At 45.6% G+C, this 70,280-nt stretch overlaps 5 protein-coding genes across 7 annotated transcripts; 3 read left to right on the top strand and 2 right to left on the bottom strand.

Moving 5' to 3' along the window:
• Positions 1–15,840: 15,840 nt before the first annotated feature.
• Positions 15,841–18,526, bottom strand: LOC103648246 (L-type lectin-domain containing receptor kinase SIT2). The gene has a single exon (XM_008672733.2). The coding sequence runs from the start codon at positions 18,471–18,473 to the stop codon at positions 16,422–16,424; it is 2,052 nt and encodes a 683-aa protein (XP_008670955.1). The 5' UTR covers positions 18,474–18,526; the 3' UTR covers positions 15,841–16,421.
• Positions 18,527–36,747: 18,221 nt separating this feature from the next.
• Positions 36,748–42,543, top strand: LOC100283540 (seed specific protein Bn15D14A). 2 transcript variants are annotated; one of them, XM_035964813.1, is made up of 8 exons: positions 36,748–37,178; positions 37,264–37,318; positions 39,072–39,501; positions 39,666–39,751; positions 39,979–40,075; positions 40,165–40,236; positions 41,618–41,725; positions 41,882–42,543. In XM_035964813.1, the coding sequence occupies exons 3-8, from the start codon at positions 39,076–39,078 to the stop codon at positions 42,116–42,118; spliced, it is 1,026 nt and encodes a 341-aa protein (XP_035820706.1). In that variant the 5' UTR covers positions 36,748–37,178; positions 37,264–37,318; positions 39,072–39,075; the 3' UTR covers positions 42,119–42,543. The 2 variants fall into 2 exon arrangements, with proteins under 2 accessions (XP_035820706.1, NP_001149912.2); NM_001156440.2 differs by lacking the exon at positions 37,264–37,318 and having other exon boundaries at positions 36,773–37,178; positions 41,882–42,517.
• Positions 42,544–53,600: 11,057 nt separating this feature from the next.
• LOC100381683 (uncharacterized) lies at positions 53,601–56,014 on the top strand. Its single transcript, NM_001174496.1, has 4 exons — positions 53,601–53,976; positions 54,173–54,906; positions 55,001–55,631; positions 55,721–56,014. The coding sequence occupies exons 2-3, from the start codon at positions 54,221–54,223 to the stop codon at positions 55,602–55,604; spliced, it is 1,290 nt and encodes a 429-aa protein (NP_001167967.1). The 5' UTR covers positions 53,601–53,976; positions 54,173–54,220; the 3' UTR covers positions 55,605–55,631; positions 55,721–56,014.
• Positions 56,015–56,780: 766 nt separating this feature from the next.
• On the bottom strand, positions 56,781–58,147 carry LOC100280800 (uncharacterized). Its single transcript, NM_001153720.2, has 3 exons — positions 57,970–58,147; positions 57,133–57,255; positions 56,781–57,009 (listed from the first exon to the last, which is right to left on the bottom strand). Exons 1-3 carry the CDS (start codon positions 58,057–58,059, stop codon positions 56,860–56,862), a joined length of 363 nt encoding a protein of 120 aa, NP_001147192.2. The 5' UTR covers positions 58,060–58,147; the 3' UTR covers positions 56,781–56,859.
• A 3,357-nt stretch (positions 58,148–61,504) lies between these two features.
• LOC100282673 (glycine-rich RNA-binding protein 7) lies at positions 61,505–64,791 on the top strand. 2 transcript variants are annotated; one of them, NM_001350186.1, is made up of 3 exons: positions 61,505–61,608; positions 61,727–61,879; positions 62,619–64,789. In NM_001350186.1, exon 3 carries the CDS (start codon positions 63,772–63,774, stop codon positions 64,519–64,521), a length of 750 nt encoding a protein of 249 aa, NP_001337115.1. In that variant the 5' UTR covers positions 61,505–61,608; positions 61,727–61,879; positions 62,619–63,771; the 3' UTR covers positions 64,522–64,789. The 2 variants fall into 2 exon arrangements, with proteins under 2 accessions (NP_001337115.1, NP_001150604.1); NM_001157132.1 differs by having other exon boundaries at positions 61,536–61,608; positions 63,682–64,791.
• The last annotated feature ends 5,489 nt before the right edge of the window (positions 64,792–70,280 follow it).

Here is a 70,280-nt window from a genome sequence, read left to right as displayed (position 1 = left end):
TGCGGGGAAGTTTTGTTCCCGGCTTTGATTAGAGAAGAGAAGCTCACTCGGTCCGTGGGACCGTTTGAGAGAGGGAAGGGTTAAAAGAGACCCGGCCTTTGTGGCCTCCTCAACGGGGAGTAGGTTTGCAAGAACCGAACCTCGGTAAAACAAATCTCCGTGTCTCATTTGCTTATTCGCTTGGGATTTGTTTTGCGCCCTCTCTTGCGGACTCATTTATTATTACTAACGCTAACCCCGGCTTGTAGTTGTGTTTATATTTGTAAATTTCAGTTTCGCCCTATTCACCCCCCCCCCCTCTAGGCGACTATCAATTGGTATCAGAGCTCGGTGCTTCATTAGAGCCTAACCGCTCGAAGTGATGTCGGGAGATCACGCCAAGAAGGAGATGGAGACCGGCGAAAAGCCCACTACAAGCTACGGGAGCACTTCATCGGAAGAGTCCCGCACCAAAAGGAGAGAGAAGAAGAAGAGCTCCTCCAACAAAGGAAAGGAGAAGAAATCTTCTTCTCACCACAAAGAGAAGAAGGAAAAATCTTCTTCCCACAAGCCACATCGGAAAGGCGACAAGCACAAGAGGATGAGGAAGGTGGTCTACTACGAGACCGACACTTCATCAACTTCTACCTCCGACTCCGATGCGCCCTCCGTCACTTCTAAGCGCCAAGAGCGCAAGAAGTATAGTAAGATCCCCCTACGCTACCCTCGCATTTCCAAACATACACCTTTACTTTCCGTCCCATTAGGCAAACCACCAACTTTTGATGGTGAAGATTACGCTAGGTGGAGCGATTTAATGCGATTTCATCTAATCTCGCTCCACAAAAGTATATGGGATGTTGTTGAGTTTGGTGCACAGGTACCGTCGGTAGGGGATGAGAACTATGATGAGGATGAGGTGGCCCAAATCGAGCACTTCAACTCTCAAGCAACGACGATACTCCTCGCCTCTTTAAGCAAAGAGGAGTATAACAAAGTACAAGGGTTGAAGAGCGCCAAGGAGATTTGGGATGTACTCAAAACCGCGCACGAGGGAGATGAGCTCACCAAGATCACCAAGCGGGAAACGATCGAGGGGGAACTCGGTCGGTTCCGGCTTCACAAAGGGGAGGAGCCACAACACATGTACAACCGGCTCAAGACTTTGGTAAACCAAGTGCGCAACCTCGGGAGCAAGAAGTGGGACGACCACGAAGTGGTAAATGTTATTTTAAGATCTCTTATTTTTCTTAATCCCACTCAAGTTCAATTGATTCGTGGCAATCCTAGATATACTAAAATGACCCCCGAGGAAGTCATCGGGCATTTTGTAAGTTTTGAGTGCATGATAGAAGGCTCGAGGAAAATCAACGAGCTTGGCGACTCATCCAAAGCCCAACCCGTTGCATTCAAGGCAACGGAGGAGAAGAAGGAGGAGGCTACACCAAGTCGACAACCAATCGACGCCTCCAAGCTCGACAATGAGGAAATGGCGCTCGTCATCAAGAGCTTCCGTCAAATCCTCAAACAAAGGAGGGGGAAAGACTACAAGTCCCGCTCCAAGAAGGTTTGCTACAAGTGTGGTAAGCCCGGTCATTTTATTGCTAAATGTCCTATATCTAGTGACAGTGACCGAGGTGACGACAAGAAGGGGAGACGAAAGGAAAAGAAGAGGTATTATAAGAAGAAGGGCGGCGATGCACATGTTTGTCGCGAGTGGGACTCCGACGAGAGCTCAAGCGACTCCTCCGACGACGAGGACGCCGCCAATATCGCCATCACCAAGGGACTCCTCTTCCCCAACGTCGGCCACAAGTGCCTCATGGCAAAGGACGGCAAAAAGAAGGTTAAATCTAAATCCTCCACTAAATATGAATCCTCTAGTGATGACAATGCTAGTGATGAGGAAGATAATTTGCGTTCCCTTTTTGCCAACCTTAACATAGCTCAAAAAGAAAAGTTAAATGAATTGGTTAGTGCTATTCATGAAAAGGATGACCTTTTGGATTCCCAAGAGGATTGTCTAATTAAAGAAAACAAAAAACATGTCAAGGTTAAAAAGGCTTATGCTCTAGAAGTAGAAAAATGTGAAAAATTATCTAGTGAGCTAAGCACTTGCCGTGAAATAATTGACAACCTTAGGAATGAAAATGCTATTTTAAATGCTAAGGTTGATTCTCATGTTTGTGATGTTTCAATTTCCACTCCTAGAGATAATAATGATGATTTGCTTGCTAGGATTGAAGAATTGAACATTTCTCTTACTAGTCTTAGATTAGAGAATGAAAATTTGATTGCTAAGGCTAGAGATTTTGATGTTTGCAATACTACCATTTCCGACCTTAGAACTAAGAATGAAATGTTGCATGCTAAGGTTGTAGAACTTAAATCTTGCAAACCCTCTACATCAAATGTTGAGCATGTTTCTATTTGCGCTAGATGTAGAAATATTGATGTTAATGCTATTCATGATCATATGGCTTTAATTAAACAACAAAATGATCATATAGCAAAATTAGATGCTAAAATTGCCGAGCATAACTTAGAAAATGAAAAATTTAAATTTGCTAGAAGTATGCTCTATAATGGGAGACGCCCTGGCATCAAGGATGGCATTGGCTTCCAAAGGGGAGACAATGTCAAACTTAATGCCCCTCCTAAAAATTTGTCTAACTTTGTTAAGGGCAAGGCTCCCATGCCTCAGGATAACAAGGGTTACATTTTGTACCCTGCCGGTTATCCCGAGAGCAAAATTAGGAGAATTCACTCTAGGAAGTCTCACTCTGGCCCTAACCATGCTTTTATGTATAAGGGTGAGACATCTAGCTCTAGGCAACCAACCCGTGCCAAGTTGCCTAGAAAGAAAACTCCTAATGCATCAAATGATCATGCCATTTCATTTAAAACTTTTGATGCATCTTATGTGCTTACTAGCAAATCCGGCAAGGTAGTTGCCAAATTTGTTGGGGGCAAACACAAGGGTTCCAAGACTTGTGTTTGGGTACCCAAAGTTCTTGTTTCTAATGCCAAAGGACCCAAAACAGTTTGGGTACCTAAAGTCAAGAACTAAATTTGTTTTGTAGGTTTATGCATCCGGGGGCTCAAGTTGGATACTCGACAGCGGGTGCACAAACCACATGACAGGGGAGAAGAAGATGTTCTCCTCATATGAGAAAAACCTAGATCCCCAACGAGCTATCACCTTCGGGGATGGAAATCAAGGTTTGGTCAAAGGTCTTGGTAAAATAGCTATATCTCCTGACCATTCTATTTCCAATGTTTTTCTTGTAGATTCTTTAGATTACAACTTGCTTTCTGTTTCTCAATTATGTCAAATGGGCTACAACTGTCTATTCACTGATGTAAATGTCACTGTCTTTAGAAGAAGTGATGATTCAATAGCATTTAAGGGAGTGTTAGAGGGTCAGCTATACTTGGTAGATTTTGATAGAGCTGAACTCGACACTTGCTTAATTGCTAAGACTAACATGGGTTGGCTCTGGCATCGCCGACTAGCTCATGTTGGGATGAAGAATCTTCATAAGCTTCTAAAGGGTGAACACATTTTAGGACTAACCAATGTTCATTTTGAGAAAGACAGGATTTGTAGCGCATGTCAGGCAGGAAAGCAAGTTGGAGCCCATCATCCACACAAGAACATCATGACGACCGACAGGCCGCTTGAGCTACTCCACATGGATCTATTCGGCCCGATTGCTTACATAAGCATCGGCGGGAGTAAGTATTGTCTTGTTATTGTGGATGATTATTCTCGCTTCACTTGGGTATTCTTTTTACAGGAAAAATCTCAAACCCAAGAGACCTTAAAGGGATTCTTGAGACGAGCTCAAAATGAGTTCGGCTTAAGGATCAAGAAAATAAGAAGCGACAACGGGACGGAGTTCAAGAACTCTCAAATTGAAGGCTTCCTTGAGGAGGAGGGCATCAAGCATGAGTTCTCCTCTCCCTACACGCCACAACAAAATGGTGTAGTGGAGAGGAAGAATCGAACTCTATTGGACATGGCAAGAACCATGCTTGATGAGTACAAGACACCGGATCGGTTTTGGGCCGAGGCGGTCAACACCGCCTGCTACGCCATCAATCGGTTATATCTTCATCGAATCCTCAAGAAGACATCTTATGAACTCCTAACCGGTAAAAAGCCAAACGTTTCATATTTTAGAGTTTTTGGTAGCAAATGCTTTATTCTTGTTAAAAGAGGTAGAAAATCTAAATTTGCTCCTAAAACTGTAGAAGGCTTTTTACTAGGATATGACTCAAACACAAGGGCATATAGAGTCTTTAACAAGTCCTCAGGACTTGTTGAAGTTTCTTGTGACGTTGTGTTTGATGAAACTAACGGCTCTCAAGTAGAGCAAGTTGATCTTGATGAGATAGGTGAAGAACAGGCTCCATGCATATCGCTAAGGAACATGTCCATCGGGGATGTGTGTCCTAAGGAATCCGAAGAGCCTCCAAATGCACAAGATCAACCATCCTCCTCAATGCAAGCATCTCCACCAACTCAAGGTGAGGATGAGACTCAAGATGTTGAACAAGAAGATCAAGAAGATGAGCCACCTCAAAATGACGGCAACGATCGAGGGGGAGATGCAAATGATGAAGAAAAGGAGGATGATCAACCAAGGCCGCCACACCCAAGAGTCCACCAAGCAATCCAACGAGATCACCCCGTCGACACCATCCTCGGCGACATTCATAAGGGGGTAACTACTCGATCTCGGGTTGCACATTTTTGTGAACATTACTCTTTTGTTTCCTCTATTGAGCCACACAGGATAGAGGAAGCACTCCAAGATTCGGATTGGGTAGTGGCGATGCAAGAGGAGCTCAACAATTTCACGAGGAATGAGGTCTGGCATTTAGTTCCACGTCCTAACCAAAATGTTGTAGGAACCAAATGGGTCTTCCGCAACAAGCAAGATGAGCATGGTGTGGTGACAAGAAACAAAGCTCGACTCGTAGCCAAAGGGTATTCACAAGTCGAAGGTTTGGATTTCGGTGAAACCTATGCACCCGTAGCTAGGCTTGAGTCAATTCGCATATTATTGGCCTATGCTACTTACCATGGCTTTAAGCTCTATCAAATGGACGTGAAAAGTGCCTTCCTCAATGGACCGATCAAGGAAGAGGTCTATGTTGAGCAACCTCCCGGCTTTGAAGACAGTGAGTATCCTAACCATGTTTATAGGCTCTCTAAGGCGCTTTATGGGCTCAAGCAAGCCCCAAGAGCATGGTATGAATGCCTAAGAGATTTCCTTATTGCTAATGGCTTCAAAGTTGGCAAGGCCGATCCTACACTCTTTACTAAAACTCTTGAGAATGACTTGTTTGTATGCCAAATTTATGTTGATGATATTATATTTGGGTCTACTAACGAGTCTACATGTGAAGAGTTTAGTAGGATCATGACACAGAAATTCGAGATGTCGATGATGGGGGAGTTGAAGTATTTTCTAGGATTCCAAGTCAAGCAACTCCAAGAGGGCACCTTCATTAGCCAAACGAAGTACACTCAAGACATTCTTGCTAAGTTTGGGATGAAGGATGCCAAACCCATCAAGACACCCATGGGAACTAATGGGCATCTCGACCTCGACACGGGAGGTAAGTCCGTGGATCAAAAGGTATACCGGTCGATGATTGGTTCATTGCTTTATTTATGTGCATCTCGACCGGACATTATGCTTTCCGTTTGCATGTGTGCAAGATTCCAATCCGACCCTAAGGAATCACACCTTACGGCCGTAAAACGAATTTTGAGATATTTGGCTTATACACCTAAGTTTGGGCTTTGGTACCCTCGGGGATCCACATTTGATTTGATTGGTTATTCGGATGCCGATTGGGCGGGGTGCAAAATTAATAGGAAGAGCACATCAGGGACTTGCCAGTTCTTGGGAAGATCCTTGGTGTCTTGGGCTTCAAAGAAGCAAAATTCAGTCGCTCTTTCCACCGCCGAAGCCGAGTACATTGCCGCAGGACATTGTTGCGCGCAATTGCTTTGGATGAGGCAAACCCTGCGGGACTACGGTTACAAATTAACCAAAGTCTCTTTGCTATGTGATAATGAGAGTGCAATTAAAATGGCCGACAATCCCGTCGAGCATAGCCGCACTAAGCACATAGCCATTCGGTATCATTTTCTTAGGGATCACCAACAAAAGGGGGATGTCGAGATTTCTTACATTAATACTAAAGATCAATTAGCCGATATCTTTACCAAGCCACTTGATGAACAATCTTTTACCAGACTTAGGCATGAGCTCAATATTCTTGATTCTAGAAATTTCTTTTGCTAGCTTGCACACATAGCTCATTTAAATACCTTTGATCATATCTCTTTTATATGCTATGACTAATGTGTTTTCAAGTCTATTTCAAACCAAGTCATAGGTATATTGAAAGGGAATTGGAGTCTTCGGCGAAGACAAAGGCTTCCACTCCGTAACTCATGCTTCGCCATCACTCCGAGCAACTCTCTATTCCTTAGGGAGAAATGAGCATCAAAGAAAAGGACTTCATCCTTGGGGGAGAGAGTAAAAGCTCAAAAGCAAAAGGACCGGACTTCATCTTTGGTATAATCTTAACTCGTTACTTATGACCAAAGGGGAAGAAATTACTTCGAGGGCTCTAATGATTCCGTTTTTGGCGATTCATGCCAAAAAGGGGGAGAAATGAGCCCAAAGCAAAAGGACCGCACCACCACCACCAAATTCAAAAACTTAGTGCTTTCCAAAAGTCTTTATCATTTGGTATCCTATTGTGTTTAAAAGGGGGAGAAAGTAGTATTTCAAAAATGGTATATCAAAACCCTAAACTTAGTGCTTTCCAAAAGTCTTTATCATTTGGTATCCTATTGTGTTCAAAAGGGGGAGAAAGTAGTATTTCAAAAATGGTATATCAAAACCCTCTTGAACACTAAGAGGTGGATCTCTTTTAGGGGGAGTTTTGTTTAGTCAAAGGAAAAGCATTTGAAATAGGTGGAGAAAATTTCAAATCTTGAAAATGCTTTACAAACTCTTATTCACTTACCTTTGACTATTTGCAAAAGATCTTTGAAATGGATTTACAAAAAGAATTTGCAAAAACAAAACATGTGGTGTAAACGTGGTCCAAAATGTTACATAAGAAAGGAACATTCCATGCATATCTTGTAAGTAGTTATATTGGCTCAATTCCAAGCAACCTTTACACTTACATTATGCAAACTAGTTCAATTATGCACTTCTATATTTGCTTTGGTTTGTGTTGGCATCAATCACCAAAAAGGGGGAGATTGAAAGGGAATTAGGCTTACACCTAGTTCCTAAATAATTTTGGTGGTTGAATTGCCCAACACAAATATTGGACTGACTAGTTTGCTCTAGTGTATAAGTTATACAGGTGCAAAAGGTTCACATCTAGCCAATAAAAAGACCAAGTGTTGGATTCAACAAAGGAGCAATAAGGCAACCGAGGGCACCTCTGGCTGGAGGCACCGGACTGTCCGGTGTGCACCGGACAGTGTCCGGTGCGCCCGTAGACTTCGTTTTCTACCCTTCGCCAGAGGACTTCGACTTCAACCCTTCGCCCTCGGGAATTCGCGGAGGCCGGCGCGCTATAATTCACCGGACTGTCCGGTGTGCACCGGACATGTCCGGTGCGCCAACGAACCGCGGCCTCCGGAACTCGTCATCCTCGGGTTTTCACGACAGCCGCTCCGCTATAATTCACCGGACTGTCCGGTGTGCACCGGACTGTCCGGTGTGCCAGCGGAGCAACGGCTCTCTGCGGCGCCAACGGCTCCCTGCGCAGCATTAAATGCGCGCGCAGCGCGCGCAGACGTCAGGGCTGCCCATACCGGTGCACCGGACATCAAACAGTGCATGTCCGGTGTGCACCGGACACCTCGGCAGGCCCACAAGTCAGAAGCTCCAACGGCTAGAATCCAACGGCAGTGATGACGTGGCAGGGGCACCGGACTGTCCGGTGTGCACCGGACTGTCCGGTGCGCCATCGAGCAGACGCCTCCAGCCAACGGTCAAGGTTGGTGGTTGGGGCTATAAATACCCCAACCACCCCACCATTCATTGCATCCAAGTTTTCCACTTCTCAACTACTACAAGAGCTCTAGCATTCAATTCTAGACACACTAAAAAGATCAAATCCTCTCCAATTCCACACAAAGCCCTAGTGACTAGTGAGAGTGATTTGCCGTGTTCATTTGAGCTCTTGCGCTTGGATTGCTTCTTTTCTTTCTCACTTGTTCTTGAGATCACAACTCCATTGTAATCAAGGCAAGAGGCACCAATTGTGTGGTGGCCCTTGCGGGGAAGTTTTGTTCCCGGCTTTGATTAGAGAAGAGAAGCTCACTCGGTCCGTGGGACCGTTTGAGAGAGGGAAGGGTTGAAAGAGACCCGGCCTTTGTGGCCTCCTCAACGGGGAGTAGGTTTGCAAGAACCGAACCTCGGTAAAACAAATCTCCGTGTCTCATTTGCTTATTCGCTTGGGATTTGTTTTGCGCCCTCTCTTGCGGACTCATTTATTATTACTAACGCTAACCCCGGCTTGTAGTTGTGTTTATATTTGTAAATTTCAGTTTCGCCCTATTCACCCCCCCCTCTAGGCGACTATCACCGGGTGGTATACGGACGACTCGGAGTGAGCCGCCGGAACGTCGGGAGCGGCTGGTGGGGCCAGCTCACGGCGGTGATAGACGACGGCGGGGTTGGTGAATCGGGCCGCGCTCGTCGACGGGCCCGAGTCGGGGGGCGCCGAGGTAGTGGCGTGGCCGCGGCGATGGTAGACGAGGGCGGGGTTGGCGAATCGAGCCGGAGTCGACGGGGCCGCGCGTGGCGCAGGCGGGGTTGACGGGGCCGCGCGTGGCGCAGGCAGGATCGACGGGGCCGCGCGTGGCGCAGGCGGGGTCGACGGGGCCGCGCGTGGCGCAGGCAGGATCGACGGGGCCGCGCGTGGCGCAGGCGGGGTCGACGGGGCCGCGCGTGGCGCAGGCAGGACCGACGGGGCCGCGCGTGGTGCAGGCGGGGTCGACGGGGCCGCGCGTGGCGGGGACGCGCGTGTCGCGGAAGAGGTCGTGGGGGCCGCACGAGGAGCAGGTAACGGCGCAAGACGGGGAGCCGAAGGTTGGGGAGGAATCGGATCGGACTCGAGGAGGGAGTCAAGATCGGTGGGTGGGGTGGAGCCAGCAAGGGGAAACACATCTTCGTCAAAGATGACATGACGAGAGATGATGATGCGGTGGGAGGTGAGGTCCAGACACCGGTACCCCTTGTGGTCAGGGGAGTAGCCAAGGAATAGACAGCGGGTGGAGCGAGGAGAAAGCTTATGTGGAGCGGTAGCGGAAGTGTTAGGGTAGCAGGCACAGCCGAACACGCGAAGGTGGTCATAGGAAGGGGTTGTGCCGTATAGGGCGAAGTGGGGGGGTAGGGTGGCGAACCGCCTTCGAGGGAAGACGGTTGAGGAGGTGGGTGGCAGTGTGCAGGGCCTCTGCCCAGTAGCTGGTAGGGAGAGACGCCTGGAAGAGGAGGCAGCGGAGCATATTAGTGGTGGTGCGGATCATGCGTTCGGCTCGGCCGTTCTGTGCAGAAGTGTAGGGGCACGAGAGACGCAACTGGACGCCATGAGTGAGGAAGAAGGAGCGAGAGGCGTGGTTATCAAACTCGCGGCCATTGTCACACTGCAGAGCACGGACCGGGCGACGAAACTGGGTGGATACCCAGGTGAAGAAGTGTGTGAGGGTGGTGAATGTGTCCGACTTCAACCGAAGCGGGAAGGTCCAGAGAAAATGGGAAAAATCATCCAAAATCACCAAATAGTATTTATAGCCAGAAAGACTGAGTACAGGGGAGGTCCAAAGATCACAGTGAACCAGGTCAAAAGCCTGCTCAGCCCGAGAAGAAGTAGTAAATGGGAGACGAGTATGTCGGCCTAACTGACAAGCATGACAGAGACCCTCAAAATGTCCCCTACTACATGAAGGATCTAGACTACTGGTAATCTTGGTCATGACGTCGGGTCCAGGGTGGCCGAGACGTCGATGCCATGTGGTGGAGGAGGTGGTGGAGACCAGGGCAGGAGGTGGAGACACGCCGGCGGTGGAGGGCTGGAGCGTGTAGAGTGGCCTCGAGCTGTCACAGCGGGCGAGAAGGGTCCTGGTGGCCAGATCCTTCACAGAAAAACCAGAGGGGTCAAACTCAATGGAACAGGAGTTGTCAGTGGTGAATCGACGAACAGAAAGAAGATTGTGAGTGATGTGGGGAGCTACGAGAACATCGTTGAGGTAAAACGGCCCAGGGAGAACCGAGGCACCTACTGAGGTGACTGGCAGAGTGGAGCCGTTTCCAACGACGATCGAGGAAGGGTGAGAGGGGAGGGGGGAATGAGAGCGAGAGAGCGTGCATGCCGTGGGAGTGGTGTGGTACGAGGCACCGGAGTCGATCACCCAGTCGGAGGGGGGGTGGGGTCATCGCCATGGTGCTGAAAGCAGCAGCGAGGGAGGCACTGTCCCAACCACCGGCCGGCGGGGACCAAGGCGTCGAGGTGTGGGTCCCCGGAGGCAGGAGCGCGGGCGGAGCCTGGGGCACGACGGGGACACCGTAAGGAGGTGCGCCGTAGTGAGGTGTAGTCAGGAGGGCTGGCGCCGGAGGACGGGGGGTACTCGGTGCCTGGCCCGGCCACATGGCGATGGTCCCGGTCCAGGGGTTGTAGAATGACGGCCACGCGTGGCCGCCACCCCGGCCAGAGGGACCACCACGAGAGGAGCCGCCGCTCCCACGGCCGCCCTTGCGGGAGCGACGACCCCCGTCGGTCGTGGAAGTCGGACGAGGGGCCACCGGGACGGCAGGTGGGGGCGGGTGGGAGCCCCGGTCGACGGAGGACGGGTGGCCGGGCCCCCTGAAGGCGGCTGACCACTGGTAGGAGCGCTGTAGAGGGCCGAGGCAGGAGTGGGTGCCTCATTCGCCATGGTGAGCTCCTCGAGGAGAAGCTCGTTCCGCACGGCGTGGAAGGTGGGGAAGGGCACGCTCCTCTTGATGAGAGCCTTCAGGTGGCCGTAGCGGGGGCTGAGGCCACGCAGGAGGTTCAGCACCAAGGTACGATCGGCAACTGGCTCGCCGAGATCGCGGAGGGAGTCAGCGAGGCCCTTCATCTGGCGGCAGTATTCGCCCACGGAGAGGTCCCCCTGAGAGAACAGGTGGAACTGGGCGTCGAGGTGGAGTGCCTGAGCATCCCGATTCCCGAGGAACTGGTCCTCGAGAGCGAGCCACGCCTGGCGCGCAGTGTCCGCCTGGTCGCGGATGATGTCCTGTAGCTCAACGGTGATGGTGCCGTGGAGCCACGAGAGGACAACGCTGTCCATGAGGCACCAGGAGCGAGGCGGTGGAGCGTCGTGGTCGACGAGGACGTGATCGTCGAGGACGAACCGTCGCAGCGTGAGGAGGACCTGTCCACGCCACCGGGGGTAGTGGGAAGACGCCGGATCCAACACCACGGACACGAGGGCCCGGATGTTGTGCAGACCAGCGGCTTGAGCGTGGAGAGCTGCGATGAGGTCGGCGTCGAGGTCAGAGTCGCGGGGGTCCTCCAGGGGTTCCACCGGGGCGACCGGTGGGCGGCCGAGGAGACGCTGCGTGGTGGCCATCTGGGTGGTCAGAGCGGCACCCAGAGCACGCTCACGCTCTAGGGCGAGGGAGGCGGCGCGCTCACGCTCCTGCGAGGCCATCACAGCCGCCTGGATCGTGGCGAGGGTGTCGCCGAGGGTGGAGTCGGTACCGGGGGGTGCCGCGAGGGCAGGAAACCCCGGTGGGGAGCCTCGGCGGTGGGCCGGGGAAGAGATGTCGCGGATGGGCCGTAGGCCGACGATGTAGGGAGCCTCGGCATCGGCCACGGAGCGGCTGGGGCCCATGGGGTGGGTCTGGCCGGTAGTAGGGAGGCCCAGGGAGGCGACGCCGGCGGCCAGGGAAGTGGGGGCCGCGCCCAGGTCCGCAGGCAGGGGCGGTTGCACCAGGCCGGCAGTGTGCGGGTCTGGTCGGAGGTCCGCCATGAGCAGAGGGCGAGCAGAGGGCTGCGGCGGTGGAGGTGAAGGGGGAGGAGGGCGCGCAGGTGGGGGCGCGACCTGCTGGAGAGGGGAGGCGCGGCTGGCACAGGACAGGGCGCGCAGGCTGGGCGGCGGCTGGGCCTGGCGCTGGGCGGCGTCGGGGTCGGCGCCTGGGCTGCACGGCTCCCAGGCGCGAGTGCGGCCGGGGCGCGTCCTGGCGGCGGCCGTCCAAGGCGCGCCTGGACGAGGGGCAAAGAGCGGCGCCGGGCGCGGTAGCTGCTCCTGGCGGCGCGACGAGCCGCGAGCTCGGGGACGGGCTGCTCGGTGCAGTCGGATGGAGGCCGGCAGCTGGGGACGAGCGGGAAGGGGAGGGAGGGAGGTAGAGGGGAGGCCGGCGGCTGGGGGCTGGGGGCCGGCGGCGGGAGGGAGGCTGGCGGCGGCTGCAGGGGGAAGACGCCCCCTGGCGGCTGGCGGCTGTAGCAGGAGGAGAGGATGAAACCCTAAGCTGATACCATGTTAGAATAGGAACCCATACCCTAAACAGGGGTTGGGAGTGATATTAATAGAGTGAGTAACTGGGCCAGGCCCATTACACAAGGGGTATAACGGTCATTATAAGGGGAATAACACAAACCCTAGACGGGTAGTCTAACACTCAGGCGATTGCCTTGCTAAATCAAGCTCTGGGAAAAGCTCCTGTTTCGGTCAGCGGCTTGAATTCCTCGACTTAGTTTATCCACACCTCCATTGTTTAGAGTCTATTCTAAAATCCGAAGCTAAGGATCAGGATGTTCTGGTACCTGATCAGGGAGGGTCTGATGTCAAGTTAGTGAAACAAGCTAGGAGGGAAAGATGGCACTGGTAAGCAACCCTACTGCTATAGATGTCTAACCAAAGGGCATGTGTGGATAAACTAAGTGCTTTGACCTGTGGTTATGCTTTGGATGGTCTTGGATTTTATTACATACCTTTTGAGCATAAAAGTAAGCCTAAGGGCTTTCGGTTCTACCCCAATCCATATGGATTGAGGGTGTTTCAATCCCTAGTAAGTCAAAATCTCTCTCAATCCGTATCAATCCCCTTCAATCCATATGGATTGAAAATAACCGAACAAGTCCTAAAGGGGAGGTAACAACAGCTGTGGTTAAAGCTACAAGGGGTGTTCTCTCTGAGGCACAAGTGATCTCAGAATTGCAGAGGATGGTTTCTAGTAAATGGAATGGGGAGGTTGTTTAGACTGGGGTTAATTGCTTCAAGACCACTTTTTCGTCACGTTCTGAACTCGATCATACGTTGGAATGGGGGGTGGTGCAAACAAAACATAGTGCATAGATAAAAATTGAGGAATATGTGTTGCAGAAAAAAAGCAAAAGTGGAGCTTAAGAATGTCTTGGTCCAATTCATTGGTTTACCGTCTGTGATGATTCAATTTCTTCTTATCTGGGCGGTGGGTTCAATTTTAGGTGCGACCAAGGCAGTTGATATGAAGTTCACCAACAAGTTTGATGTATGTCGACTACAAGTGTCAGTTCTTGATCCAAACCTCATTCCACAATATGTGGATGTGGCCATTGGCGACTTTGTGTATGAGCTGCAATTCAGGGTGGAGGAGAATATAAATGAGGAGAACCCCGAGCCAATGGATATGGATGATTTTGGTTTTGGAGATGATGATGCAAATGTGCCAGGGGGTATGGCACCAGTGCCACAACAAAAGGATTCTTCTATGAGAGACAAGCAAGTGAGAGAAGAATCTAGTGGAGCAAAGATAGGTGGAGATGGGAGTCATGGTAAGAAGGTTTTAGATTCGGAAGTCTTGATGGGAGAATTTGTGCTCATGACTCCGGAGATAGCAAAGCTGGCGGATGTACCAGAGGCTAGTGTGGGCTCTCATGTGACTCAAAGGAGCAATACTTCTTTTGAGGAAGGTATGAGTAACACTTGTTCCTCTTTACATTTTTCGTGTGATGATGTTGTGGCTAATCTACATCCTTTAGGCTTTAAATTTACAAATGATTCTTGTGTTGTCCAAAACTTTGTTGAGTCCATGGTTCAGTCAGGTGGCTCTAGTTCTCTGTCCCAAAATTAACAAGGAGTAGCAGATAGGGCAATAGTTAAGGAAGAGATTGAGTTTTATGAACGTGATGAGTTGAACAAATTATTGCTTAGTAACATGTGTGCTGAAGTTCTAGAGGAAATTATGGATACTAACAGTGAGCATAATCTTATGGCTCGTACTGCAGTATCTTATAACACAAATCGAAAAGGTAGAAGAAAAAAACTTTGGTTTCAAAATGAAAGGTATTTTTTGGAATAGTGATGGGTTCAAAGACCCCATGAAACATAAGTTTGTTTCAGATTTGACTAAAGAGCAAAACTTGTCTTTCATTACAATTTCGGAGACGGTGTGTAAGTCGTCTACTGATCCATTTTTGCGTAATCTATGTGGAGGGAAGAATTTTCTTTGGCATTGCAAAGAGCTAGAAGGTCGCTTAGGAGGTATTTTATTGGGAGTTGACTTAGACGTGTTTGATATAGGGGCCATAGAGGAGGGTGACTTTTTTGTTAAGTTCACCTTGTGCAACAAAAGTGATTGCTTCAAGTGGGCTTTAGTAGAGGTCTATGGTCCTGCTCAAGTGGATAAAAAAGAACAATTCTTGTCGGAGTTAGTCTGCTTATTAGGGAGTCATGAATCCCAACCTCTTTTAATAGGGGGGGTTTCAATATTCTCAGAAAACCCAGCGAAAAAATAAGGACAATTTTGACCATTGTTGGCCTTTCCTGTTTAATGTCGTAATTGATGGTCTTTGTCTGAAGGAGTTGGAGATGTCTGGGCGGCAGTTTACTTGGGCTAATAACCTTACTACACCTACATATGAGAAACTTGATAGTGTTAGTGACCACAGAATTGGATTAGAAGTATCCCTTATCATCGGTGGTAGCCCTTAATAGAGATATTTCTGATCATACCCCCCTTCTTTTAAACTTTGGTGAATCCAGCTCGAAACATATTAAAAAACAATTTAAATTTGAATTAGGGTGGTTACTGTGAGATGGGTTCTATGACATGGTTAAGAATGTATGATCACAAGAGTTGGGGGCCATACACCTATGGAGAGGTGGCATGCAAAGATAAGAAGACTCAGGCAATTTTTGAGAGGTTGGGCTAAAAATACAGTGGTGCCTGCAATAAAGAGAAGAAAACAATCTTGAATAAGCTAGATGGACTTGATAAAAAAACAGAAGTAGTGCTTTTATCAGCTCAAGAGCTTGATTTAAAACATTGCTTGCAAAATAGATTGGCTGAGTTGCTTAGGGAAGAAGAATTAAAGTGGTATCAAAGAGCCAAATCGAAAAACTTGCTGCAAGGGGACTCTAATACTGTAGTAATTTAGCAAGGTTCTTGATGAATCAAATTTAAGCAACTGTATTATAGTCATTGATGTGAATTGGTATATAAACATGCCCATTAATCAATGTAAGGTAAACAAGAAATATTAATGCAAACACTATTTTAGTGCTTGGACCCTTTCAGCATAGTGGCAGTTCTGAATAGTACAAGGTATGATCTGAATAATGTACTAGTATATATTGATTTTTCCCCTTTTTTTCGAGTTTTGTTCCTTACTGTATTAAAAATGAGAACACCTTAAATTCTTTATTGCACTCAAAAAAGACAAAAAGTAATTTGCTAAATCAAACATATACAACTAGACTTTTCACTCGTGGAAGCTCTTAGATGTCCATGGTAATAATCAGGAAGCATGAAATTAAACCAAAATTCTACGGCATTCCGAGAGGCCAGACCTACAGTTGTACAATATTTAGTACATTTGGGTACTGCATCTAGTATATTGACGTTATGAATAGTAGCTGGATAATCTCAGACGAAAGATGTTCATAGTAATACAACAACGTCATAGGATTTGACACATTACTCCAAGTAAATCGAAACTCTGCCATAGAATAGCACATCAAATAAGCAGTAGCAGTACCAACACTAAGGGCTACTTTGGGAACCTCATATCCCCTTTGGGATTGGAGAGGATTGAGGTGGAAATGAACTGATTTCCTCTCCAATCTCATTCAATCCCGAAGGAGATTTGAGTTTTCAAACTAGCTCTAATGGCTGGAATAGAGAGGATCAAGGAGACTAGAATCCCTCAAGGTTAGTTTGTAAACCTCATTTTTAAGGGATTTTCATTTTCCCTGAGGAAAATAGAAACCCCTTAGAAAAATGTAGTTCCTAAACTAGCCCTCATTATTTAAAATTGAATAGTATGGGATTGTAGTCTCTCAATCTCCTCCATTATCCTTGCTTCCAAACTAGCCCTAAGCAAGAGCACATTGCAGATGATTATTGCCAAGTAACACAGCGATGTTATCTCCCTTTGGAAAGATCGGTTATAGCAGCTGATGGACATGACATGGCTCGCTGATCATGCATTTCATCTTGAATCACACCAATGCTCAGTAAACTATTCGGTTGAAAGTCTGATGGGAGTGGTGTGTCGCTTTGCAGGTACTGCATGACGAGGCGCATGCAAGGCCTCGCGTTTGGCGAGGGATGTGAACAAAGCAAGCCAAGTTTCAGGACTAACTCTATCTCCTCATCCACATAACTATCCAGTCTTGGGTCGACGGCATCGGTGATGGAACCACCTTGCCATGCAGCAAGCACCCAGTCTGCTAGGGCCAGAGGCTCCCCATCGGTGGTGTTCACCCATATTGGCCGTATTGCACAGGTGACCTCCATCATCAACACGCCGAAGGCAAAGATGTCAGTTGCTTTGGTTGCCTTGCCAAGCCTGGCCAACTCGGGAGCAATGTAACCGTACGTACCTGCCACATGCGTGGTGTGAGCATCAGCACCATGATCATGGGATCTTGCAAGGCCAAAATCACCTAGCCTCGCATTCATCTCGCTATCGAGAAGGACATTGCTGGTCTTGATGTCCCGGTGGATGACAACCTGCTCCCAGTCCTCGTGGAGGTAGAAGAGACCAGATGCTATACCTATACCTTTGATGATGTGGAATCTTTGAGCCCAGCATAGATTGGTGTTGCCATGATCTTGAGTATGCAAATAGCAGTCAAGGCTTCCATTTGGCATGTAGTCGTAGACCAAAAGAAGATGTTGCTTATGGCTGCAATACCCAATCAGCTGCACCAGATTGCGGTGGCGAAGATGACCGAGGATGGTGATCTCGGCCATGAATTCCCTCATCCCTTGCCTTGACTCCGGCGACACTCGCTTAATAGCAGCTATCTGCTTAGAGATAGGCATCACTCCTTTGTACACACTCCCAAAGCCTCCTCTACCAAGAAGCATCTTGTCCTTGAATCCATGAGTGGCGGCCAACAATTCTTTGTAGGTGAAAGATGGAGGCCCATACTCCCTCTGCCAGTCTAGTTCAGCTCTTTCTTGTGATCGCCTCTTCATGTGGACCTTAACAAGAACAGCAGAAACAAGTACGAAAATTGCAACGATCGGTAAGAGAATTTTGCATATCAGAACCTTGTAGCTGCCTGGGTGATCGCTAGTTGGAACTTGTTGTGCGAGTTCTTGGATAGTCTTGACAGATAAGGCGGAGTAGTTGAGTGATGCAGCTTCTCCGTTGAGCTTGAAGCTCCAGCCAAGAACGTAATGCTTGCAGTTAAGTGTGCCAGTCGCGGAGGAAAACCCAGCGTATACTGTTGCGGTTGGCAAAATAGAGGAAAGATTGAATATAGTCGAGAGCAGTGGCCTGCTGGGTTTGGTGGACGACATGAAGTAAGGTGCTATTGTGACATTCAACATGATATGGTTGCTGTCATAGTCCACCCACACCTGCATCGGTTTTCTACTTATAAGTTTCAGCGGATGAAACTCTCCATTGGAGGTGTAGTAGCCTGCAGTGTGTGAGGCAACGGAGGACAGGCTATTGATGTCGATCCCAATGTGGTTGTCGTTGATGTCATTGAACTGGGTGCTCTGTATGGTATCAAGCTCGATTGCAAGAAGATGATTTGATGAGTTACCATCATTCCATGAATTGAGAAGGCCTAGGTACTGGCTAGGCAAGGCAGTAAACAAATCATTGGTGGAAGAAAGCACAAAGGCAAGACCATGGCCACTCAAATCATCATATGGGCCGATGATGGCAAAGACAAAGGTTGTAGAGAAGGACAGAACGGCGGAGCTATTTGGGACGGCGGCACTTGTGAAATCGAGAGGGAAAGCATAGAAAGCGTGACCTCTCAATTCCTTCTGCCCGCTAGTGAGGCTCAAGAGGCCATTGGTGACAGAAGCAGCATCCATGGTTATTAGATCGTTGCCAGAGAAACCATCGAAGATGAACTCACCTGATCTATCATAAGCAGAGGCAGACAGCAGCAGAGGCACGAGGATGAGGAGGAGATACTGTAAAAAGCAAGGTTGATGCATGTTCATCACATCAGCTAGACAGACGAGGCCTGGTCTTCTCTGCAATATCGATGGATCGAGTCGAGTCACAGGAAGCTATTCAGCTAAATTAATAAAGAGTACTCTCTGGTGGTGAATTTTAATTCATAGGATTGTGTCGTTCTCTGCTCAACCGAGTGTAGGGCCCGAAGACTTGCACCAGGTCAAGCAAGTTTGCTGTATCGCCATCAGGATCTTTTAACAGTCGATGGTTGGAACGGACCGGCATCAGGTCAAGCTTTGCTATCGCAGCTAGGACCAGCAGACTGGTGTTTTCCAAGTGTAGTCAAAGTGCACAACGTGTAGGCGGGGCAGTGAAGGTTAGGAATTCCAGCCTAGCCCACCAGGCACCAGACAATTAAGGCATCACAGCACAAATTAGTGTAATGATTATTGTTTTAAGTCCACACAAATTACCTTACAGTTTCTCTACTGCAAGGTTCATGGGTTCACCATATATTCATATATGTACACTCTGTAGTGTTAGAATTGATTCCGTCAGTTGGCCCAACGGCTAACTATGACCTCGCATCCTAATCGGGGGTGTCCAGTCCAAGACGAGGTTAGTGGGTTCCTGTTACGTAGTCTATAAATAGAGTGGTGAGGGTTGATGGCTCGACACGAGGTTACGTCTCAATTCCCCATCTCAACCCTAGACCAATCTATAGGGAGGCTGATAGCAACGAGAAGCTCACCACTGACATCGAGCTCGCTTCTTTAACCATTGCTGCCCTAGCGCAGATCTGAACCGACAAACGTGACAGTGTCAAATATAAATAGAGGTCCGATCTATGTTTTTGATTAATTGATCTAGAGGTTAGGGTTCTTGGGGAAATCCAAAAGTTCTATCATGTATGAGACATGAAACGGTTTCATCAGCAATGTAGTACGGCTCTTAGCCTCTTACTCGTAGCCAGATGACGACGGATCACCACAGTTTTCTTAGCACCTAGTTCTTTTTAGAAAAATGTTATCCGACTAGCAGCAATGTTATTTTTTGTATTTTAGCCCTTTATCAGATTTAAAATCACGTTTAGACCTAAAAAAATTTTAAACTCAATTTTGGACCCTTAGCTCGGCGCCATAGCCTGTGGCGCCGAGCTAACACAGCTCGGCGCCACAGCCTATGGCGCCGAGCTATGACGTGGCAGCAACGGCTACTTGCGCCTAGGGCTTACCTGGCTCCGACGTGGTGGCGGCGCGGCCTCGTAGCTCGGCGCCACAGATCTTGGCGCCGAGCTACGAATTCCTATAAAAACGCCCGCGCGGCTGGCCGAGAGCAGCTCATTTCATCCCATTTCCAAACTTCGTCAAAATTTGCTGGATTCAAAGATTTGAGTTGGTTCACTTCGTAGACCAAGGTATGATGTCCAACTGATTCGTTTTGTATATTGGGTTGTTAGTTTAATAATTTGTATACACCTATTATATTATCATTTTGATTATTAGTTTGTGTAAACTTATTATAAAGCATAATAGGTACAAGTGATAATTATAATCGTTTATTAGATAAAAGACATGTACCGAGAGGCGTTGTGGCAGAAGAGAGGTCGTCCTCGGGAGTTATATCCGGACGTATCTAGTAAGGATGCTCCTGTTCCTCCTGAACTCCTCGTGCCTAACTGTGACTGTGGCAGACTGGCTTGGGTACATCTGTAGGAAACGGGTGACGCCTAAGAGGGGGGGTGAATTAGGACTCCTAAAACTTTTACTAAACTAGGCCACAAATAAATCCCTAGAGCAAAACCTATGCAAATAATCAAAACTAGAATGTGCAAACTCGATTTTGTCTCAGTGTTGCTATCTCTACCGCAAAGGCTAAGTTTCAATCTACACTAAATAAGTATGACAATAAGATTGAAACTTAAATGCTTAATATAAATGCGGAATGTAAAGAGCTAAGTAGAGAAGCAAACTCTCGTGGAAGACGCCGGTATTTTTACCGAGGTATCCGGAACCACGCAAGGTTCCGACTAATCCTCGTTGGTGCCCCTACGCAAAGGGAAGCCCACGCGAGGGCCAAGCACCACGGTCAAGTAACTCCGTAGAGAGCCACGGGCCTTCTCCACGCGCAAGTGGTGCTCCGCTTCCGGCTCCTCTCGGACGCTCCCTGCCGTCTCCACTATCGAGCTTCCGGCCGAAACGCCGCGGGCCTCGTTCCCTCCGGTACACGGTGGCGGCCGTGACACAAACGCGGTTGTCACGGTCTCGCAAGACTCTCGCCCCACTCGGTACAATTACAACGACTCACGCAAGAGCCGAGGGGTTGTGTGGTTTTACAAAACTCACTCAACTAACTAGGGTTCACCTAGAGCAAGCGCTAAAGCGGTCTAACTAACCTAAGCACTTCGCAAAGCACCTACGCTAATCACCGAGTGATTCTATTAAGCACTTGGGTGTTTGAGCTCTTGGAAATATGCACTATGTGTCTTGGTATGTTGCTTGGGCTCTCACACTTGAGAATGGCCGGTTGGGGGTGTATTTATAGCCCCCAACACAATTGTAGCCGTTGGAGAAAAGTTGCTGCTCTCTGCGGCACACCGAACAGTCCGGTGTGCACCGGACAGTCCGGTGGTGCACCGGACAGCGCACTGTAGCCTGTCCGGTGCGCCTAGCCGTTGCCTGTCCGACTCCTGTCAGAGCAGGTGACCGTTGGCGCCGCAGGCTCCGGGTGCCACCTGGAACTAGCCGTTGGGCTGCAGTTCCCAGGTGCACCGAACAGTCTGGTGTGTGGGCACCGGACAGTCCGGTGTGCCACCGGACAGTCCGGTGCTCCACGCACAGACAGTCCGCAGGCAGCACACGCCTCCTTTCTTGAACTTTTCTTGATCTTCTTAATGTCTTCTTTTGAGGTGTTGCTTTCCTCAATTCCTTAGTCCAAGTAGTTCTTGCATCCTGTGAACTACAAACATAAACACTAGGAAACTTGTTAGTCCACAGATTGTGTTAATCATCAAACACCAAAACTTACTTAGCCAAATGGCCCGGGGTCCATTTTCCTTACAATCTCCCCCTTTTTGGTGATTGATGACAACACAACCAAAGCAAGCAAATAATTCAAGTATTTGAATATAAAAATGCAATCTACTTGCTAGGATGCATGATTGTCCCCTTAATGTGATATTATGGACTTAAGCCTCCACCTAACTCCATAATTCACTTACTTCCTATTTTGGACCAAATAACCAAAACCACTTGACAAGGCACTTGCAAAATTTGAAAATTTTAAATTGGTGGTGTTTGGTGTTTGATACATTTTTCATTGCTTTGGTCCCTAAAATTCTCCCCCTTTGGCATCAACCACCGAAAAGGAAGACATTAAAAGCGTGTAGGAAGTAAATAAAACTTGCCCTCAAGGAATTGAAACTCTTGAAGAAAAACATATGAAAACTCCCCCTAAATGAGTGTTCTCTTTTAGAAAGAAATTTCTCCCCCTTTTTAGAGATGAAGAAATATTCCCCCTGACAGAGATCATCAACTTAGGAAAAAGCATGTGAAAATTAGAGGTGCAAGTCATGATTTGAATAGACTGACTTCCCTTATGCATAGGTAACAAAATATGATTGAACCACTTATGCATTTAGCAACAAGGAAGTATAAGATATGAAACCGTAGTCTAACCAAATGTCGAAGAAGACGTGTAAATGATGTAAAATTACAGTTCTTGGAGATATGCAGTGGAAGATTGTTGTCTTTCTCCGGGGACTTCATTTTCCTTACAATGAGACTATCACAAGAAAATAGACTTGAAAGGAGTGTTAGTCTCAAAGTCTTAGATTATAGAGTAATCTCCCCCAAAAGATGTGCATACAAGTTTTTTTGAATACTTGTAGGAGACATGCACTTTGATTTGATATCAAGAGGGGCAGGTTATCCATAATCCGAGCTTTGGCACATATAAGTTAAATGATACCAAATGTAGGATATGAGTGTTTTACCACTACTAGAATTCATAATTATCAAATGATGTATCATTTACTATGAAGTGACGTAGAAGCTATGTGCCGTGCTTAAATAAACGTTTTAAGCCGTGTAGGTTTGCTTAGGATATAAATTGAAAGCAAGCAATCCTACCATATGATTTACCTAGTATGCATACATAAAAGTAAACATCAAATGTAATACTAGGCATGAAAGGTAGAGCTAGATCCAAGAAAATAGATACGCATATCTAAGAATAGTAAATACAATAAATCTAGTTACCTCAGTCATGGGTGGGGAAATTTGGGTCCAAAGTATTTTACTAATCCACTTGGCAATAAACTCTATCCATTATGATGTATCCCATGATATACATCCCATCTTTGCCAAGTCTCCAAATTTCCCGACGACCTTTGGTCCACTCACTTCCCCCTCGGGATCCAAACCTTCTTGGTGCTTTTCATGGTTGAAATTATTTCCTTTGGCACCCAGATGCGTTTGACCCCCTTTCCTTTGTTGGCTTGCTTGTTGGCCTTGATTGCTATCACCTTTCCATTCGTCTTCTTTTTGATTAAGTACGGTGTAGCAGTCTTTTTATCCACCTTTTTGATGTAGGTGTTGGAGATTTTGCTTGATGGCTTTTGCTTGAGCTTTTGCCTTGGTTTATCCCCGGTCATCGCCTTGCATTGGAAAGACTTGTGGCCTTCCATGTGGCATAGCCTACAAATCACAGTTTCTCCCTCTACAGGCTTGTTCACTCCCGCAGTGGTGTTATCCTGTGGAGGTCGGATTTGTTTGGCTTTGCCTTTCTTGTCATACAAAGCCTTGCCAAGGCGAGCCACTTCTTGCTTTAATTGTTCATTTTCCTTTGCAACCTCATCCGAACATGTCTCTACAACAATGTTCTCAACAACGACTTGGTTGCAGGGGTTAGAATCATTAATTAAATCAAAGCAGGAAATAGAAGCATCTTTCATAAATATTTCAGGCACTTCAATTAAAGATGCTGCTGGGGTGCTACCAATGTTTTCTAGCTTAGTAATTAGCTCATTATTGTGTATACTAAGAATTTCCATTTTTTCTAGCAAATTTTCAATAGCTTCTTGGGAGCTAACTAACTTAGCCTTAAGTTTTTCATTCTTTTTAATAAGGCCATCATCGGTAGCAGTGGTTGGAGCACTAGATTCTAATAGCTCAATTTTAGTTGATAGCTCACTATTTAAGTTTGCAAAAGTTTCAAATTTTTCTAGCAAACCTTTGTAATCATTTTGAGAGCTAATCAACTTATTTTTCAAAGTTTTAAGTTGAGCTTTTTGCTTAGTGCAAACATCCTGGAAAAAATCTACGGCTTCCGCAAGCTCATCTAGAGAGGGCTTTCCCTCACCTTCATCATCACTACTACTTTCATCACTAGAGGATGGAATGCTTTTGTTACCTCTTGCCATAAGGCATTTGTGTGATGACCGTGATGAGCGTGATGAGGACCGGTGGCTGCGCGTCCTTGGAGGTTCATCTTCACTTGAAAAGTCATCCCAAGTTCTAACACTTGTTAGCGCCTTGCCTTTGCTCCTCTCCTTTTTGGGTTCGGTCATAGTTGGACAGTTGTCCCTGAAGTGGCCCTTCTCCCCACATGCGAAGCATCCTCTCTTCCTTTGCTTTTTCCTGTCAATGTTAAAGAGAAGATCTTCGACCTGCAGGGGCACACCCATTAGATTAATCTTGCGGATCATCCCCATTACCTTTCCGACGCGTCGGATTGTTTCTTCGTCCTCGGAGGATGATGTGCATGGTTGATTATCTTCTTCATCATCATCAATTTCTTCTTCTTCCTCTTCTTCACTTGAGGAACTTGGAGTGGGAGCCTTCTTTTTTCCCTTCCTTTCATCACATGCAAAAGCATATGGCCTTGAGGAAGTTGGCTCCTCTCCCCGACACATTTTTCGCGACATCTCAAAAGCCGCGATTTTTCCAATTACAATGGTTGGGGTCATGTTACTCAAGTCCTCCATGTTGTGAAGGATAGTGATGATGCTCCCATATCTTCGTTGTGGTAGTAGGGAGATAATCTTCCTCACAATGTCCGCATCACCTAGCTTATTAATGCCAATAGAATTTAGCTCATTGATAATTAGATTCAAACGAGAATACATGTCTCTAACAAGCTCATCATCTTTCATAGCAAAAGAATTATACTCATTTAAGACTAGGCAATGTTTTTGCTCACGGACATTGGATGTGCCGTCATGGAGCTTATGCAATTTTAGCCAAATCTCATTAGCAGTTTTCAAGGTAAATACTTGATTAAAAATATCCATGCTAAGAGATTCATACAAGCAATTTTTGGCTCTAGCATTTAAGTGAATTTCTTTTTCCTCACTCGTGGTTGGTTTCTCGGGATTCTTGAGGGGTTTCATCCCGTCACGAGTGACTCTCCAAACACCTAGATCAACGGCCTCTAGGTAGCAAGCCATTCTAGCACTATAATATGGGAAGTTAGTGCCGTCGAAGTGTGGTGGCCTATGGGTATCCATCCCTTCCTCTAAAAAGCGTCGGCTCTTTTAGCGGTGAAGCTAAAAACGTTTCAAATGAGCCAAACCAGGCTCTGATACCACTTGTAGGAAACGGGTGACGCCTAAGAGGGGGGGTGAATTAGGACTCCTAAAACTTTTACTAAACTAGGCCACAAATAAATCCCTAGAGCAAAACCTATGCAAATAATCAAAACTAGAATGTGCAAACTCGATTTTGTCTTAGTGTTGCTATCTCTACCGCAAAGGCTAAGTTTCAATCTACACTAAATAAGTATGACAATAAGATTGAAACTTAAATGCTTAATATAAATGCGGAATGTAAAGAGCTAAGTAGAGAAGCAAACTCTCATGGAAGACGCCGGTATTTTTACCGAGGTATCCGGAACCACGCAAGGTTCCGACTAATCCTCGTTGGTGCCCCTACGCAAAGGGAAGCCCACACGAGGGCCAAGCACCACGGTCAAGTAACTCCGTAGAGAGCCACGGGCCTTCTCCACGCGCAAGTGGTGCTCCGCTTCCGGCTCCTCTCGGACGCTCCCTGCCGTCTCCACTATCGAGCTTCCGGCCGAAACGCCGCGGGCCTCGTTCCCTCCGGTACACGGTGGCGGCCGTGACACAAACACGGTTGTCACGGTCTCGCAAGACTCTCGCCCCACTCGGTACAATTACAACGACTCACGCAAGAGCCGAGGGGTTGTGTGGTTTTACAAAACTCACTCAACTAACTAGGGTTCACCTAGAGCAAGCGCTAAAGCGGTCTAACTAACCTAAGCACTTCGCAAAGCACCTACGCTAATCACCGAGTGATTCTATTAAGCACTTGGGTGTTTGAGATCTTGGAAATATGCACTATGTGTCTTGGTATGTTGCTTGGGCTCTCACACTTGAGAATGGCCGGTTGGGGGTGTATTTATAGCCCCCAACACAATTGTAGCCGTTGGAGAAAAGCTGCTGCTCTCTGCGGCACACCGGACAGTCCGGTGTGCACCGGACAGCGCACTGTAGCCTGTCCGGTGCGCCTAGCCGTTGCCTGTCCGACTCCTGTCAGAGCAGGTGACTGTTGGCGCCGCAGGCTCCGGGTGCCACCTGGAACTAGCCGTTGGGCTGCAGTTCCCAGGTGCACCGGACAGTCTGGTGTGTGGGCACCGGACAGTCCGGTGTGCCACCGGACAGTCCGGTGCTCCACGCACAGACAGTCCGCAGGCAGCACACGCCTCCTTTCTTGGACTTTTCTTGATCTTCTTAATGTCTTCTTTTGAGGTGTTGCTTTCCTCAATTCCTTAGTCCAAGTAGTTCTTGCATCCTGTGAACTACAAACATAAACACTAGGAAACTTGTTAGTCCACAGATTGTGTTAATCATCAAACACCAAAACTTACTTAGCCAAATGGCCCGGGGTCCATTTTTCTTACAACATCAATCACAACATCCAGACATGGATGCTCGCTGCTACTACCTTTGTGGCAGTTTGGACGTACGTAGCTTATGACTTGTCACTTAATTTTGTTCGCATTCATTATTTTGTAGATATGTAATAGTGCTTCTTTCCATTATTTTAGGGACATCAGAGGTGTTTCTTTTTCCAGTGGATCGACGGTCCTGATAAATTTGACCCTCGATATCTTCTTTTCGTTAATTGGTTGAGTGGAAAGACCAGTCATGAGCGTTTTAAGCGTTGGGTACCTCCTCCCCCGAATCCTCCACCAATGACGGATGCGGAGAAGGAGGTAGCAACAGAAAGACGGATGGACTCACCGCCTCGATGCGATTGTGGAGATCGTGTTGTCATCGACGAAGACTATGACAAGCAGTTCTGTTGTCCGAACATTGATTATGTGAGCCCATTGATACGCTAAATGTATGAACTAGTTTTTATTTACAATAAATTACTATTTTTTCTCCTGCAGCCATACGGGTGGCGTAAGTGTCGTTTCAGAGAGTGGTTGTATGGTCCTTTGTCCCATTGGCCAGAGCCAGAGGTAAAGGAAAAGAGATACAACGGGTGGGCGGAAGAAGAGGTCAAATTTGATCCAGTACTCTGCAAATGTGGTATTAAAGCTAAGTATGGATTAGTTCCTTCGGAGCTTGGTGTTGGATATTTTTGTGGACATATGGTCGATTACGATGAGGTTGGTATTTTTTTTGCACCAGCTGTAATGTTATAGCGGTACTTACTATTTTTTTGTAGGAGACGAGGAAATGCAGTTGGGAGAGTTACGACGACAAAGGAGAGGTGATACGCACAATAGAGTCCAAGAGAATAATGGGATAGAAGATACGTTGTGGATCTCGGCTCGTCGATTCGTACATTAACGATCGCACACGCGACATGCGTAGGGAAGCAAAATCTGCCTTTTATGATAGCCCGAAGCGTGCAGAGTATAGGAGGTTGAAGGCGGTAGATGAGAAGAGAGCACAGGATGCAAGGGAATGGGAAGCGGCTCAAGCCCAGAAACAGATGTTGGATAATCTTGCTGATCGCCTCAAGGGAAGTAAGTGAGATAAATGATATTATAATTATGTTAGTACAATTTATTTATCTTGACTTTGCTAACTTATTTTCCTCGTTATATTTGCAGAGATTGGAAGCGGCGTAAACTATTTGGCCGATGAGGCGCATGCGAGATATGTTCAGGATAAAATGACAACGGTTGAGCTGATGGAGGAGGAGGACGACGACACATCTAGATTGAGTGAGCTTATCGCTCTCGCAGAGGCAGGATTACATGAAGAAGAGGAGGACGACACATCAAGGTTGAGTGAGCTCATCGCACTAGCTGAGGCAGGATTACGTGCTCAAGAGGAAGAGGATGAGTTTATGTCTCAGGCCGTCGAAGAGGTAGAGGCAGCTTATTACAAGAAGAAGTCTGATGAGGCTGAGGCTGAGGATGAGCTATTCTCCCAAGCTGCAGATGAAGCAGAAGCCAATTATTACAAGAGAACTGGTGACAAGTGTGATGCAGGACAATGCAGCAAGTGGAATGAGGTTGTCATTGAGGATTGCGCGACGGATGACTCCGAAGATGAGTTACTCATAGATTGTGATTCAGACTGAAGAATTGTAGCCTATTATGTAGTATTTACGTATCAAAAATAATTTAGAACTCTAAAGATGCGTTACTTATTGCTTATTATGTTTTTTACAATTCACAAAAAAATTTGCAAGAGTTTCCCTTGTTTTATTAACAACCACAGTTCAAATAATCACATATTATAAGACATATAAGCATTTCAACATATAATACATCACAAAATAACATTGAATATAAAAACATCCACAGAACATAGTTCTTCATACAATGTCCACAAACAAAGTCCAAAATACAAGTTCCACAACACATAGTCCAAAACACATAACATAGTTCATATTACAACGTCTCCAGCATGAGTCCAAATCACACAGTTTTCAGGATAAGACCAACATCACAAAAGTATTCATTTCCTCCTAGTCTTACCCTTGCCCTTGGCCCCAAGAGCGTCGGTGCCTGGAGTGTAAGGGTCTCGTGGACGCCTTCTACGTGGTGTCAGCTGTGATGGCTGAGTTGTAGGAGCATCCTGCAACTGAGATGGTCCAATCTCCACCTGACCTGCGGCGCCAGCGCCAGCGCCAGCGTCGTCGTCGTCGTCCTCCTCCTCCTCCTCGTCGTGGGCCACGTCCTCAAACGTGTCCCGCGTCGATCGCGACGAGCTCAGTCCTGCTGTAGATGGTCCAACTGCACAAATGGGAGGCTGAACGTCCTGCTGCATAAGAGGCACAGGCAGCTGCACGTCAACGCCCGCTAGAGACCGACATCCACACCGAGCCGCTGCACGACGAAGACGACGTGATACCCTCTGTAATCAAAATATTAGTTAAAGACATATGTTAGAACATACAAATAAACAAGTTTTCTGTTAGACATTGATACTCACTGATAGTAAGAGCGTAGTACTATCTGAAGTTCTCTGTGAGATACACTCAAGTTCAACAACAAATACGAGCATAGAGTTTCCCTATCACAAGTTAAAACATTAGGATGCTCAAAACTAGACATAAAGCATTGAATTGAAATCTCTAATTTTAGTAAAGAAATAGTTACCACTCTATCAAGGATTGGAGCAGCCTCAATTTGGGACCCGTGCCGAGCAGCTATGTCGAAAGCTGTGTCTTCGTCGTCTGACGATTCTTGCTCGGCGTAGTCTGCAGCTGTCCACTGTCCTTTCAGCTTGCACCTAGTCACACCAGAATACCAAATCAAATACCTCCGGAAGTTGTAGTTTGTGTGTGCCTGGTCGTTCTCATAGTTAAGATCCCCCTGCTGTTCCCATTCATCAATGTAATCACGATGGTGGGTCTCGAAGTCCGTGACCTTCTTCTGTCTCTGTCTGTCGAACCTGCAAAAGTTAGAACCATAATTAGCGACTAACTGATATTTCAATTATTAGTTAGAATAACAAGTGCATGTAGTAACTCACTTATGAAGTTCTATTGAAGTCGAGAATGGCTCCACCGGAAACTCCTGGCGCAATCCGAACTGTCGAGCAACTCTGTGGGGCAAGTGGTACTCAACAGCATAAAAACAGATGAGGGGACACCTCATGAGGTAGAGGTCCTCGTCTATTGAGCACATGCTGCTCAACTGTATGCTGGCGAAATATAGATCAAGATACGGTTGTCAAGTCACCTGCAAAAGTTTTAGAAAGCACATGTAAGCACGCTGGTGTCGTGCGATAAAAGTAAAAAGCACATGTAAAAGATAAAAGGAGAAAACTCACCATCGAAGGAGTAAGTGCGTCGAGCTCGTTTGAGTACTCCACGTAAGCACGCTGGTGTCGTGCGAATGGCTCCTCGACCTGGTCCCAGCGGTAAGCAGCCGTGGGCTTAAGCCTACTAACTTACTAAGTAATAAATATATATTAACTAATAACTATATAGTAAATATTAAATGAACACATCAAACGAAATTACATAATCTATAAATAATGTACGAAAACAATGTATACCTGAGAACGCGTACGAGTCCAGCTAACGGTGGAGAAGGTCAAGTCGGACGAACACCTACGTACAAAAAAACCTATTGTCAATAAAAAATTTGGCAGCACCTCCCCTGTAAAGTGATGTTTATAGAACCTACGAATAAACGACAACACGATGGTTGCCAACACAGAAAACATGTAATATCAATGCGATAAACAAAATGCTAACTATATAATCACTAAGAATTTACTAAACACTAACAATATACTAAGCAAGAAACTAGCTAACTATTTTAATAAACACTAACAACAAAATGTCTAACTATTTACTAAACAATAAATAAGTGGATAGCTAACTAATTACTAAACACTAACAATAGCTAACAGTTTACAAACTAAGAAATTAAAAAAAATACCGGGCGGCAGTGAGGGCGGGACCTGCCGGGGCCGGAGCGGGCGGTGGCCGACCGTAGCGCGGTGGCGAGCGCCGGTCCCTAGCGCGCGGTGGCGAGCTCCGGGCGGCAGAGGGCTCGCTCGGCGGAGCTCCGGGCGGCAGGGAGCGGGGCGGGCGAGCGGGGCGGGGAACTCCGGGCGAGCTCGGCGGAGCACCGGGCGGCAGGGAGCAGGGCGGGCGGCCGGCGGCGAGCAGGGCCGGAGCTGGGCGGGCGGCGACGATTTCGACGGAACGGCGGCGGTGGGTTTTGCGGCGGTAGAAGTGACGCGAACAGAGAAGAAACGCGCAGAGAGAAAGGTAGTTTGCGGGTATTTCCTAGCTCGACGCCAAGATCTGTGGCTTCGAGCTAGGTGCCACGCAGACTGCCACGTCACACAGCTCGGCGCCATAGGCTGTAGCGCCGAGCTGTGTTACCTCGGCGCCACAGCCTATGGCGCCGAGCTTCGAGTCCAAACGTGCAAATAAAATTTTTGGGGGTCCAAACTTAAATTTTTGTCTCGAAACGGGCTAAAAAACAAAAAAATCGGCAGCAGTTGGACACTTCGATGTACTGTGGTGGCAGCCTCCTTGCTGCAACTCCAGTGGTCACTCAACCCATCAGTTCAAGTGAAGGAAGAAAAAAATATTGTAATTGAGTATATACTAGCTTTGTTCTGACATATATATCTTAATTAAATCAACAATGTTTCTTCATGAATTACATGTCGACGGACAGGTCGCTGTGATGATGAAAAATGTGAAACTGTTTCATAAATGTTCCAAATAATCAGCATGAGGTAAATAAGCACACGGATGGCCAAAACTTGAATCGGCAAATGTCAATTTTAATAACACTCCAAGCCTTCCCTTGCTGGCTCCTCCCCCACCCACCGATCTTGACTCTCTCCTTGAGTCGAATCTGATTCCTCCTCCGCCCGATCGCTCCCTAACGTCCTTCTCCAAGCTCAGACGCCACCGCTCGTGTCTCTACCCACACCACGTGCGGCCTAGATGCCTCGGTTTGCTCCACTGCCTTCGCTCGCGCCTCTACCCGCGCCACGCGTGGCCATGACACCTTCGCTCGTGCCTCTTTCCAAGCCACGTGCGGCCCCGTCGACTTCGCCCACACCATGCGTAGCCCCGTTGACGAGTGTGGCCCGCTTCACCAACCCTGCCCTCGTCTACCACCGCCGCGGGTGGGCCACTCCTTTGGTTCCCATTGACCTGGCCCTCTTGACGAGCGCGACTCGCTTCGCCGACGAGCAGGTGGACGAGCTCTCAGCCCCCCGCTGGCCTGCATCGAGCCCCCTGTGTACCACCCGGTCGCCACGCACCGCGACCTCAGGCACGTCCACCCGATGGTGACTTGTCGCGCAACCAGCGTTCTCTGCCCCGTCAACCAGCTGATCTTGGTGGCTCACATGACTGCCACTCCTTCGGACGCCTTCCTGGTCCCCTCCTCCGTTCGCGCCGCCCTCGCCGACCCTGCTGGCCAACCACACTTGGGACCTAGTGTCGCGTCCACCAGACACCAATATGGTTACAGGGCCAATTGAGTCTTTCGCCACAAGCTGACTTCAGACGGCTCCCTCAACCGCTACAAGGCCAGTTGGGTCCTTCGGGGCTTCACACAGCATCCCGGTGTGGACTACGACGAGAACTTCAGTCCCATCGTCAAGTTCGCCACCGTGTGAGCATTCATCTCTCTCTCTCCTAGAACTAGGCGATCCATGAGCTCGACATCAAGAATGTCTTCCTCCATGGCACTCTAACGGAGAATGTCTACAGAGTGTCCAAAAGATTTGGTTTTCAAAATATCTTTTGAATATTAGAGGCTTGAACTTTAACAAACACCATTACCTTGACGAAAACTACTTAAAAAATTAAATCCTCTGACTCAATAAATATAGACCATTTGCATGACTGTCGAATGGAATCCCATCAAGACACTATACGATGTATATCTGTTGTACTTCCTCTTTCTTTCTCAACTAAGGTTAATACTCCTTTACACCTTTAAATAAATTGTTCATGCACTAGGAGAAAATTTTGTTAGAGACCTTATTTGTTTTGTCATTTAATCATCAGAACCCTCAAATGGGATTGATTGCACTTAAAATAATTGCAAATTGAATTTTAGGTCCTACCAGCCATTTCGTACAAAATGTAACATCTTGGAGATTCTATGTTCCAACCCAAAGCCGCCCTTTATAAAAATAAATGTATAAATGTAAATGTAAAAATACATGTGTGTGTGAAGATAAATATCACAACAGTAAAATGACAAAAGTCCGACGACCCTGTAATTCGACGGTTGCTGCCAGAAATAATGTTTTTTCCAACGAGTTAGGACCGACGGACGGTTGTCTTCGGACATAAAACGAAAGCCGTCAAAAATAAGTTATTTCCGACAGTTTAGGCCTTAGTTCCGACGGTTTGGGCCGTCAGAAATTTCTCGTTTTTCTATTTTTTTTCTTTATCTTTTTTCTTTGCTTTTTTGAGAAGGGATAGGTTGCATCGCATATATGCCTGGAAATAGACAAATCGTTGTCCATCTTTGATTCTTTGTACACAGCTCGAGGGTAGCCACTCATGGTCTCTTTGGAATGCAGGAATTTCACAAAAATGATATAAAAAATTCACATGAATTGGTTCAAAAACACAGGAAAAACATAGGAATCGGGAAATTTTCGTTTGTTTCAAAAGAGGCCTAAGCCTATTTTACGCGAAAAAAAGAAGGGGGGCTTGGCAAGCAGACCAAATGGTTGTAGTATTCATCAATAGTGCATGTGGTTTGTATTGCACTAGATCATAATATTAAACGCTAAAAAGCTTGAAGACGAAGCTGCATCCTGAGGTATAACTTTACCATCTATCTATTTATACACGTGACTCTCAAAGAGAATAGAATTGCCATTTTGATTTCTTTCATGCTTTTGCTTTGCATGGAAGCATCTGTACTCCATTTTGATTTCTGGCTAAAGTGACAGTGGTCGTGCGTACTAATAATCGGCCCATGCGGATTAGTCGCCGGCGGCGGATGGGACTGGACGCCGATCAGTCCCGTACATCCATCATTGCTGGAGTGTGGCAACCCCTTCGTCTCCATCTCCGGTGATTGTGCTCTGACGGCGAGGCTGCGTGGCAGCAGGTTTCTGAGGTTCTGTCCGTCCGTGCCGTACACCTCGCTGAAACCGACGACGACTCACATGGTGGTCATGGATACCGCAAGCACGGAGCTAGGGTTTACTAAACCATGGGGTCACATCGCTAACTTGTTATGACCCCCAACAAGTGAGATATATATACAACAGTGCCATCTTTAAGGACGAGACCGACGTGATTCATTTCGGCACCGCACGTCCTTATACCGTCTATGCTACTCATCATCATCATCTAAGCAGGAGTGATTACCATTCAGAGATTAAATATCGTTGCCCCCCACACATCATCCTAGACACATCATTCTAGTTCTAGAATTAAAAGAAGCAGACCTGACGCGAGAGCTACGTACGTACTACGCAACTAGTACTGTCCAACGAAAACGTCGATACGCGAGAGCTACGTACTACTACGCAAAAGGCTACCTGACGTCCTGACTTGAGGCTGAGAGGATCCGATCGGTCGGGGGCTAGCGGGTGTCCGGGTCCGGCCCTTTTTGACTTTCCAGCGCCCAGGAGGCCAGGACCAGGACGTTGACGGCCGCCCAGCCAGCCCGGCAAGCCGCAAAGGATCCGCGACCCACCGCACCCGCGCCAACAAACCCTTGGGCACCGAGCCACCGACCGACCTTATCCTCGTCCTAGGTAGGTAGGTACCCCGGTGCATCCCATCTCAGCCGTCCGCTCCCGCTCCCGCCCCGTCGTCGCGATTATTCAAAGCGCGGGCTGAGGTAAGTGGGCCCCGTTTGCCTCGTGCACTGCGCGCGCGCTCGTGGGTCGGGTCACCGGCTCACCGCCGAATTTGCCTCGTGCACTGTGGCTGCAAAAACGGTTGCTTTGTTTTGTTTCGATTGCTAGGAAACATGAGTATGCATTAGATCTGGGCATAAAACCCGAGCCCAAAGCCCTAAACCCGAAATACCCGAACCCGTACCCGTTTAGCCCGAAGCCCGTTACCCAAACAAATCCAACGGGTAACGAAATTGAATACCCGAATTAAGTTTGGGCCTAATCGGGTATTAACCCGCGGTACCCGAAGTACCCAATCTACCCGAAGTACCCAATCTACATACGGCCCAGTTAGCCTGGCAAGTGACCTCTCCCTGTCGGCGGCTTATCCCTGACTCCCTGTCCAGCTCCAGCGGCCGAGCGGCGGCTGCGGCCTGCGGCTCTTTCCATACCACAGTCCCAGTCTCCCTGTCCGGGCGTCCAACTGTCCCTGTCCATGACTCCATGTCCATCGGAGCGGTGACTGCGGTGCGGGCATGCAGCACTCTCCCTCGCTCTAGCCAGGCAGGAGGCAGGAGGCAGGATGCAAAGCAAGCACATCACGGAAGTACAGGCACCAGCAAGGCACGGAGCAAGGCAGGCAGAGGTACCAAGGTAGCCAGCAGTCCAGCATCCAGCAAGGCACTGCTGATTTTTGTAGGGGAGCAGCGACCTGCGTTGTTGCTTTTGGATAGTTCGTGTTGCACTACTGATTTTTTGTAGGGGAGCAGCGACCTGTGCTGCTGGTTGCATGAGGATTGTTTCACTGTTTCGGGTAGTTTGATACTACCCGAACCCGTACCCGAAATTACGGGTACCCAAAATTACGGGTACCCGAAATTACGGGTACGGGTTTGGGTATAGATGTTAGATACCCGAAATATAAAAAACCCAAAAAGCCCGACCCGAAATATCGGGTAAACCCGAACGCCCAGCTCTAGTACGCATGCTAATCTCAAACGGAGGGAAAAAAAAATATAATATGATTAGAACTTATTATACAGGGTATAATAAAGGCCAATGGCTTTTGTTTTAGTAGGTTGGCGTTCAAGAACCATGATACCGAGTAGAAATGAGTGTATCACTCTGATCACTGTCTTGACGATGAAGCAAGTTAAAGCGGCCTCGTTTGGTCCTATATATCTGGTGTGGTGTGTGGGGGTAATTCGATGCTGTTGTTTTTTTTCCATAGCTGATTGTTCTAAGGGGGTGTTTTGTTTCTAGTGACTAATTTTTAGTCTTACCGTTTTATTCCATTTTAGTCTCTAAATTGTCAAATACGGAAATTAAAATAGAGTTTTAGTTTTCGTATTTGGCAATTTAGAGATCAAAATGAAATACCATGGAGGGATTACAAATTAATCTATACAAACCAAACACATCTTAAATCTCATTCATACTAAGGGTCTGTTTGTAAGCACCTAGTTTTTTTTGTAAATATTTTATGGAAAACAGACGTTGTTCCAAACATACCAATTTATATCTTAACTTATATAAATTAGATTTTTAGTTTCTTAAAAACCCAAGAAGCAAATATCTTCTAGATCTTGTTTTTATCTCTAGTTTTTATAAATAGGTTTATGAAAAAAATGTTCATTCTACTTAGAGTCGCCTAAGTTTTTATAAAGTGGTTTTAGATAGGGGAGGCTAGTTTCTTAGTTTTTAAGAAACTTGTATAAACTTAGATATAATGTTTATAATCATTTCAATTTTTATAAAACCAGTTTTTTTTTAAAAAAAAATAACTGGGTACTTCCAAACATACCGTAAGGCTATCTTCAACAGACTCCCTATCTCACTCCTATCACACTTACTATTTCAAACTTTACTCTACAAACAGTATAATTCACAATGTAAAATAATATTATGCACGGTCATTTCTGATTTACACAGCCTACTGAAAGATGGCCTAAGTATGCCTGAAAATCATGATCGATCGACCATTTTCAATGTGCCTGATCACACCACCACAAAATGCACTTTCGACGCACATCAATGAATGGATGCTGAAGTGTAGGCAAGCGTGCAAGCACTGCTGGTAGTAAGTTGAGACATCAGCTTTCCTCGTCGCTGCGCTGAGCCGCTGACGCATCATGCTCGCATTGGACAATATCGTCCTCCTACAGAGAAGCAATGTATATAATAATCATCACATTAATGATTAAAAATAGGAGAATTCATAGTTTTATATGTACAACATTATTTAATATGGAGTCTCTTAAATAGACTCTAAGAGTTAGTTGAAAAAAATACAAGAGATACGACACTCTATTCATATTGTCTCTTAACTACAATTATAATCTAAATACTCTAAAGACTCATGTTTATATCATAAAGTTTGTTAAGTGTCTCTTATATTTAGAAAATCGAATCAAACGTATAAATATTGTACATGTCCTTATACTATATAAAAAATGTTGCGCTAACTAACCATAATTTCCACGTGGCTGTTCCAAATCATATACCACAGCACATGGTCACCCCCGAGGCCCCGAGCCCCTGTGCCTCCTGCGGTCGCGGCACGGACGGCACCCTCGGGCCTCAGGTCCCACCCTCGCCTCCGCCCGCGGCCCCGGGCGGTACCCTCACCGCCGGGCCCACCTCGCCCCCTCGCCTCCGCCCGCACAAACAGCCGACCGCCCCCTGGCCGCGACCCGCGCCCAGACACACACGAGCGCAGCGCACGCAGGCAGAGGAGGGCCGCGCGAGCTCTGCGCGGTGGCCTGTGGTGGGGCGAGGGAAGCGAGGCGAGGCGGGGCGGCCCGGCAGCCGCCTCCTGACTCAGTCGGTGGGAGCTGGAGGTGCGAGCTGACGGTCCGGGTTACCGACCGGGCAGCACGGCGGCCACAGCGGAGGCAAACGGCGGGGGCGGCGACCCCGGGGCCGCGGCGAGGCGGCGCTGGGACCTGCCGGCCGGAAACATGTAATGGCGCTGGTTTCTGCTGTTATCCTGTTCCGTTGGGCTTTGAGTGGTTTTCTCACTTTTCTGAGCTGCGCGGTGGATCCAGGTGGTTTTCTGGATCGGTTCGCGGGGTGGTTTCGGTGATTTGCGCGAATTGCTTGGTGAGTTCTGGGTCGGTGGGCGCGGGTTAGGGTTTCGCGCGTGTGGGGGAAAAGCCGCCGGTTCTCGAATGGTTCCTCATCGCGTGATTGCTGAAATGTCTGTTTTTTTCTCACCACCACGTGATAGCTGAAATGTCTGGTTTTCTCGAAAATAATAGTGCTAGAAATGGCCGGTATTCGTTTGCAGCCTGCGTGGAAGGCATTAACTGGGGTGATGAGTTGGTTTCCCTACAAACAATGGGATAAGCTTCCGGATTCGTATTAGCGTGGTTCCCATAAATAATTTGTGGAAGAGAGGGGGTTGACTGATCATTCGAGGTCCCGCCTTGTGAAATGGCTGTCCAATGGGCGTGTTGTGATCGTGATAAGAGTTTTTCTTTGGATGTTTCTAGCTGTGTTGCTGAACTCAGCCGTGCATAATTTTGTATTTCAAATGTCACGTCCTGCAGAATTTTTCAAAATTCTTTATAGATAAAGTTTGCTGATTCTAAGCTATGCACTGTGATTCTGTGAAGAATTTGTTATTTTGTCTTAGAGGCCATGATGTAAGGGCTCCCGCTAAAAATCTTGTGTTGCTTCTGCCGGGTTTTGTATATACAACTAATAGTGGTAGAATTGGCCGGTATTCATTTGTAGCCTGCGTGGAAGGAATTAACTGGGTAATGAGTTGGTCTCCCCGCAAACAATGGGATAAGCTTCTGGATTCGTATCAGCATGGATCCATAAATAATTTGTGGAAGAGGGGCGTTGACTGATTATTCAAGGTCGTGCATTCTTGTTCCTGTGGAATGATTGTACGATGGGCGTGTTGTGATTGTGATAGAGTTTTTTTTAATGTTTCCAGTCGTGTTGTTGAACTCAGCCATGCCTAATTTTATATTTCAAATGTCACGCCCTGCAGAATTTTCAAAATTCTTTGCAATAAAGCTTGGTGATTCTAAGCTATGCAATGTGAAGAATTTATTATTTTGTCTTAGCGGCCATGATGTAAGGGCTCCCGCCAAAAATCTTGTGTTGCTTCTGGCGGGTTTTGTATATACGACAAATATTCAAATTTTGCTGGTATTTATTGTGTGGTGAAGTTCGTATTAAATGCACTCTGCAATGTTGAACATGCAAATAAACATTGTGGTGTTGTGCTTTGTTTGAAGAAATTGGCATATATCTTTTACCGTGAATGTGGCCAAGTTGGAGCTACTTTTCGATTCATTTTTTGGAAGTTTTCTAGGCTGGCATTTCAGCAAACTTATATATTGCACCAGAGGATAACTTCCAATTCAAGGTCAACAAACAAATAAAAATGCTGCACAAATTCTACAACAATGTGTTAAATGTGAAGCTTCTAAGTGTCAGATTACCAAAATCATCTATATATTCTTCAGATGTACGCAATAGCTCTTGACTCGAACTTAAGAAACACATGTGTAAGCTTTATTACACGTGGACTTGATCACACAACTCTCTATTTTTGTATGATTGTTCTATATTTGTCGGTTGGATTTTAGCGTATTGGATTTTTCTGCTTTGTTGTAAGGGTAGTTGCTTGCATGTGATTGATAATGTATATGTTTATATAGTTAATTAGTTGTCTTTTCTTAGTTATAAACAATTGATGGGAGCACTATGTTATACTCCTGTCTGACTCTATTATTGTCTATTATTCTTTATGATTTGATATGTAAGGCGCTTCAAGTCTCCATCTGGTTTGGCAGTACACAAATATTTATGTATATTTTTTTTATAAAATATGCAGTGCAATGGGGAAAGAAGTTGTTGATATGTCTACTGATGAAGAATCAGATTGCGTAGTTATGTGTCCACCTAACAGAAATGCTGATCATGAGGAAGCTGTGAGTGGCAGCCATGATGAAGATTCTTCAGGAAGGCAAGAGAACCCTTATGCTGTGAACTCACATATGAACACCCGTGGCCAGGAAGATGTGTCTGTAAACCCAGACCTGCTCAAGCTGATTCATCAGCAGGAGTCTTCTGTCAGCAATTCACCATCAAAACCTGCAGGAGCTAGACAGCAAGGGTCTAGCCATACTGTCCCTGAGTCATGCACTATTGCACCTGAAAGAAGGTCATCTGGAGCAGGAACTTGTGCTCCAATTTCTTATCCCACCAGCAGCGGGGAAAAACTTTCAGATATAAGTAGCTCCTCACCAAGAAGCATGACAAAGGTCTGGTAGTCATTTGTACGCTCCTTTCAACTGTGCCCTTTGGGCTTCATCTACTTCTCTTTGTCTCTCATACCGTCTTCTATTTGCCTTACGCTGCCAAATTAACTTTTGAACATGAAAGCAGGCAACTTTAGTGACAAACTATACTGTTTGTGGATTTGCAGAGTCCATCAGTCACATGCAGGAAGCCTCTCCAATCTGACAATACTTCTCACAGTCAAGAAGAGGACTCATATTCTGTCACTTCTTCGTATCCTTTTTTCTTTTCAAATATTGATCATATTAATTTTCCAGTGGATCTTATTGTTCTGTCTGTTTAGTGTCTCCTTTTTCTTTAATATTTTATGCATATGAACTCCATAACATTTTGCATGGAACCCTTTTCTATGCCTAAATAACTGTCTGCTAGTAAAAAGATCGCTTCATTTGTATCCCCCAATTTTCATTGTATCCCTCAATTTCCTGAGCTGTGTACAGAACTGTAACTTCAGCGAGAGCTGGAAAAACTAAGAAGACAACGGTTGCTGTTGCACCTACATTTGTCTGTGATAATCGTGCTGAGAAGAGAGGAGAGGTACACATGTATTTTTGTGGTGCAATATCATGATTACTGTTTGGCTTTAAAGAGCCAGTTGGGTAACCAAAACTTTGTTGATTCTCCAGTTTTACACAAAATTAGAAGAAAAGCGCAAGGCTTTGGAAGAGGAGAAACTCCAAGCAGAGGCCAGAAAGCAGGTAAGTCTGATATGGTTTATTTTATGGTATTGCCTGAATATTGGTGTTTGTTTTGTGGCATCATGAAGAGCACCCGTTTTTGCAAAATCACTATTCCTAATGCATTGGAAACTATAATTGCATTCTTATAAGCACTGGAATTATAATTTTGGAGCAGCTTTGTTTAACCTACCGTTTTCCTCCACATTTTGTGGTATAAATATTTTGAACTTCATCGAGCTCACCTTTTTACATGACTCTTGTCTCGTCTTCGACTTATCAAAATACTATCTGTTTGAGGTTTTGGAAACAATCATTACGACAATTTTTATCATTTCCATCTTGCTTAGTTAGTGCTGTAAAATGCAAGAAACAAAAAAGAAGTTAGGATATGATTGATGCCTTGAAATTAACTTTTCTGAAGGTTTATCCATCTTTTAGTCCATTTGCATTCTTGTTCGCTACAATAGCAACTATACGAGTTTTTGCACGTGGCTTCTTTGTCCAGTCAATATAGTTAAATTGGTTAAGACTTTTCTTGTATAAACACAACGTGCGGGTGTACCTGGGTATTGCGTTAAGAAGACCTCATTTAGGTTGAAGAAATCCTGAACCCTTGCCCCTCTCATACACAGCGACACTCACTGTAGTCCATGTGAGAACAACCACGACCAAAGCTAACCTTATACCTGTATTTTGGCGTGGAACAAACAAGGTTTTTTTTTAAACCCAGCTTGAAATTCACTCCCACGGGCCATGGGGAGTCGAACTCAGGACCTGAGTGCTACTTAGACTACCTAACCAACTCAACTAGAGGCCGTTTCGCTTTTCTTGTATAAACACACGTACTAAACTTTAAGCTTGTGAAGCTATAATTATTTCTTGTTTACATGAATTGATTTGTCTTTATAATGAAATATTTTGTCCCACAAAATCTTATATTTTTACTAGGGAAAACTACAGGACTGGTAACTTTACGTAGTGGTATTAGAATTGTTGAGGATGCTTGTATCTGAAGCCTGCTTACTCTTGGTATGTTGTTACTGCACATAGACCTCACTTGACTGCGGTAATTATGCTTGTACCGTGTCATTCGTACACGCATATTTGATGCCTCTTGTAAGGCTGTCTCCAGCAGCTTACCCATCCTATCTTCCATCCCATCTTTTATTTCAAACTTCACCCCCACCTGTGAATAGTGCAGTCTACGGTACAAAACAATATTTTACGCGACCATATGCACGATCTGCTGAAGACAGCCTACACATCATTATGCTTTCACATTTTTATGGACAGTCTAACTTAGGAAAACGCTTTGTTACCAAGCCTGTTTTATGATTTTTTTGGGTTAGCTAAAATTGTCATTATTTCTCTTGTCCTTTTCTTTTTCTTTTTTTTCTAGGAAGAGGAAGAAGAAGCTCTAAGACAACTGAGGAAGAACTTGGTCGTCCGAGCGAAACCCGTGCCGAGCTTCTACCAAGAACCCCCACCAAAGGTTGAACTTAAGAAGGTAATGTATTTCATGTTGCTCAATAGGTATTTAGATTCCGAAGGAAAATCTCTAGGCCTTCAATCAGTTTCATAAGTTATCCTGCCACATCAGTTACTTAGATTTTTCTTCATAACTTCATATTAATTTTTTTCCTGCCTTTTTTCTTTCTCGCAGGTGCCTCCAACTCGTGCCAAGTCACCAAAGCTGACGCGGAGGAAGAGCTGCAGCGACACGCCTCACACACCAGAGGGAGGAAACGGCGGCGGCGGCGCAGTGTGCTGCCGGCTGCACCGCCACAGCATCGGGAACTCCAAAGACATCGGCAGCAAGGCACAATGCTCTCCAAAGACTGGACCAGCTGCTAAGTCCAGGGCGCCCCCAAATCCAGGGAAGACCCGAGGGCTTCCATGAAGAAAGCGGGACAGCAGACAAGCGCCGCCGCTGTACAAACCTGACCCGTGAAGCATCCATTGCCATGCCGTTTTTCATCTTAATCCATATACCCTCACATCACCCGGAAAGATGGCCTCATGCCCCGGCAACAGACAGCGTGCCTGGTGCTGGATTGTTTTTTTTTGGGCGTTGCCCTTGTAAGAACCTGGCTGCCTGCCAGAGACCGTGCGCTGTGTCCGTGTCTGTAAATTTGCTGCAAGTTTTGTATGGGGTGACCGAGTCGGTCCTGTGTGAGAACCAAACGGCCGGGCATATTGTCATTGCGTGGGGGGCAGCATTCGCTGATACTATGTAATGTACCTGAGTGAGCTGTAACCTGTTGTGGGCATATTGGCAAAGCGATTCTGATTGATGTCGAAAAAAATTGACCAGGTCATGCATGATTCTTTTCTTTTCTTCCTGTGAACATACCAGTTAATCAATCAAGAATCAGCTACCTACTATGAAATCTTTCAGGTGCCAGTAACAGCGGCAATTCACTCGAACTGGTTGGTGTTACGTACTAAGCTGTGGAAGAGCATTGAGCACATGGAGACACAAATCTTTTCAACGCCAAAAGGCGAGGCGTGATTTGCGCAGTTTGCACACGATCTGGTCGGCAAAGATCTGACTTTGTGCAGATTGACTCTTTAATAAGCGCGCGCTGCCACATTTTTCTCCCCGTGTCATTCTACTGATGTGAGCTGCTGGAGGAAGCCACGCGAATGGCTTAGCTTACCTTACCATGCACGCACGCTACCGACGACATGCATGGAGCGGCCGTCGCATGTGCTCACCTTGGAGATGGGACTAGCTAGTGTCATGTGCCAGAAATTGAACCACTGCACGGGGCCGGCGGTGATGCGTCTGAAACTGCCCCATGTAGAGTGGTGCACCATGGAGGAATTAAAGCCACACAAATTAAAGAGAAGAGCAGGGAAGAACTCCGGATCGGAGTTAGGCCCTCGGCATTACGCTGTGGTTTGACATCTGCTTCACTCGCCACGCGTGCGGCCGATGATAAAATCGACGCGCCTTTGCTTCGGAATTCACGGCTCTCCCTCTCGATTAGTCTTATCGCAAAGGTAATCTAATCATCCACGTGCGCTGCGGGCCTTAATTAGCTCGCGCCACCAAATCTTTCTCCACGACGATCGACGGGCAATGGAGTTGAAGCTAGCTGTTGCACTCGATCGGACACCTAAACACTGACCCCATCTACACCCATTTCCTTTGCTGCTTCTTCCCAGGAAGTTTTTTTTTTTGGCGTACGGCACTGATGGCTGAGGACGTCGACAGGCAGTCACACAGGTCAAATGTCTATTGACAAATGAGCGCGAGTGGCTTTCCGACAATAGACAGACGTACGTTCGTTCCCAGGTGGTACGGTCACGTCTCTTCCACTAGTACGTGCGCACATCCCAAACCCAAACACACACCCGTTTCCTTTGCTACATCGTGTTCTACTGTTGTGACGACGCTTTCATGAGCAGTATATATAAACATGCAACCGATCGATGGAAAGAACGACGACGTGCAATGCAAGAGCTCAAGCTCTCCCTCAGGGTCAGGGCCTCAGCTGCGAAGTGCGCGCGTAATAATAATAATAATCCAGTAGAACCGTACCGATCGATCATGAGGCAGCTCATCGCGGCAGCTGCCATCCTCCTCCTCGTCCTCGGCTCCGGCGCCGTGGCAGCAGCGCGGTCGTCGTCGGTCCCGGTGGCGAGTGATGAAGGAGGAGGAGGCTCAAGCTCGGCGGTGGCGCAATCTGAGACGAAGAAGGCGGCGGCGGCAACGGCAACGGCAACGGCCGACAGCTCCGCTCAGCCGTCCGGCTGCACCAACGGCAGCGGACCCGGCGGCTACTGCCACCCTCCCTCGGAGCACTGACCATTGTCCAGCTAGCCGTCGTTGGCAACTTTGGCATCGGGGAACAATGCATGCTAGCTTAATACTACGTACTACAACCACCACGAACATGGTGAAAGCGCGTGGTAGTCGACTAGTGGTACTAGTTGACTACCACGCGCTTTCACCATGTCTTTTTTTTTAAATAAAGAATGCTTATTATTTATGCATGAAATAGTATTGTTGGTCGATTTAATTTCTGTTTTGAACTGGGCACAGAAATGCATGTGAGAGTGTTCTACTATATAATCTACGTATATAATAGTAATAAATGAAATGTTAATCTATATAATAGTTTACTCGTTAACAGACACCCAAATGTTTGGCATTTAATCATGGTTGCGGCATTCTATATATCTATCCCATTTTCTTCTCCGGTTCATTTTGAGCTTCTTGTTCAAATTTTGGCCTTGGTAGATCTTACGTCCCCGTTCCAAATACAATGTACTAGCTACATCCGTTCTTAAATATTTCGTTTTTTTAACTCAAATACGTATATTGCTCACGGCACTAGCTAGATGTGACTATCCGAAACACGGTGAGTAGTGTAACAAGCTGATGAAATTAAAGTCCATATTTTTATTGAACTATTTTTACGTTCCTCTTGCATTACAAATTTAGTCTATACGGACATGCTAAAACACTTCTAAATTATCTTATCTACAACATGGAATAAAATCATGACTAAATATATATAAAGTAGATAAGTTTGTTACAAAAAAATAAATTTATGCATGTTTCGTTTAAAAAAAGCTAAATAGCTGTTATGACCAACTGTTTGTAAATGTCTATGTCAAAAGTTGTGTTCAAAAAGGTTCATAAGATATGAAAAAAAGTGATGCGCGAATGTTGTATGTGTGATTTTGTAACTTTCCGAAAAAAATGATGAGCCCAATCTATAGGTATTAGACTAACTCCAACAATACCATTCCATTACTAGGGACACGGCGTTTTATCCTCTACTTATCTATTCAAAAATGCATCTTGTTGGGGACCTTCGGCGTCCGAAGGTCCTCAAAAACAGGATTTAACAGTATTTCTGTAGTACAATGTGTGAACAGGTACCCTCGGACTAAAGTCGGCATTGCAGTAAACCGGAATAATACGAAGGTTGATACAAAGCCGAAGGTGCGAGCAGGAAAGCTTCGGCGTAACAGCAAAGAATGGAACCGACTTAAAGATGAAAAGGCTATTTAGACCTCGATAGACTACTATAGAGTTATTATCAAATGTAAAGGGCATGAATGTAATTTTGTAAGGGTTGTGTCCCGTGTCTATAAATAGGTGAACAGTATCCCCGTACTGTTCACGCTGACTTGGCATTCGCTTTTTGCGTCACGCTTGTACTGTCATTTCCTTCCGATTGAAGGTACACTTATAGTTCAATAATATTTTTGTTTATGTTCAATAATAATAAATGATTGTTCATGTTTTCTTTTACATTCTTTATATTTCATCCTTCGTCATTGTTTGATGAATTTATGAAGGTATGTCCTTCATAACCTTCGTCCGCAAGTCATTATATCCTAAGGGAAATAATGCTTCGGGGGACGAATGGCGTTAACGATTAACATTTTCTATGTTGCCTTGTTCTTAACTCTTAGCACTTGAGAACAAGTCCCCAACATTGGCGCCCACCTCCGGTGAACTCACTTCCATTTCTTGAGCTTTTCAACACCTTCGGCAAGCATCACCTTCGTCATGCCGCCGAAGAAGACTTCAGCACCAGGGGCTGGCACGCTGCAGCCGCTGGACCCCAACCAAGACGTCCTTTCTCTTAGAGAGGCACGAAGCCAGAAGAGGAAGGCTACCAGTCCAACACCTCCGGAGGATGATCTAGATCAGGAGATTCAAAATCTGGAAATCCTTCAGCAGCAGGTTCAACGCAAGAAGGAGAAGATGGCCAGGCTAGCTGAACTGCAGAGGCAGATAGACGAAGCCTCTGAAGAAGTTCGTCATCTTGCTCAGGATGAGCAACACCGAAGGCCTCAGTATCAAGACCTTCATCAGGAGGGCTTTCCCAACGAAGATGACTGGTATGACAATTTCCATCATGGGAATTTTGTTTTTGATGATGCTTCTCCCCTGTCCGCTGAGCTGCAGGCTACACCTTGGCCTCCGTCCTACAAGCCGCCTCAGCTCCCCGTATTTGATGGTCACTCAGATCCGAAGCAGTTTTTGATGAGCTACGAAGCAACAGTGTCTTCGTATGGTGGCAATGCTTCAGTCATGGCCAAATCTTTCGTTATGGCTGTCAGAAGTGTTGCTCAAACCTGGTATTCCTCCCTTCGACCAGGAACGATCACTTCATGGCAGAAGCTGAAGGATTTGTTGTTAACCAGCTTTCAAGGATTTCAGACGAAGCCGGTCACTGCTCAGGCTCTGTTCCAGTGCACTCAGGATCACGAAGAATACCTTCAGGCATATGTCCGAAGGTTCTTGCGTTTAAGGGCACAGGCACCAACGGTGCCCAATGAAATTGTCATCGAGGCCATGATCAAGGGGCTTCGGCCAGGTCCGTCAGCTCAGTACTTCGCCAGGAAGCCTCCTCAAACTTTGGAGAAGCTTCTCCAGAAAATGGATGAATACATTCGGGCCGACAATGATTTTCGCCAAAGAAGGGAGGAGGCTTTCAGGTTTTCTGAAATGACCAGGGGCTTCGGAGGGAGGTTTTACCCGAGGCATGTGAGATCAATTCACAATTCTACACAAAATGATGACAGAGGAAGCCAACAGCAAAGGCCGCAATGCTCCTCACAGGCTTCTGGACAACAGCAAAGCTCCTTCCGACCTCCAGCTCCAAGAGGCAGAGGCGCCAGGGGCTTCGGAGGAAGATTTGGCGACCAACCGAGAAGAATCTTTTGCTTATTCTGCGGTGAGAACAAAGGCCATACTACCAGGATGTGCCACGTTACTATTCAGATATTCAGAAGCAAAAGGAAATAGCTGAAGCAGCAGCACAACAGGCTCAGCCGAAGCAGGTCATGCATACAGCTTCATATCATTCGCCCTACATCCCAGAATATGTGGGTAATCATCCTGCAGTTTCTGTTGCTTCGGCGAGCCAGCCTCAAGCTTCCTGGCAACAGCCTCCGCCTCCACCTCCGTTGCAGCAAGGCCAGCAGCCAGAAGGGAGCCAGTATACCCCACACCAGAGGGACTTCAGAGAGCAGTCCGAAGCTCGTACAGTCAATAGCACTGTGCCAGAGTCTAAGCACATCTATTGACGAATATCCTACCTTAATAGCAATCTTTTTTCATCCAGTTTTATTTTCTGTAATAAAGGACATTGTTTAGGTTTCGTGTAATCAGTTTCGTTGATTCCTACAAAAAATATGTTGTTTTCTCCACAGGCTTAAATTGATCGAAGTTCAAAGACTTGTGATAATAAGAAGAACCTTCGAACTATCAAAAATTCTTTGAAGCAACAAAAAGTCGTTCTAACGAACGCAGAGTAAGTTTGACGAAGTCACAAAAAAGCCGCTCCGAAGGGAGCGCAGTGTAAGTTTTCTGCTCCAAAGTCGTTCCAAAAGGAATGCAGAGCATACAGCGAAAAGTCAACGCTGATACCGCCTAAGTAAAAGGCGAAGAAGCTCCAAAGTCGTTCCAAAAGGAATGCAGAGCATACAGCGAAAAGTCAACGCTGATACCGCCTAAGTAAAAGGCGAAGAAGCTCCAAAGACGTTCCTAAGGGAATGCAGAGCTTACAGCGAAAAGTCAACGCTGATTCCGCTGAAGTAAAAGGCGAAGAAGCTCCTAAGGGAGGCTTATAGCGAAAAGTCAACACTGATTCACAAAAAGATTATGTGTTTTATCGCGCAGATATGCGTGTACCTTCGGAATATCACCTTACATAGCATAACATCATCACATCATCTTTGCATAACATAAGCATCATACATCATACTGCATGTGGCATAAGAAAGAAATATGATATCAATCTTCGGGAAAACGCTTTGAAAAAGGGGTAAATCATGCCAAGTCACAAGGAGCAACAATATTGATTTCTGAAGTATAGCCTTGAAGCATGTTTCTACGAAGCTTCAACACTCTTTCAGGATACTTCGGATATTGTTGTGATAAATGGTAATTCTTCTTCACGAAGCATGAAAAGAAGGGAAGGTGTTTTTTCGCCAAAGACTCAAAAACGGTACGTGTGTAAAGTTTCATGCATCGTAAAGAATTGAGTAACAAAAATAGATATATTACATTCGGGGTTACAAAATGTTACACTATATTACATTTCAGAAGTTTTTTACAAAAATGTTTAATCCTCTCTCAAAACGACTTCTGCAGCCTCATTCAGGAGCCGATTGACGACTTCGTCCATAATATCTTCGGCCATCTTTTTAATTTCGTCGTCCCCCTTCGGCTGAGGGTCCGAAGGCGCTTTAGTCGGATCTGAAGCAGGACACGGCTACATTGCTATTACAAATCGCAAACAGATCTTAAAGCCTAAAGATTACAACACGATAAAAACTATTATTTAGTACCTAATTGACCTTCGGCTTCTGCGCTCTTGTCAGCAGCCTCAGCTACTTCTCTAGCATCGTGAATGCCCTTCTCACTTCTTCGAATAATTTCTCCGGCCATTTCTCGGCCACCATTATCCCAGATATCAGTAAAAAACTTTCCACCAATTATACTAGCTTCGGCCGAAGGATCTTTTGTATCTTCAAAGGACAAAGCAGCTTCGGACTGTGCTAAAATTTTTACATGTTCGCAGCCCTTCTTCTCTAAAATGGTGGCAATCCCTCTGGCGCCAGAGAAGGCACATATATCTCCTCGGCTATTTAAAATTTCTTCGAAGGCTTCAGCTTCGTGGTCAATCCATTCAATGACACCTTCGGGATTGCCTCTCGAAAAGTTTTCCTCACTTGAGAATGCGCCGACCTTGGCGAAGCTAGCCTTTAATTTTTTAACACAATCTATAGATTTGTTGTAGCATCTCTTTTTGGATGAACGAAGCTCTTCAACAGTCACTTCTAGGTGATCTGCCCATTGATCGCTGAGTTCACGCTTTGTTTCTTCAAGTATGCGTTCTTCTTTGGCTCTGGCCAGTTGTTTCCGAAGGTCTTCAATTTCGCGTTTCTGAGCTTCAGCTTGACTTTTAAAAGCAGCTTCGTCTTCCTTTATTTTATCTATCAATGAGTATAATATTTTGTCTTTTTCGAGACCTTCGTTCCTCAGTTCAATTACTTCGGAACGAAGGTTGCTCAGGGCTATAGTACAACCTTCGTCCTCAGCATCTTTCTGTGCCTTGAGGGCATTGCTGAGTATCAGGCCCTGCAAACAGGAATATGTCTGTGTCAATAGTTTTAAACAAACGAAAAATTTTGAACTCAACAAAAAATACAAGAATTCCATTTGTCGCACCTTTAAACTGTTGTAAGCTAGGCTGTCAGCCAGATCGTTCTTTGACAGCACCGAAAGTCCGTCTTCTAAAGTTGGGAATCCGAAGCTTCTGCACATCTCCCGACAGACAGAAATTTCCTTGCTGTCGGGGAGACAATACAAGAAATCTTCTTCTCCACTGCCATTAAATATCAACGCCCCCTTTGGATATTTCAACTTTTGGGCATAGTGCTGGGCCTCTTGTTCTTCTTTTTCTGATAATTTTTTCCCCGAAGCATGACGAAAAATATAATCACGAATTTTGGGGATGCTTCGGGGGTAACAACACCAGTTTCTTCAACAAAAGTTGGCTTTGTTATTTTTTCTGCCTCACTTTCCAAGGCTTTTGCCTTTGCGGGCTCTGAGGGCCCAGCTTCGGCTTCAATTTCTTGCTCTGGAGCTGTAGAACCAGAAATTTCAGCTGTTGTTTCAGAAGTAACATCAGCCTTCTTCGGAGGTGTGCTTGAAGATTTGATTGTTTCCAGTACATCTAGCACATTGGCCATCCTCTTTCTTTTCGGAGTCATGGCTGGCACTTTTTGATTCTTTACTGTCTCAATGTTTGCTGCAGGACTCAAAACTCCGGATGTTTTGGAGCCCTCAGTTGCTTCTTTTACCTCTTCAATTTTTTCTGTGGACGGCGCTTCGGCTTTCTCTTTTGTTTCTGACAACAAAATGTTTGATTGTTCCGATTCTATCTTTGGTGGCACTTCGGCCGTTTCTCCGATCTCTGGCAACAAGGCTGGCTCGGTTGGTTTTTCAGCTTTGGTGGCCGAAGAAGTTTTTCCGGTAAACTCGGGCACCGAAGCTGGTTCAATATAACGCGGCCGATGCGTAAGAACCTTTATCTTCTTCCTTTTTGGTTCTGGCTCGCTAGGAGCAGCTGCAGCTTCTTCTTTTGCAGAGGTCGTGTTTTTTCTCTTCTGCCTTCGAATGGGATAGCAATAGTCAGGGTAGACAAACCCGATGGCATCAAATACCCGATTCAGTCTCTTGTTTTTTCGGCCTCCGAAGGCTGCTGACATTGCATTATCTTCGGCCTTCGAGTAGGTCCCGAGCAGCTCATCACTTAAATTGTCAATGCTTTTCAACCACTCATCATCTGGCTCAATAAATTTATCTCCAAATTTAAAAGTATACTTAAATCTGATAAGTCCACCTTCGTCGGCCTCTTTAATGGTTTCTTGTGGCATTTCCCATTTCTCCGCAAGCGGCCACACCCTGAAGGCGATATGCTCTTGTACTAAGTCCCTTGTTCCTATAAAAGAGCAGACAACGCCGAAGGCTCTTTGGCACTCTTCGGCGGCTTCATTCATTTCAATCTTCGGCCTCCGAAGGCCGAAGCTTTGCCAAATAGGACGCATGATTATACCTTTGATGTCTTCCCGTGCTTTCAGATCATTTTTTACATAAAACCATTCTGTCATCCAGCCGCTAGGCCACCTCTTCCGAAAAGTTGGCACGGGGCAGCTTGACCCAGACCGAGAAACAAAACTGTAGCAGCCAAAGTTATTGTGATACTGTTCCTTACCCCAAGGTATTGTCTCGTATGATAATTCGTGCATATTGCAGAAACTTTTTGCATCAGGCTTCAGACCTTGGCTTCGCACGGCCCACACGAAGATGTTCAGCCTTATGATTGCCTCGGGGGTAAGTTGGTGAAGATAGACTTCAAAAATCTTCAGCACCTCCACGACGAAGCTGCTCAAGGGCAATCGCAGCCCAGCCTTCAAAAAGCTTCGGAACACTACGACTTCATTCTCTTTAGGGTGTGGACAAGTCTTCTCCCCTTCGTCGGCCCTCACAACGGACAGATCCCGGAAATATCTTCCCCTCATGTTAACAAGATGATTCTCTTTGATAGTTGATTTACCATAAACTGAATGGCTTGGTCGCCAGGGACGATCTTCGGAGTCTTCGCCACCGCTGTCCACATCATAACTTTCACTGTCACCAGTATCTTCAGACAAACCTTCCAGAATCTCCTTGGTGATTTTTTCTGTGTTGGTTTTCGACATCGCTATAAGAAACCCTAAGTTCTTTTCCTCATCAAGACTCAGCTTCATCTCAGCAGCAGCTTTCTTAGCAGCTTCAGACATCTTCGGAAACACTAGAAAACTATTTTCAAAGCCGAAGCTTCAAAGCTAAAAGCTTAGCAAATCACAGTGCACAAAGGCTAAAAATTGAGTGAGCGGGAGTGGTTGGCCAGAAAGCGTGCAAAATGAGTTTGCGGTATGGCCGTATTTATACGCTTGGTGCGTTGAAAGCTGAAAGACCCCACTTGTCATTGAATGTTGCTATTCTAGCAAAGGGAAGGTGTTTTTTCGGACCTTCGGCATAAAGCCTTCGTCCATATCGCAATCTAAATTTATTATTTCAAACAAATTAATATTGCGAGGGGCTACTGTTGGGGACCTTCGGCGTCCGAAGGTCCTCAAAAACAGGATTTAACAGTATTTCTGTAGTACAATGTGTGAACAGGTACCCTCGGACTAAAGTCGGCATTGCAGTAAACCGGAATAATACGAAGGTTGATACAAAGCCGAAGGTGCGAGCAGGAAAGCTTCGGCGTAACAGCAAAGAATGGAACCGACTTAAAGATGAAAAGGCTATTTAGACCTCGATAGACTACTATAGAGTTATTATCAAATGTAAAGGGCATGAATGTAATTTTGTAAGGGTTGTGTCCCGTGTCTATAAATAGGTAAACAGTATCCCCGTACTGTTCACGCTGACTTGGCATTCGCTTTTTGCGTCACGCTTGTACTGTCATTTCCTTCCGATTGAAGGTACACTTATAGTTCAATAATATTTTTGTTTATGTTCAATAATAATAAATGATTGTTCATGTTTTCTTTTACATTCTTTATATTTCATCCTTCGTCATTGTTTGATGAATTTATGAAGGTATGTCCTTCATAACCTTCGTCCGCAAGTCATTATATCCTAAGGGAAATAATGCTTCGGGGGACGAAGGGCGTTAACGATTAACATTTTCTATGTTGCCTTGTTCTTAACTCTTAGCACTTGAGAACAAGTCCCCAACGCATCTTCTATTTTTTTCTACCGTTATCTCAACAACAATACCCATTGGGACACCCATATCAATAAAATGCCATTTTTCTTTCCATCCCACCTGATGCTAGGAATATAGATCAGGCTTTATAGGCTAGCACATGCACAACCCGAAATTACGAGCCCAAAGCATGCTAAACATAAAGTCCTACGGGTTGGGATAACACGATTCGAATGTTGAGTTGTGCTAGGTCTTAATTTTTGGCCTTTCAGGCCCTAGCACGACCCACACTCATGGGTTGGGCTTGGGTTGGCCGACATGAAAAGTATGTAGTGTTTAATTTCTTTAATTTTAATAAGCCATAAACTTTATGTAGTTGTAATATTTTGACTTCATATGTGGGTCGAGCTTGAGTTGGCATGGTCCGATGTGCTTTTTAGGGCCGGACTGTACCCACTAGTTCTATTCTTTGAACTGACACGATATGACTTGAATTTTTTTAGATCTTCTTGGCCTAAGCTTGTTTGACCTGAAACACGATGTATTTGGGTCGAGCCAGTCCAATACAGACCAATTCTCAGCACTAATCCCACCAACTTAGGTCGCTTTCTCTCTCTTCTCTCACTCACACCAAAATGGGTTCAATAGAGAACCCATATTAAGGTTCCCTCTCCCCTACGTCCAAAATGGGGTATCCACTCTGGGTCGTCCGTTGGAGATATATTAGTTGTTGTTACAGTGCTGATAGAGTTTGAATGTTTATTTAGGCGTTTTTAGCCTTAGTCGCCTTTTATTATTTTCATACAAAGAGCTAAAAAAATATTATCTCCGTTTTCAAATATTTACCGTCTTCTAGTTTATACCGTGGCAAATAAAAAACTGGAGGGAATAACTTTAGTGTGTGTAATTTTCGTAGGGAGAAATTGCATGTAGTCTCCTGCCACTCTCTGGCCCCGTGTATCTTGTTTAGTTAACTACTTATTTTTGAAATTAAATATTTTAACAATATGAAAATACGTAAAAAAAAGGAAGGTAAAATTTGGCGGCTTGGCCCAATCGTTCACCCTTACGGCCCAAAGGTTAAGAAGAGGAGGCCAGACGCCGAGTCCCGTCCCGTTCTGCCTCCACACGCCGCCAGAACGAGAATCCCCCTCCCCGTCCCGGCGTCCCCGGCTCCCGAGCTCCCCCTCCAGCCTCCCCTTCCCCGGCTCGGCCGCACCCCGTCCCCGGTTCGTTAGAGCGCGAGCGCGCGGCAGCCGGCCAGCCCCAGGCAGCCGGCGCCCCGCGGCCAGGTTGGCTCTCGCTCTCCCCTCCGGCACACCTCGTCCCCGGTTGTCCGGCTCCGGCTCCGGATCAGCAGCGCCCCGAGCACGAGCGGGAACGCGCGAACGCCGGGACGCGGCAGGGTGCGGCGGGGCGGGGCAGCTAGGCTCTGAGGCACGGCAGACGGCTTGCAGTCAAGATCTCTCACCAGCTGAATTGCCGATTCACACATCCAGCCATCTCGACAACTTGGGTAAGAAAATGGAAGTGCTACTTACTACGTACATTTTGTGACATCAAAGACGGCATATTGGCGAACAATGAACAGACTATTAAATCCTCCATGACAACACCCATACTGGCGTACTCATGTTGACATTTCTTACCTTCATTGTTTTTACTTGCTTCTTAGTGAAATATGTTTTTGCTTTTTGTTTTTTACTTTGCAGGTACACACGGGACTTCATCTTAAGAGAATTTAGAACAAAAAAGAGAGCATGTCAGACCTGCTTCCTGAAGATGTACTTGTCAACATCATTGGTCGTCTTGCACCACGCTACCTTGCCATATCCCGGTGCGTTTGCAAGACATGGTGCACCACCATTGATGCCCATAATCTGCTGCGTATGGATCTACTCCCACACTCAGTGTCTGGACTCTTTATTAACTTCAATGAGTTAAGCATGTCGGAATTCTTATCCCGCCCCTCAAAAGGACCAGCAATATCTGGTAAATTTGACTATTTGCCTAGCGCGGGCCAAGTCATAGACCACTGCAACGGGCTCATCTTGTTACACGAATGTGTAGTTAACCCGGCCACACGACAGTGGGCGCTGCTGCCCCCACGCCCAAGCCCAAATATGCCTGAGCACTTTTGTCACGGGATGTACCTTGTCTTTGACCCCACATTGTCATCACATTATGAGGTATTCCTGATCCCTCAGGTCTCATACAATTCCAACTTAGACCCTGCAATAGAGGAATTGGAATGGCCACCTTCGCCTTGCATCGTACAAGTGTTGTCATCAAGGACAAAGTTGTGGGAGGAGAGGTTGTTTGTTCGAGAAGGAGAGGCTGCAGGTAATGTCGCTGACATTCGGTTGGATTTTCAAGCTGTTCAGGAGAATGCTGTCTATTGGCGGGGAGTACTTTATGTAAATTACCAATCCAAATTTATTATGAGGTAGATACTCCATTAGCATTGTTATTCATATTTGAAGGTGTTTAATGAGAAGGTTATTGAATTGTCTTTTTTTTTTATTTTTTGACTTTTGTAGGATATCATTGTCAAATGATAAATACCAAGTAATCAAGCCACCTGTAGATTTTGAATGGTTTGAATTTGAAAATGAATCCAGGCTATCCAAAAACCTTTATTTGGGAAAATCAGAGAAAGGGGTGTACTGTGCTTTGCGTTATCCGTCAACCGTTTCCTTTTCGATTTACATTCTCGATGAATCTGACGGCAAAACGGAGTGGATAATGAAGCCTCACTATTATCTCGGGAGTCAAGGAATTGACGGGCCTGGACCCTGGACTCTACAAGATATCAACTATAACTGGGACACCCAGTATGAAGACAGTATGGAGGAAAAGTTCGAGTGGGACTCCGACAGCGATAATGTTGTCGAGAACAGAAGCAACGGTGGATATCCTTGCCTTCCTCGTATAGAACTTCTTGGGTTTCACCCCTACAAGGATGTTGTCTTCTTGAGCGACACGCTGAGACGAGGATTGGCCTATCACCTAGACAGCTCAAAGATCCAAGACCTGGGTAACCTCCATCCAACATATTATGGAACTGAACAGGGGATTCAGCCATTTCTACTGACGGCTTTCCCATACACACCCTGGAGGGGATGGTTTCCAGAAGACACATAATGGTACATACAGAGTACCGAACGTAAGGTAAGGCTACCCTCTGCACTCCTTTGCTCCATCGAATTCAGATATGACATATCTCTTTTTTTTCTTCTTCTTCTTTCTTCTGCCTACAGACATAAAGAAGGCATTAGCTGATCTGAAACCGAAGTTCTGACCGGGCATGGCGAAGGTCCCTCCTTCACGGTTTCCTGATGCTGCTGCCGCTCTGGATCGACAGACTTCAGCTTGAGAGTAGTTTAGCCAGCTGCTTAGCGCCGTGGACGTGGGGATGGACACGTCGCATTGCGCGCTTAGTGGCTGGTTTTGTGCGTTGTTTGGCTAAGTTTTTTTTTTTTTGGTTAGAATAAAAGGGAGAAGAGAAAACACTCCAGTTGCGCAGCACCAAAACCGGTTCACCACTCTCTTGTCATTTGTTTTGTTTGTTCTCATCGGGGCGTGCCAAAATTTTGCTTTCTGGCAGCTAGCCTAGCGGACCCAATGGTAGATTCATCCTTGGGGAGGATGGCAGTTAGGGAAAGGTTGTGCTATGCGACCGTGGAGCGTGGATGTGGATGATGCTGGTAGGCAGAAAAAGGTTTCGGAGGGCGATTGGGATCGGTTGCGAGCGACCAGATTTTGATGCGCACCCCAGCAGCATCTCAGGGCAGCGTAGTCGGTCTCCGCCCAAGGCGATGCGATGGTATTTAGGGTCCTAACGAATTCTGAACAAGTATTTGAATCATAATTCATTACCACGTCTAGTTCTATCCCTCCAACTGAACAAGACATATGCTAAGGGAGGTGCTTGGGGCCTTCATCTCTGATAGATTCGAGCCTTCAACCACAGGGTAAGGTATAAAATATCGATGGATACATTCTCAAATTGGTGGGATATCATGCTTCAGGAAGGGAAGTAGTAGTAGTAGTCGAGAAGAAGCGGCCTCAAGACGACGGTGGTGGAAGAGAATTAGATGGAAATGTACCAGCAGTTGACATAGCCATTAAAATTTTCATTTTGCAGCGCAATGTGATCCCACTGTCACCATGGTCTAGCACTCTAGCTAGTGCAGGGATTAGCAGCGTTGCCATGCCATCACCATCAATCCATCATCATCATCATAACAGAACGAAGCCAGACATCCAAATTCCAAAGTATTAGAACTGCATGCTCCAGTTCACAACAATCGACCACCCAGCCACAGCGCTGACAAGCCCAAACTGAAAACGACAAGACAACCGCCACCGCCACGTGCTGTGCTGGTCTCCATCCTCTCTACGCAGCAGGCACGGCCGCGGCGCAGTGCTTCTCGATCTGGGCCAGGAGGTTCTCCTTCCTGGCACCGACGACGGTCTCCACCGTCACCCCGTTCTTGACGAAGTGGAAGGTCGGCATCGCCTCGACATCGTAGGCCGCGGCAACTTCCTGTGGAAACGGGGAGGAAATTAACAGCGTCGTCGTCGGTATTAGAACTGACAGATGAACTGAACTGGTGGATCACTCGTCGGCGTTTGCTATTGGGTTGGGACACCACCAGGCTCTCACTACCTTCAGCTCGTCCACGTCCACCTTCAGGAACACAGCCTGGGTGAACTTCTTGGCGTGCTCGACGAACAGTGGCGCGATGAAGCGGCAGGGGCCGCACCAGGAGGCCGTGAAGTCAATGATCACCTGAAAGGTTGCACAGGTTGACAAAGGCACAAAGCTCCATGTTAGAGGCTGTGGTGCGTGTGCAACGCAGGTCTCAACTGTGCCATCAGAAGAAGACGACAAGAAATATGAACTCGAGTTACGGTTGAAACTTGAAACTAGAAAAGCATGGGCGCATACATAGAGCATCTACAGAACAAACCAGTTACATCCAGGAGAAAGGCACAGAGACATAGTTGGTCAACAGGACTACAGCCCTTGAATTCTATCCGGTTTCAACATGACTTTCTACCTACCAGACGTCCAGACCTCGTTGAATTCTTCCCCACAGTTTCAACACGATGACATCAAAAGTGAGGGGCAACTGTTACTGCTAAATTTTCCCAAAATTTAAATGACTTCCTGAGATAGCTAAGTTTAATCATCTATACTGCTTCGTGAACTACTAAGTTTGACAAAAAATATATATAGATCTCCAAACAGAACAATTGCCAGCTCAAATTAGCCAGTCAAACGCTACCGCAAAGCTCACAGTATACTGGTTTCCGATTCAACACAGAGATCGGCCGTAGGCAAAATAACTGCTAGTACGAGATAATCACCAGAGATTCAGAGCATACTACGCAATAAACTGGGGGCATGCAAAAAAAAAAAGCACGGGAGGAAAGTACACGGAGACAGACAGATGGGGATCTCGGGGAAGACGAGGCGCGGTGGGGGGCACGTATGACGTACCAGCTTGCCGGCCTCCTTGGCCTTGGCCATGTGGGCGTCGAAGTCGGCCTTGGTGTGGCAGGCGATCACGACTCCCTCCTCGGACGCCATTCCTCTCTTCTTCCTCGGTGGGATCGAGAGCTTCTGGTGTTGATTGAGGTTTTCTTTCGAGGGGTGGATTGCAAGATTTCTTTGGTGGCCCCTCGCTCGGGGCGCCCGCACGCCGCATTTATAGGCGAAGCGACTGGGGTCAGAAATGGACGGAAAACCCTGGGTGGCGGGCCCACGTTGTGGGGCGCGTACGCGGGTTTACGCACGGCACGTCCGTCGTCACCGCGGTCGTCGTCGGCCGGCTGCCGTGTGTTTTTTTATCCAAGTTTCAACAGTCGGTGCAAGGCACGATTGGGCTATTAGTCTATCCAAGTCTATCCAACATAAGTTGTGACTTTATTTTACTTATAAATACTAGCACATTTAAACTAACTAGTGGGCTCGAGCTAGCTCATTAACAAATCGAGCTGAGATACTAGTTCAGCTCGTGATAAAACTGAAACCAATTGAGTTGAGCCAAAGTAACCATAAGTCAGCCACGTATATTTCATCAGCGCTGACGGTTGTGCTTGCCAACCGCCGCCGCGCATAGTCCGTGTGAACAATGAAAATTCCGTATTCCTACCTTTCCAAAGAGTTTGAATCGAGCAGGTCCACATATTTGAACCTTGACCAATAAAACCTTTTTGAGCGTTTTAATTTTAAAAAATGTGTGGCTATTTTTTAAGCAAAATTTTAAAATTCTCACTGCCGGAATCCGGGCCTTTGCCGAGTGTCAGCCACTTTGCCGAGTGTTTTTTTTCGGGCACTCGGCAAAGCAGCATTTGCCGAGAGCCGCACTCAGCAAAGTCCTGCTCTCGGTAAAGACGGCTTTGCCGATGCACTGTGTGTCGAACTCTTTTTGCCGAGTGTGACACTCGGCAAAGCGTTTGCCGAGTGTTTTTAAGGATTTACCGAGTGTTTCAGGTACTCAGCAAAGCCGTCGGTTCTTGTAGTGTATAAATTGCTACAAGTTAATTAATATAGTTGTAACAACGACCATCAAAAGACTACTTATGCGGGCGACCTGTTGCCTCCATTTTTCTGTCTTGCATGCGCGCCCCGCGAGCCTAGCTGGTGGTGGTCATATGACAAATTAAGTTTAGCATCAAATGATCTAGGAGTCGTTAGAGTTATATTTAAAAGACCCTAGTCCCCTTCTGTTCATGGGTGTGCCGGACTGTTCGGTGCACATCGGACACTGTATAGTGAAACGGCTACGAATTTCATGATTGATTGGTTTCCTCTTCTAGAGCACCGGACTGTTTGGTGGGTGGCATCGGACTGTCCGGTGTGCCAGTTAACCGTTGGCTTCGGTCGACATGTCAACTAGTCGTTTGATGGCTAGCACGTCGAACTATCTGGCGCTCCGTGCGTACTGTCCGGTGATTTATAGCCGACGAAGGATTATTTTTCCGAGAGCAGCCCTTTCGGTCGGGTCGTGCACCGAACTCTCCGGTGGACAGCGGACTGTCCGGTGGCTAGCACCGGACCGTCCAGTACTACGCACACCAGTCCAACTTTCTCTATTTCATTCCAATTCTCTTTTGCTCCTTTTGTCTTGACTTCATAAAGTCTCTAGCACTTAAATAAATATGATTGGTACCCAAAATAATTGACTAAGTGTTCGGAGCTTGCCTTTTTCACTTGACACCATGTGGATTTGTGGTATGCCCACTTTCAAACCTAAAAGTGTCCTTTTCTCAATTTGATTTAACTTTATGTTCTCATTGCTCATACAAGATGCTATTAATCTAGACACAATGTGTTAAGCATTTAATCACCAAAACAAAATAGAAATAACACAAGGCCACATTTCCCTTTCACAACCACATCTGCAGTGAAAAACGTACAATGAGCATAATCTATGTATAAGGAGAAAGAGTACAAGACAAAGACAAATGATCATGCTCGTGCTAGAGTACCTTTTCCGAGACTATTATGGGTCTTGGTTTTCCTAACTAAAGTTTAGTGCATATTACATCGAATATTTGAATATCAAACAAGTATTAAATACAGTCTAATTATAAAACTAATTGCACATATGGAGATTAAACAGTAAAGCACATTTATTAAATTTAATTAATTTATAATTAATAAATATGTATTGTGTTATCATATGGGCGAACTGAGAACTAAGGCTCTTTTTGGTAAAACTCTTGCATCAACAAGTCTGATTCATCTATCCTTCTTCTCGGAAAGATCCCCGGAGGAGCACCCTATTTAGTTGGAAAATACAACTCTTCCTATTTTCACTAGTAAGGAAATGACACAAGAGAGTCAGAGAAGCTTCTTTCTTAGCTCCTGGTTTCGCTCAATTTCTAAGGATGACTTCATCCTATTTTTATAGAAAAAGCAACAGAGGAGTATAGCATTTGGAGTTGTTGTGCAAGCCCTACCAAAAGAGGGTTTAAGCAGAGAAAAAGAACTCCATTCGTTTCAACTTATCATTTGTTTATTTTTTTATTAAGTTTGATCGATTCGTTTTTTTTGAAAAATTAAAATAATTTAAAGCCACATTTAAAATATATTATATGTTAATATTATCATGGTAAAATTTTATAATAATTATACTTTTTTAAATAAGATGAGTCGATTAAACACAGGTTTAAAAAAGTTAAACGAATTATAAATCGTAATTATAAATTGTAATGGAGAGGGTATAAAATTTCCAATCAAACTGGAGACATGTGCCACTATCGCTGGTATAGGTGTGCATTTGGGCCGGCTCGGAACACAAAAGAGCACGTCTCAGGCATAGCACGAGCCAAAATATTTTAGTGTCGGTCCGGCATAGCCCTATATATCGGGCCGGGTTTGCCCGAGGTCGCAGTCCATGGGAGGGCACAAGCACAACACGTTTAAGGCAGACACGAAATGACACATGTAGAAGCACGAAAAGTGTCATATATTCATTAAAACCATATTTTATTTCCACACTTCCATGTACTTGATAAAGAACACAAAACTAGAGATGATGCTAGTTAGATTTTTTGTAGCTTTGAATTAGAGTATGTGATGTAATTTTACTTTTGTTATAAACATTAGATAATGAACTGAACTTACGAACGGTATAGAGCTGATTATTTTTTTCCTTCTAACAAAATGACTTTTAAACGAGTTAGTCATTGCATAGCTATGGTAATTTAATATAAATATTAAGTTTGCTTTGGTCAAATTTATTTGTCTTATCTTTTATTTGTTTTATTGAGTTTATTTTGAATTCAGGGCTCTGGTGTGAATTTCGAGCTCTGATATAGATTCCAGGCAAATAAAAATTGAATTTAGGATCGTTTAAAATAAACTGACACGTTTAAGTAATCACGTGACAGGCCGTAGCCTAGTCACTAGATCCATGGACCAGTCCGACGTAACCCAAAATTTAAACGGCCTGACCCGTGTCGCGGAGGACGCCCGAATGTACACCCTATACCGCTGGTTCCCGTTCCCAAGATAGAGCTGCCCCAGACGCTCCAGAATCCATCCAATACCTTTCCATCGATTCTTGGCATCGCCCTCTCTCTAAACCCCAACTCCTCGACTCGAGCAATCCCTAGGTCTCCGCGCGAGGTGAGCCGCCGCCCCTCTCGCCTCGTTTTGGTGGGATACGATTCGCGCTGTTGCACGGTGCGGATTTGTGTGCAATTACGATTTCCTGATGGGATTTGGCTGGTGGGTTGCCGTGCAGGCGGTGGCGGCTGTGAGGGGATTTTGATTGATTTGGCTCGAGATGGCGGAGGACAAGGTGCGGCGGATCTTCGTCGGCGGGTTGTCCTGGAAGACCACGGAGCGCACGCTCGAGCGCACCTTCGGTCAGTACGGCAATGTCATCGAGGCACAGGTATAGCGACGACTCTGCCCTGCCGTGATCTGATTTGAGGGGAGTTGAGTTAGTTTAGTTCGGATTCCCTGTTTTGGTGTGGTTTGACGGATATATTGTTTTTTCCGGGTTCCCTGTTTTGGTGTGGTTTGACGGATATAGTGTTTTTTCCTTAAGTTCAAACTGTTCAGCTAAGAAGGGGGCCATAGAATAAGGTTGATTCTTTTCTTTTTTTTTTGAGAGAGGGGGGGGGGGGGGGGGGGGGGGGGTTTACGCTGTTGAGTCATGCAGTAGGCGCAAAATAAATAATAGTCTTCCGCAGATATAAATTTTACGGGTACCAGGATTACACGCTTAAAATTATTATTTGTGTTCGATATGGGGAAAGGAGACGATTCAACGGCTTTTTAACTGTTGTAGCTTGGGTATGTTTAATTTGGTTACCCGGAACTATAAATTTTTATTGAATTGTTACTGGTCTGTTGTCACCATTCTGATTAGTTTTCCACCATTCTTAGTGATTGGTAACTGAAATGTGCCCTACGACTTCAGTGAAGTTATTGTTATCATACTTAATGCACATCATAAGTTAATAATGACAATCCCTTGTAGTGAAGGCATATGTTACTATGTTGTTGTTTGTATCAAGGGTCATTTGGAGTTAAATATTTTTTTATAACCACAGTAATGACCAAAATAATTTCTATATCAACTTGTGTTTCTTATTCGTGTATGTTTGGGCTTTGTTTTTTCCTTTCAGTCTTGCAATTTTAATCTGACAGCAACTGCTGATTCAGAGAGGCTGCAGTCACTTCCATTTCTATATGTTAGGATCTTAACAAAGTTGCAGGAAAAGAAATTCACTAATCAATTGAGCTCACTGGTTAGCATCTGTGGGATGATGGGGTCAGTAAAAGTCAATTGGAGAAGTATGCACTATTAGGTTCAATTTTCCGAGATGTGCTCTGTTTTGTGGACAGAACTTGAGACTTCCTTTTGCCTTGCTAGTACATAAGAGTATAAGACAACTGCCGACAGCTTTAGAGCACAGAAAAGAATCATCACGGGCATGATTAATGAACTCCACGAACCAAACATGGTCGCCAGTGCTGGAATGAACTTGTGGCAAAATTTGGTTGCATCATTGTTCTGGATCAGTTTGATACGAAACACAGAGAAACTATTTGTCCTTTCAGTAGTGAGGCACCACTGGTGATGCTGGAGAGTGCTGTATGCTCATCTGTGCCTACTTCTGCTTCAAAGAGCATTATTCTCAGTTTCCATTGTGCCCTTCCAATTGCAATGGAAATGCTTAGTTATTCATGCAAAAGAAAAGCCAAGATTAGAAAAAAAAATGCATTTAGACTTTTGGATTATGTTTTCCTGTATACAACTGGGCCAAAAGTAATCGGTTTCAGTTCAGTTTACTGGATTGGAGTTCACTGGTACTTGCAGCACATGGTCCTCACCTGGAAGTGTTCAGACTGGCCAATGTCATTTGTGGTCACATACTCACATGCTTGATTATTCAGTTCTGAGTTCTGATCTTTGGCTGTACCGCTATAGTAATCTTTAATGTTCTTTACCAGTGGATGGTCAAAGCAGTTTTTTGATTTGCATGCAATATTTGAGCTGTGGCATAAGAATTGACTGTTAACTCTTGTAGAGGTGGGACAATTTCACTGGTTTTGCAGAATGTTCATAAGCTGTTTGATTTCATATATCACCCTACTGCATGTGAACTTCCTATTGATAGAATTTTTGGTTGCTCACTATTATATAGTTCCTATCTTCCCATTGGTTCATTTTCATCATATGTATAGGTTGTAGTGAAAAGGGAAACAGGCCGCTCGAGGGGATTTGGATTTGTCACATTCTCAGAACCTCGGGCTGTGGATGCTGCCATTCGTGGAATGCATAATGCGGAACTGGATGGCCGTAATATTTCTGTGAACAAAGCTCATCCTAGGATTGCTGACGATGACTATGGCTATGGTGGTGGTGGTGGTGGTGGTTACTCGTCTGGTGCTAGAGGTGGATATCGTAGTGGCGGTGATGTAGTTCCAGCAGTGAGTGATGAATGTTTCAAATGCGGCCATTCTGGACATGATGTAGTTCCAGCAGTGAGTGATGAATGTTTCAAATGCGGCCGTTCTGGACATTGGGCTCGTGAATGCCCTTATTCAGATGGCAGTGGTAGAACTGGAAGATATTCTCCCGCTTCAAGGTATGGTGGTGGCGCTGGGGGACGTGGTGACCGCGTTGGAGGATCAGATCGTTTTGCTCGCTATGATGATGACCGATATGATGGTGGCCGGTCTGTAGACAGCAGGGATACTTATTATGGTGCTGGGCGAGATCGTTATGCTAGGGATCGCCATCTGCCAGCAACAGACCACCATTCTGGTGACAGGTACAGTGGTGCAGATCGTTACACGTCCAGTGGCTTTGCCATAGAAAGGAGCTATGAGAGAGATGGAGGCAGGTCCACTGGAACTTACTACCGTGATGACCCGAGGGGCACTGGTGGCTATGGCAGAGGTGGTTCACGTGGCGGCGGCGGCGGGCCTGCTCGCTTTGGTGGGAGTTACCGAGATAGGCCTGCTCCGTATGACCGTCCTAGCAGGGGCGGGGCAGCTCGTGCTTATGATGATCGTTACTGAAGAATGTTTCCTTGAAGTAGAACAGAGATGTTGGTGTATTTTAGTTTTGCATCAGTATTTGCACTTGCCAGCTTGATCCTTCAATTCTATGCTATTCAGCAGCGCAGTTTGTTTTAGTGGTCTCTGAAGACAATGGTTCAGTATGTCAGTTACTATCAGTATGTTGGTACCATAATCTGTAGGCAGTGATCCTGGTCCATTTGACATGTTTGTGTAATTGCTTGGAGTCTGCACTAAATAATGAACTAATCGCAGCATGTGATCTTTGAATCAGCCTGGTGTTCTGCTTACTGAGATAGCTGTGCCACATTCTGCATTGTGGATGAACTTTGCACCGATAATTCTGAGATGTGCTGTGCGGCAATGTGCAGATCGATCTGTTCAGCTCTTGATGCTGTTGGGTTTTGTTGGTCTAATATCAGGAAGGTTTAATTCTGCTTCTAGTCTGGGTTGAGTAAGATGGTGGGAATCTGAGTCTCAGAAAAACTGTGGTTCATGCAGTCAGGTGATGGTTATGATGTTTTCCTGATGCAGATGAATGCGTTATGTTACTGATTTACTAGCGATGTCTGGTGCAGATCCGCAGATAAATTTGGCTTCTTTGCTTTGTTCTCTGGCTTATTCTAAATTTTCTTTCAAAGGGTTGTTATTCATTTGAAGATTATTATTTTTTGTTCGCGGCTTGCCACTGATTGGAGTTGGATTGCACACATAAGATAACGATGTGTTCACCATACAAGATGTGATCCCACGTCCTCTTAACAGAAACAGTGTTGGCAGCTGCAAGCATACAAAAGATGTACTACACGACAGGGATTAAGTTGCAGCATATGACCCTAGCTCATCAGGATGGCGTCTGCATCCTAGGCCTTCGAGGCTCCGATTTTGGGGGGGCATTGGCCATCGGACGCATTGTGGGCTGTGGGGGCAAGTTGCCACCAAGGAACACCCTTTGTATTAGATGATATTGGGTCGGTTAAATCCATCCCAATCTATTCTAATACACTCTAATCCACCACAGCGATCTTTGCAAGACCTTTGAAGAAGCTCTAAATTGCTCGCCACCGCAAATTTGTCGTCAAACAACTTTGTTACGGGACGGGAAATGGACATAAGTATCTAAATTATCGATATCCGTATTCGCCAGTATCCGTATCTTTCTGCAATATGAATACTAAACGGTCCTTTTATAATATGCATGCTAAACGGATATACCTAAATTCATTTTCAACGTTTTTCTTAGAGATGACAATGGGTACTCGAAACACGATGAGTTTTTACCCCATTAGGGTACGGATTTGGGTCAATTTTCATATCCATGGGTTTGTTAATGAGCATAAATGTATACCCGACGGGTTCATAGGTACGGGTTTGTTCCTATAGTACCCAAACCTGTGAACCCGTGAGTTTTTTTGAACCCGACCAAACCTAGTGCATATTGTCATTTTATTTTATAAACGAACAACAAACTTGTTATCTACCTATTTACTTCCTAATTTTTATCAAATAGTGAATGTATAAGTAGTGGGTGATAGTGTTGCTTGCTTGCTATTATAGTTATTACTAGCGTTATATATGTGGTGGATGTATAACTTAGTGCAAGGTAACTTGATTATACAACTTATTATTTGTATTTAATTCTCTCTACTAATATTTTTATACTAAATCATGAACTCATTGTTCATTACATAAATTTTGGACCATGATCTTATTAATCATTACGATACTTATTGATTATAAAAAGAATAAGTATATTGGAGATAAAAACCCGCGGGTAACCCGTGAGTACCCGCAAATCCGATGGGTACGGGTTTGGGTAAGATTTTAAATCCATCATGGGTACGAGTTTTTTAATGGGTGTAAATATTTTTCACGGGTACGGGTTTGGGATAGCAAAACCCGGTGGGTTTGTACCCGTTGCCATCTCTAGTTTTTCTCTATTCGATTTAGATTCGTATTCAATAATGTCCTACGGTATCTGTATCAGCAAACAAAACAAGATATCATGAACCTTTTTAAAAGCGCTCTCTCCATAATAAATTGATCGATTATTTAATTTTATTATTACTAATAATACATCCAAAATGTTTAATACTATATCTATCGATAACTTTCGCTGTGAATTTTCAATTTTTAATGAAACATAATATTAAATTAATTTTAGTTTCTTAGTTTAAACATAATATATTTATTTATTTACACTGGCAGATCTACATCAGAGTCTCCATTTTTTGTTTGGTTAAAGAGTAGAATAGAGCGGAGTCGCTTCGTTCTCTTTTGGTTGGAGAGTCATATGAGTGTATAGGCCATGAGAGGTATGAGAACACTCGCATCTGGTTGTTTTTATGGAGCGGGATAATTCTAATTATTTATTGTAATCGTCATATGAGTGTATAGGTGATAGTCGCCTAGAGGGGGGGGGGGGTGAATAGGGCGAAACTGAAATTTACAAAAATCAATCACAACTACAAGCCGGGTTAGCGTTAGAAATATAAACGAGTCCGCGAGAGAGGGAGCAAAACAAATCGCAAGCAAATAAAGAGTGTGACACGCGGATTTGTTTTACCGAGGTTCGGTTTTCTCAAACCTACTCCCCGTTGAGGAGGCCACAAAGGCCGGGTCTCTTTCAACCCTTCCCTCTCTCAAACGGTCCCTCGGACCGAGTGAGCTTCTCTTCTCAAATCAAAGCCGGGAACAAAACTTCCCCGCAAGGGCCACCACACAATTGGTGCCTCTTGCCTTGATTACAAGCGAGTGTTTGTTCACAAGAACAAGTGAGAAAGAAAAGAAGCAATCCAAGCGCAAGAGCTCAAAAGAACACGGCAAATCTCTCTCTCTAATCACTAAAGCCTTGAGTGGAATTGGAGAGGATTTGATCTCTTTGGTGTGTCTAGAATTGAATGCTAGAGCTCTTGTAGTAGTTGGGAAGTGGAAAACTTGGATGCAATGAATGGTGAGGTGGTTGGGGTATTTATAGCCCCAACCACCAAAAGTGGCCGTTGGGAGGCTGTCTGTTCGATGGCGCACCGGACAGTCCGGTGCACACCGGACATGTCCGGTGCCCCCGCCACGTCATTACTGCCGTTGGATTCTGACCGTTGGAGCTTCTGACTTGTGGGCCCGCCTGGATGTCCGGTGCACACCGGACATGCACTGTTCCTTGTCCGGTGCGCCAGTATGGGTGCGCCTGCCTTCTGCGCGCGCAGAGCGCGCATTAAATGCGTCCCAGGTAGCCGTTGGCGCCGAATAGCCGTTGCTCCGGAGTTGCACCGGACAGTCCGGTGCACACCGGACATGTCCGGTGAATTATAGCGGACTACCCGTTGGAGATTCCCGAAGCTGGCGAGTTCCTGAGGCTGCTCCTCCTTGGCGCACCGGACACTGTCCGGTGTACACCGGACAGTCCGGTGAATTATAGCGCGAGTGCCTCTGGAAATTCCCGAAGGTGGCGAGTTTGCGTTGGAGTCCTCTGGTGCACCGGACATGTCCGGTGGCACACCGGACAGTCCGGTGCGCCAGACCAGAGGTGCCTTCGGTTGGCCCTTTGCTCCTTTGTTGAATCCAAAACTTGATCTTTTTATTGGCTGAGTGTGAACCTTTTTCACCTGTATAATCTATACACTTGGGCAAACTAGTTAGTCCAATTATTTGTGTTGGGCAATTCAACCACCAAAATTAATTTAGGAACTAGATGTAAGCCTAATTCCCTTTCAATAGGGTAGCAGAGTGAGGGGATGGCAATGGGGCCCAATTCCCCGCGGGGAATTCCTTAGGGAATGAGGATGGTTCTCCCCCCGTGGGGATGTAAACGGGTAAAATCCTCCCCCGACGGTCCTGTTCCCCACGGAGACCCGTCAAACTTGTATATGATAATGTTTTCATGTAATATATTATATATAATGCTAAAAACAAATAATTATATTGTTAAGAGATAACTCGCTGTACAAATATGTTTATTTTGATATACACATAATGATTTCTAACATCTAATAATATGTATAAGTGACAATGTTTTGTATTAATAACAAAGAAACTATGTCATGATTCAAACAATGATTTATCCCCGCGGGTAATGTGGATGGAGAAGAAATGCTCCCCGCAAGAGTTCATGGGAATCCCCAGGGAACTTTTTTTGACGCGGGGACGGGTATGGGGAGCCAAAACCCGACAGGGAATTCCCCGCTGCCATCCCTAGATGATAGCGCTCGCGTCTGAGAGAGCGTTCGCATCCGGTCGTTTTTGTGGAGCTCCCATTCCAATTATTTCTAGTAAATTTTCATATGGAGACTCTAGGAATCATTTCGCTTCTCTTTTATTGTAAACCAAACATCAAAAAATTGAAATGGAACCAAACACTCCATTCTTCTCGTTCGATCAAAAAATAGAGTGGCTCCAGAGAACTGGCTTGATGCATAAACACAACATGGCTCAAAAGGTAGATACGAACACCAAACATTCCAATAATAATAATAATAATAATGTAAATTGTGCAAGCCACATGCATGCATGACCACAAACATCAAGTTGCATATGTAAAGTACAAAGCTAACTCACATACAGGTTGAAAGAAGAAAAGCATCACCATCAAAAGGAACATATGGGTTACATCATCCAATCATTCCACCGCTGCAAAAAAGCTCCTAGTGGTTGAAAATCTATTTATACTGCTATTTTTTTGGTAGCACCAGTGCTAGAAGCCAGCAGAAATCAACATTTTTAATCACGGTTATTTTAGAACCGCTAGTGCAAACGTTATTTTCATTGGCGGTTTTCTTAAATTCTAGTGAAATGCACTTTTCACCGACAATTTTCTTTTTTTTGCCCGCTAGTGGTAGTTTTCCCGCATTTTTTTTCAAATTTTCAAAACAAAACTATATTTTATATATATTTACACACACAAATATATATATTGAAAGCAACATTAAATTAAATTCTATCATACATTTATATACATCAAAGTCTTGTGTTTACAACCATCACACATTTTATACATCAAAATTTTCACCTAAACTCTAATAACTATCTTGACTAATATATAGTCTACTAATTTCTGTGAGTACTCTAAACACCGACCTAGCTAATGTACTGGTAGCATCATGATATTTTCCTTCAACGGGAATGACCTCTTTCAATATGAATGTGTATAGATCCTCAATTATGCCATACAATGCACCTTTGGCCATGTTCTCCGGCTTTCCTCGTTGAAAATTATATAAAGAAAGTTTATAAACATAATATATTTGCAATCGATAACACATTTGCATCTTAAATGACATAAATACATACATGACTATTACTAATAATACCTGGCTAGGGTTTGTGATGTATCGTCCGTTTTGTCTCATGAACTCGCACACATAGAACTCACACAGGACATGTCTCGGATGGTTGCTTGTGGCACCACATAAGGCTGGATGTTGAAGCTTTCAATCATTTTTGTGCTCATCAGAAGCATGCCAACTCATAAGTTTGGCATTCTCAGGGTTAGCTAACAAACACCTCAATCGATCAACGACGGGGAGGTACCACATCACCAAAGCAGAAATATTTTTGAGCGCATAATAATCTACTTCTTTTTCTTTGCTCGTGGGGTTTGAACTTTGTTGGGTCTTCTTTTGGGTTTTCTTTCGCTTTTTCCCTTTAAACACAGATGCAACACACTCTTTCTATCGATAGTATTTATTCGTCTTGTACCTACTTGCACCACATTTTGGGCAGCTCTCCAAGTCTTTGTAATCATCACCTCGATAAAGGATGCA

The sequence above is a fragment of the Zea mays genome, chromosome 2 (assembly GCF_902167145.1).
Source record: "Zea mays cultivar B73 chromosome 2, Zm-B73-REFERENCE-NAM-5.0, whole genome shotgun sequence".
Taxonomy (NCBI): domain Eukaryota; kingdom Viridiplantae; phylum Streptophyta; class Magnoliopsida; order Poales; family Poaceae; genus Zea; species Zea mays.
This window is presented reverse-complemented; position numbering and strand designations above follow the sequence as displayed.

Excerpts from the sequence above, each read along its gene's own strand:
- LOC103648246 (XM_008672733.2), bottom strand. The coding sequence starts at position 18,473 with ATGAACATGCATCAACCTTGCTTTTTACAGTATCTCCTCCTCATCCTC.
- LOC100283540 (XM_035964813.1), top strand. The coding sequence starts at position 39,076 with ATGGGGAAAGAAGTTGTTGATATGTCTACTGATGAAGAATCAGATTGC. Across the intron at positions 40,076-40,164 it reads GTGCTGAGAAGAGAGGAGAG|TTTTACACAAAATTAGAAGA; the intron begins GTACACATGTAT and ends TTGATTCTCCAG. Across the intron at positions 41,726-41,881 it reads CAAAGGTTGAACTTAAGAAG|GTGCCTCCAACTCGTGCCAA; the intron begins GTAATGTATTTC and ends TCTTTCTCGCAG.
- LOC100381683 (NM_001174496.1), top strand. The coding sequence starts at position 54,221 with ATGTCAGACCTGCTTCCTGAAGATGTACTTGTCAACATCATTGGTCGT. Across the intron at positions 54,907-55,000 it reads CAATCCAAATTTATTATGAG|GATATCATTGTCAAATGATA; the intron begins GTAGATACTCCA and ends TGACTTTTGTAG.
- LOC100280800 (NM_001153720.2), bottom strand. The coding sequence starts at position 58,059 with ATGGCGTCCGAGGAGGGAGTCGTGATCGCCTGCCACACCAAGGCCGAC. Across the intron at positions 57,256-57,969 it reads CCAAGGAGGCCGGCAAGCTG|GTGATCATTGACTTCACGGC; the intron begins GTACGTCATACG and ends GCAACCTTTCAG. Across the intron at positions 57,010-57,132 it reads TGGACGTGGACGAGCTGAAG|GAAGTTGCCGCGGCCTACGA; the intron begins GTAGTGAGAGCC and ends CCGTTTCCACAG.
- LOC100282673 (NM_001157132.1), top strand. The coding sequence starts at position 61,769 with ATGGCGGAGGACAAGGTGCGGCGGATCTTCGTCGGCGGGTTGTCCTGG. Across the intron at positions 61,880-63,681 it reads GCAATGTCATCGAGGCACAG|GTTGTAGTGAAAAGGGAAAC; the intron begins GTATAGCGACGA and ends TCATATGTATAG.